The sequence below is a fragment of the Haemorhous mexicanus genome, chromosome 18 (assembly GCF_027477595.1).
Source record: "Haemorhous mexicanus isolate bHaeMex1 chromosome 18, bHaeMex1.pri, whole genome shotgun sequence".
Taxonomy (NCBI): domain Eukaryota; kingdom Metazoa; phylum Chordata; class Aves; order Passeriformes; family Fringillidae; genus Haemorhous; species Haemorhous mexicanus.
In genome coordinates this window covers 891618-959808 of record NC_082358.1, presented here as the reverse complement: position 1 = coordinate 959808, position 68191 = coordinate 891618, and the positions used below count along the sequence as shown (strand labels likewise).

Below are 68191 nucleotides of genomic sequence, written 5' to 3'. Positions count from 1 at the left end.
TTTGGCTTTAATCTCATTAAAAGAATTAATAACTATCAGCTGTCTCAGTTTGGGCTCACAATTTCTTCAGTCAAGGTCCCCAGCTGATATTAAGGGATGCAACATGGTGAGTGGAAGAACCTCTGGTGAAATCAGAATTTTCTGAAGTGTTGTAGGGGGATGTCTTGTCTCAGAGGGTGGGAATCCAGGCTGTGGTCATGAGCAGGATGCTTTCCCAGGGCAGAGGGTACAAAACCGGTTCCTAGAAGGAGCAAACTGGGGGCAGATCAGCAAATTTCTGCTGGATTTCAGCTGGTGCTGGAGCCAGTGAAAAGCCTGGACCATGTTCTTCCGAAGGCAAAAGGAGTCCATCATGGAGAGAGGAGGGATTTGCATTAAAAATTAGCAGTGAATTTGGCCCTTCACGGGAAAGGATGCCAATTTCAGTGGGGAAAGAGGACGCCTCTGTCACAGCTCCTGTTACAGCAATCCTCTCACTCAGGCCTGCCCCATCCTGACTCATTTCAGCGGCTCCCAGATCCATCTTTGTCCTTACTTCAGCCTCTTCCCTCCAGCCTCCTCTTCAACATCTCTTCACCACCACCACAGACGTGCTTTGGCCACCTCGGGGAAGCTGTGCAGATCCTGCCTCCTCTCCCCTCCCGGGGACTAACACCCGGCAGGCAGCGACCCTCAGCTTTACAGAGCCTCCTCTGAGTGTCCAGGAACAAAGAGAAATACACACACAGATACAGGGGCTGGGGCAGGTGACTGGCTCCAGGGCCAAAGGGCTGGCACAGAGGGGACCCCCAGCCACAGTGATGCCACCCCAGGCTGGCCACCCCTCCTGGCACGGTAGCCAAGGGCTCCGGCGCGGCGCTGGGACGGTGCTTTGGTTCCTGAGATTCCTTTTAAGGTTGTTAAAAAAAACAACACCGTGAGGCACCAGGAGCGGCCTGGCTGACCCAGCCGTGGAGATTCTACCAGCACTTTCAACCACAAGCCCCTTCAGGACGGGCAGTGGGGCGTTATCACGGTAAAATGTAGCTAACAAATCAAGGAGGGAGAGGAGTGTTTGCTGGTTTTGCAGGGCGGAAGCATTATTTAGTGTTATTGATGAGATTTTCCTAAAAATCCCAAATCTTGTGGCTTCATTGCTCTCGTCTCTCCCGCTCGATGTCTCTGTGACATCCCAGCCAGGCTGTACATGGAGTCATGACGTGAGGAAAGGCACTGATGTCACAGGCTTATCAGGACAAACAGGTCTCACCGGGAACAGGTGATTTCAGGAACAGGTGATTGCACCGGGAATTCTGATTTCCCGCGTGGACGCTGCCGAGGCAGCTGGGGAGGGGCAGCGTGGCCCTCCATGCCGGCGGCTCGGGGGTCGTGGGCCAGACGACATCGAGGGTGAGGGGCGCGGTGAGGGTACAGGAGGAAGATGAGGAGTGCGGGTCAGGCGTGCGGGCGCTGGGTGTGGAGTGAAGCCGCCGCCGTGTCCCCGGTGTCCGTGGGGGCCGCTCCCGGGGCCGGGGCCGGCCGGGGGGAGCCCCTGGGCGGAGGAGCGAGGTCAGTAGTTGCAGTGGCGCTGGCAGGGCTGGTGGACGAAGGCCCCTGGGAGCTGCTTGGCGCGGCGGGGCGGGCGTTGCCGGGCCCGGTTCTGCCGCTGCAGCGCCTTCTGGGCCAGGCGGTGCCGCTCCGCCAGCTGCTTGGCCCGCTGCGCCCGCTGCGCCTGCCCCGCCTTGTCCAGCGCCGCCGCCTTCACCGGCAGCGCCCGGCCGCGGTGCAGCACCGGCGGCTCCGGCCGCGGCTCCGGAACGTCCCTGCGGAGACAGCGGCGTCAGCGCCACAGCGTCGGCCCCGCCCCGGCAGGCGGGGGACACCGGTCACCGACCTCCGGCACGGCCCTCCTGCCCCACGGCTCTCCGGCCCCAGCGGCCTGCCGAGCGGAGCGATGCTCCAGCAAGGCAGGCTCTGGGACACCCGAAAAAATCAAGACACCACCGTGTCTGAGTCCCTTGAGCCTGGTCTGTCTCCATCCCACTGTGACCCCTCTGGAGCCTTGGCTAGTCTCAGGTTCCTTTTAACCCTTCTCTGCCCCCCTCCAGCACTGAGGCACTCCGGAACACTCTGTCCACTCTGGACATCAAGCTCTGGCCCTCAGGGAGACTTTGGAAAGAGACAAGTCCTGAAGGAATGATGTCCACTAGGCAGGACCAGTGTCACCTAACCAGGAATGATGTTCTCTAGCCAAGAATAGCACCTTCCAACTAGGAATGCTGTCCTCTAACTAGAAATGCTGTCCCCTAATCAGGAACAGTCAACAGTCTCCTGGCCTGGAGCAAAGCTCACCCCAAATTCTTACTCTTCCCCTGCTCCACCGAGGGGCTGCAGGGGAGGAGTTGGAGGGCTGGGACTGGAGGGAGGGCAGGGACCTGGAGGGAGGGCAGGGACCCCATGGCACGGTGGCAGCCAGGGCTTGTCCGGCAGCAGTCGGGCTGAGCGTGGGCACGCTCCAGGTTTTCCCTGGGGGCTGCAGGGCAGGGGAAAGCAGCCCTGGGGGGAGGACAGAGCTCCAGGGTGTGGCCCCAGAAATGGGTGTGGAGGGCTCAAGCCCACAGGCCTGGGGGCAAAGGGGCTATTTGGGCATTTCTGTTTAACTTCCCCACTGCTGAGCTGTGGTTTGGGGCAAGAAGTGTCCCACTCCCCACAGCTGTGGGATACCCACCCCCATGCCAGGCCAGTCTGGGGACAGGCGGGTGATTGAGGGGCGCTGCAGCACCCTCCTGCCTGAGAGACCTAGGGGTCTTCAGGGGGCCACCCTGTCCCATTGGGCTTGCTTTGCTTGGGCCATGCCTATGCAAACCCCCGGTGTAAGCCCTGCCTGGTAAACCCCCCTGGACAGGTGACAGGTGGCACTGGCATTGGCAGGAGTGGCCTTGGCAGAGGTGGCCATGCCAGGAGACTCTGCTAAGGGCAGGGGAGATGAACGCAGCCCTCTCCCAGCACAGCCCAGTGCCAAGCTCGTGTCCTGCAGCCATGGCCATCCGAGTCTGCTACTGAGTCCCCTTAGCAGAGGATTTTGGATACGGCGCTGCCAGCCACGCATGGTGACAGCTGGGGCACCCTGCCACATATGCAGTGTTCCCTGAGGTGGGCGTGGGGACGCTGATGTCCCCCACTGCCACACTATGTCCGTGGGTGAAACATTCCTGGGTGTAGGCGGGGATTTGGGATGGCAGGACCGACAGTCCAGCCCTGGTTCCTCAGCGGGTGCTGGGCCTGCTGGCCCCCCAACACCCTCACAGTGCACTCACTCTGCAGCATCGTCCTCGGGGCCCTCCCCATCCACCTCGAGGGTGCTGGTGACGTAGACCGACATGCTGGGGTGCTCGATGAGCAGGTCCTCCATGGGGCTGCTCCCCACGCCGTCGGGGCCGGGCTCCTCTGCAGTAAAACAGGGGGGAGGGGTGACAAACCAACTCTCGTCCATCAAGCAGGGACCGGCCGGAACCGGGGAAGCAGCCGGTGGCGGAGGCGGACCGGGGGGCGTCGGGCGGGGTCGCGCCGAGCGCCCGGTACCGCCGGCAGCCGGGCGGCGGGCGGGGCCGGGGCGGGCACGGCTGCCTGGGGCGGGGGTGCAGAGCCATGCGGGGCGCAGCGGGGACACACACACATACCATGGAAAGTGGGGAGGGAGGGAGGAAGGGAGGGAGGGGGAGAGAAAGGGGCATCGTTAGTGCGAGAGACACCCACCGCCGGCACACCGCCACTCGCGGGCCCGCGCCGCGCCCCGGCCTGAACCCCCCGCTCCGGCACGGACACGGTTCTGCTTGGACAGGCCGGGCCACAGAGGTGGGACACCGGCAGGGCTTACTGCAGCAAGGGGCTTTTTCCTTCTCAAAAGGAGAGAAGCTGAGGCAGTGAAAAATGGTGCTTTCTCCTTTATGATGGCACCTGAGCCGGGCCGGGCCGGGGTGGGCAGTGCCGGGGGAATGCCGACACGCCGGTGCTCACAAACACCACCCGGCACTCCGCAAACACGGAAACCAAGCACACACAGCAGAAAAACAGTCCACACCTTTTCTCTGGAAGAAATAATGGGAATAAATTCTTCAGCAAAGGTTTTCACTGTGCCTTCAACTCCAGCCTGAGAGAGGCCAAATTTTGAGTGGCTGATCCAGAGGCTGACATCCCGCAAGCCTCCCATGCCCTCCCTTCCTCACCTCCGCCTGGCAGCAGAACTCGGAGCTTTTCTCGGCTGCCTGTGCTAGGAATTACCGGTGCTGTAACGGGCAGGGAGCATCACCAAATGGGGGTATGCCCACACCCATTGCCAGACTCACCAGGGGGATTTGAGGGAATTGGTGAGGGGGGAGGCAGTGCAGTAAATACATGGACCCTGCGGCTGGATGAGGGAGCAGGAGGAAGCACAGATGAAACTGTTCTTGTGTGGAGAGACAGAGCATGGGGCTGGGTATTTCTGGCTCAGTGCATCCCCAGCTCCTCCTGCAGCTGATGCCCCAGCCCAGGGCTCAGGACAGGCCATAGCTGGCCTTCCAAACACGAGAATGTCTTTCTCCAGGTCAGAGGATATCAGCCTATTAATAGCTGTTGACGTGCCGGGCTGGAGATTGTTTGTCAGCCTGGGGACAGGCACCGAGCTCAGCTGGAGCAGCACTCCCACAAAGGGCACAGAGAGCATCCTGGGCACTGTGCCCATCCTTTGCCAAGGTGGGGTTTAATGTCACAAAGCAGTATTTTGGGATCCTCAAGTACCTCAGTGATGAAGCCACCTCCTGGGAAATGCTCTTTGTTCTCTCCCTGGGTGCTGAGCAGGGCCAGGCTAAGCAAGGGGGCAGGAGCAGCATCAGAAGCATTCCAGGAAGGTCTGAGTAATTCTGATGCCTTTTCCAACACAGGGGGCAATGACCATGGGGGCAGAGGCTAAATCCAGAGGCTCCCTAGGCTGCCTCTCTGCTGCTGGGAGGGAGCCAGGCTGGGAGCAGCTGCTGGCCACCACAGCTCCAAGGGAAAGGGATGGGGCTCTGGGTTTGATCCTTGGAGTGTTTGGTATAACTCAAGCCCCAGAAATAGAGTTGAAAGAATCTGGTCCCCCACTGTTCAGGGACTGCTGTGGGAACAGAGTGCAGCTGAATTAGCAGTAGGGTGCCATTCACAGGCAGACACTGCTGGAAGCCAGCACTGCACCGAGAGCCGAGGCACTTCCCTGAGAAAACGTGGGAGTGTTTTGTGCCAGAGTCAGGCCCTGGTCCCCTGTGAGCCATCTGCAGCCTCGACCCAGGGATCAGGGAAAAGCATTTCTCTGGCTGGGGAAGCTCTTGGCTCCGCTGGCATGCCTTAAGCTCACTGCAGCTGCTGCCAGCTGGCCCTGAAACGTGGCAGCTGCGTGCCCACTGCTCCAGAGACCTCCTTTGCAACAACACCCTGCCATGGCACTGCCCTGACCCTCCCTGGATGGGTACCTGAATGCCCAGAGCACAGGGAAGCCCCCATAGCTGCCCATGCCCACACCACCCATCACCTCCAGCAGCTCTCCAGTGCTCCCACCAGGCATGGGGCTGGCCCTGTCCCCCATCCCAGACTTGTCCCTGCTCTGATCCCTTCTCCAGGTCACTGCATATGGGAAAAAAAAACCCTTAATGAACAACTTGAATAACAAAAACAAGCATGGGGAACAGGCAGGGAACATCTGCCCAGAGACCTGCTGCCTGCAAGAGGGAGGACAAACCCCTCCTCCTAAACCTGCAGGATACATCTGTGGTCCCCTGAGCTGGGGCCTCACAACCAACCAGGGGCTACCAAAGCAGAGCACGGCCATCAGGAGCTCCTGCACAGGCAGGAGGGTTTGTCTCTGCTGCTGGATTAACAAGGAAAAGGTCATAAAAACATCATTGCATTTGGCTGAGTCATCAATCTACAACAGAAACTCCCAAGGCCTGAACAGAGCTGGAGAAGATCTGCACAGGAGGAGTTCAATCTGTCTGGTTGGTGTTAGACAGGGCTCGGGATGGCTCTGGGAATGGGGAGCCCTGTGGGCTCTCTAGGTACAGGCACCTGGTGCCAAACATCCCTTGTGCTTGGCATGGACAGTGGGAATAATTTGGGAAGATAACCCCCATGGAGCTGAGATTTACTCCTCTCAAATGACCCAAGCATGGGCAGATCCCTGGTGGCACATCCCCAGCTCGAACAGGCACCACTGCCACCTGCCCTCCCACGGGGACAGCCCCACCCCCCCACCAGGACTGGGGTGTCCTAGGGGAACAGGCACCCAGTGTGCTTTCAGCAGGGCCAGGGCAGGGAGCAGCTGAGCTTGGCTCCTCCTGGAAAAGTGCTGCTGTCCAGGGCACAGCTCAGCCCAGGCCATGGCTGTGCCCAGCCTGCCAGGGCTGGGACCCCTCCCCACCGACCCCCGTGGGCAGCATCACCCCAAAACTCTGGGTGATGTCCCTGCCTTGCCAGGCTCCCCTCCTGGCATGGAGGCACCTGGAGCCTTCTGGGCAGCAGCAACCCCAGCTGGAGATGCTGATGCTGCTCTCACACTGGCAGGAAGTTGAGAACCATCACTGGGAGAGGAAAGGGAAAAGGAGGAGCAGGTCACAGGCTGCTGCAGTTACCACAGGGCTGGGCACCACAGGCAGAGCATGGGGACCAGGGGAGAAAAAATGAAAGGCAGAGCTGCTCCCATGTGGTGTAAGCTCATCTGCTGATATAAGGGTTTGCCCACTTCTGGAGAGACAAGGTTCAGCAGAGGCTGTGGGAAGACAGCTCTGTTGCTTTGCTCACCTGCAAGATCAATTATGAGCCAGCCATCCTCCTCCTCCTCTTCCTCGACAAAGGGTTTGGGCTCCTCCAAGCCCTCTGGCGTGCTGCTGTCACTGAAGAAGAGGCTGGTGAGACGTTGAAACATGGTGGGGAGCAGTCCAGCAGGATGGACAGGGAGATGGAGCTACTGCTGGGCACCAGCTTCCAGGCACAGACACAGGAGAGATGGGCAGGGAGGGGAGAAAGAGCCCTCGAGGTGTCAGTGACAGAGATGTTCGGCTGCCAGAGGAATCAGCTGAGCAGTGTGCAGTGCAATTGTGAGGTGCTTCACTTTGCTTCAGTGCAAAGGCCTGGAAAAGGGAGAGAAAAAGGAACAGCACATAAAACCAGGCCGCCAGTGTGGTCCTCCTGCATCCCAGGGGCTCGGATGAGCTCAAGGGGACAGCAGCAGGTGCCTCTGGCACTGATCTGTGCCATGGGCTGTCCCAGCTGGTGCTGTATCTGAAGCAGCACTGGGTGCCTGTGCCTTGCAGCCCCCGCCTGCATCAAGCCCCTCATTGTGGCCCCATCCCCATGGGTGGGTTGTCCCAGGAGACCCATCCCCAGGAGCTGGCAGGGACAGAGCAGAGAGTGTCCCTAAGTCAGGCAAACATGCCAAGCTCCTGGCAGCAGGCAGGACCAGGAGAGCATTGTCACAGAATCCCAGACTGGTTTGGACTGGAAGGCTCATCTCATTCCATGGCAGGGACACCTTACATTATCCCAGGTTGCTCCAAGCCCCATCCAACCTGGCCTTGGACACTTCCAGGGATGGAGCAGCCACAGATACTCTGGGCAACCTGTGCCAGGGCCTCAGCACCCTCACAGCCAAGAATTCCTTCCCAATATTCCATCTAACCCTGCCCTATGCCAGTAGGAAGTCATTCCCCCTTGTCCTGTCACTCCAGTCCCTTTTCCAAAGTCCCTTTCCAGATCTCCTGGAGCTCTTTTAGGCCCTGGAAGGGGCTCTAAGATCTCCCTGGAGCCTCTTCTCCAGGTGAGCACCCTCAGCTCTCCCAGTCAGGCTCCAGACCTGACAGACTCCAGACCCTGGAGCATTTTTGTGGCCTCTTCTGGACTCACTGCAGCAGCTCCACATCCTTCTGATGTTGGGTCCCCAGGGCTGGAGGCAGCTCTGCAGGTGGGGTCTCACCTGGGGGGGCAGAGGGGCAGAATCCCCCCATCTCCTGCCCACCCTGTGAGGACAAGCCCAGGATGCTGCTGGCTCTCTGGGCTGCCAGCACACACTGCTGTTCACACCCAGCCTCTCATCCCAGCCCTTTGTGGGCCTCTGCTTCACCTCTGCTCAGCTCATCATTGTTTTATCCCTGGGAAAGCAGATTCCCTCCAGTGTTGGGGGAGGTCAGCACTCATTCATTCCATTAATGTCTGCCAAGCTCTTGGCAAGGCACAGGAGTGGCAGCCGAAAGGTGCAGAGTATTACTTGTGTGTTATTGGTGTGCCTCTTGGTCCAGAGACATTAAAATGGCATGAAAAGGCCAGAAAATGCCAGCAGGAGCTCAGTGCAGCGAGAGGGACAGCTGGGTGCTGCCCTGCTTTGCACACTGATGTGGGTGCATTGAAAGGGAAAATCCACATTTCAGGCAAAGCCCAAGTCAGAGCCCTGTCCACCAAGGGGCCATGGAGCCCCAGTGATGCTCCACCCAGAGAAACTCCATCTGCTCCAGGCAGACGGGAATGGGAAGGGTACAGGGGCACCACGTGTCCATGCACACCCCAGTCCTCCAGCAGGACAAGTTCTAGCTCAGCCCTGCTGTCCCATGGCTTCCCCAGTCCCAGCACCCTGCAAAGGTGGCTGGCCTGAGCACTGCAGTTCTGGGGCTCAGGCACTTTTTTCTTCATCCCTGTGGGATGGAAATGCCTTTTGCAGTTTCTCAGGCACCTTGGGAGGAACAAGATCTGCTCAACAATGCAGAAAATGAGAAACCAAAGGAGCCTTCCCCAGGGATGGGATCCCCTGGAGCTCAGGGCCTCTGATCTCAGACGCTTCCAGCTGCAGAAGGAAATGATGGGGCATGAAGCAGCCCCGCAACAGCCAGCTCTCCCTCCCTGGCATGGCCAGGGCAGCAGTGTGACACCACCTGTCCCCTAGAGCAGCTCCCTGGTGACTCCAGTGGCCCCAGAGGCACAAGGCAGACCGTGACCAGACCTGTGACCTGGCCATGGCCCCTGCAGACTGCAGTGCTCAGGGCTCCAGCCCAGCTTCCCACTCACTCTGGGATGGCTCAGCTGGACTTGTGGAGGCTCTCACCAGGAAGAAGAGGAGATCAGGGGCTGGTGCCCAGCTGGGCTCTGGCTGCACTCTGGTGTGCTCCACTTCCAGCTCAGTGGGAGCTGCCCCCCACAGGACACCCACGTGCTCCCAGGAACAGCTCAGGCTGGCAAAGGCCACCCTGGCCAGCCCCGAGGGTGGGGGTGGCCTCAGCACGCCAGCTCAGCCTGGAAACCTGGCACCTGCCTGAGCACTGGCCTAGGCACTAAATACCTTTTAATATGACATGAATATTAATTATTTAAGATGTTTATTAAATATCTTATTGTGACAGAATCTCCACAGCTCCCAGGCTCCTGCTGGTGATGTCTGAGTCTCCCATTGTTTGCTGCTCCCCAGGTGCCTGGGCAGGAGAGGCTGGGGCAGCTCGTGGCAGGCACAGGGGTCACAGGGGCCAGTCCTCCAAGGCCACCATGGACCTGGCTCAATGCGAGGCAGCAGTGGGTTCGTGTGCTTACTGAGCTGGGGCACTGCCAGGCTGGCAGAAGTGCTGAGCCAAAGGTGACCCAGTGTCAGCAGAGAAGTCTTCAGGATGACCCAGAGGGGCTGGGCACAGCAGGGTCCCCTGTGCTGTGCCCCAGGCCCACCACACTAGGAGGACACTGGCAATGCTCTTGACTTACCTCATGCCAGTGTCAGTCTTTGTCCCTGCCCAGATATGGATGTTACCCAACAGCAGAGCTGGGGACAAGATCTGGCACGCAAGGACAGGGGAAGACAGTGGCCCCAGTTTGGCTGCCAGGGCAAGGTCACCCAGGAAAACACCCAAGCAGCCACCACAGGTCAGGGGCTGAGGCAGGCAGGGATTTTCCCTGTTGCCTAAGACAAGTCAGCCTGGAATGTCTGGCTGCACTGAGTGCTTCCCATGCTCTGCAGCCTTGGCTTTGGGAGCCCCAGCCAGGGGCTCAACCCCCAGCAAGCTCAAAGTCAGATGACCACTGACACAGCCAAAACCTCTTAGGTTTCCTTTGTTAAACCATGATAAAAGCTTTCACAGGACAGCAGGAAAGCTGTTCCCCCAGGAACAGCTCAGAGCACCTGCCTGCTTAGAGACTGGTCCCCAGAAAATCACAGGAAAGGAAGTGAGGTACCTGGGCTCCTCAGGTCTACCCCAACCCAGAGGTAATTTGTCTTTTCTGAGGACACAACAGACACTGTTATTTTTGATTGTCCCCTCTCCCAAATGTAACTTCTTAAGTGAAGGCACAGGGGCTCACAGGCAGCTGCCATAGCTCTGGAGGAAGTGGGAGAGAATTAAAAGGTCCCCTAAGAGCAAAACTTGAAATGGATCATTTTAAAGGATCATTCCTCAGAGAATTCAAGTAAGTCCCCAGCTGTCACCCTCCCCTAGCCAGGGAACGTGGGATGGCCCTGACCCCTTTCCTGGTGCAAGAGACTCTGTGCCACGGGTGGCCTGCAGTGTTAGGACCAGCCCCATGGTGGTGCCCAGGGAGCTGCAGGAGGCTCCTGGCAAAGCTTTCAGGATCAAACCTGCAGGGTGAAGGCAGGAGTGAGGCCAAAATGCAGGCAAGGGCCAAAATGAGCATTAATCCTCCCCCTTACTTTACTCTGTCTTAAAGCAGCAGGATGAAGCTCTGATCTCCAGAGCTCTCAGCAGGTGTGTGGATGGCACTGAGCTGTGTGGAGCCGTCAGTTCAGTAGCCAGAGGGGATGGGGCACCCAGAGGGTCCTGGGCAGGCTGGAGGAGCTCACGTGAACATCATGGAGCTCAGCCAGGCCAAGTGCAAGATCCTGCACCTGGGTCAGGTCACAGGCTGGGGCTGGCTGGGTGGGGAGCAGCCCTGGGAGAAGGACCTGGGGGTGCTGCTGGTGACAAACTGGGTGTGACCTGGCCATGGGCACTGGCAGCCCAGAAATCAACCCTGCCCTGGGCTGATCCCACAGCGTGGGCAGAGGTGAGGGGGGGATTCTGCCCCTCTGCCCACTCAGGTGAGACCCCACCTGCAGAGCTGCCTCCAGCCCTTGGGACCCAACATCAGAAGGATGTGGAGCTGCTGCAGTAAGTCCAGAAGAGGCCACAAGGTGCTTCGAGGTCTGGAGCCCCTCTGCTCTGGGACAGGCTGGGAGAGCTGGGTGCATTCACCCAGAGAAGAGGAGGATCCAGGAAGACCTTGGAGCCCCTTCCAGGGCCTAAAGGGGCTCTAGGAGAGCTGGAGAGGGACTGGGCACATAGGATGGAGGGACAGGACAAGGGGAACTGGCTTGTCACTGCCAGAGGGCAGGGTTAGATGGGTATTGGGAAGGAATTCTTGGCTGTGAGGATGGGGAGGCCCTGGTACAGGGTGCCCAGAGAAGCTGTGGCTGCTCCATCCCTGGAAGTGTCCAAGGCCAGGCTGGATGGGGCTTGGAGCAGCCTGGGATAGTGGAAGGTGCTCCTGCCGAGGGCAGGGCTGTGGGATAAGATGCTCTGTAAGGTCCCTTCCAACCCCAAGCAATCTGTGAGTCTACAATCTCCCACCCCCCTAGAAGGGAGCAGCTCCTGGCCTAGGAGACCCTCCAGGCCCTCCCTGGCAGCCACCGAGCTCCTCCATCAGCTCATCATGGAGGGCTCAGGTGACCTCCCAAGCCCTTCACAAGACTGGAGACTCCTTGGCCAGCTCCTTCCCAGTGAGATGGCCACGTGCCACCTCCATCCCTGCAGGTTCCACCAAGCACTTCTCTGGCTGGAGCAGCCAGCAGCAGATCAAGCTCTGAAGTTTATCCAGGTATTTGGAGAGCCTCTGCTTTCCCTGCAGCAAACATTTCCCCCATTTACACCAGGGCATGGAGGGCTGGAATGGGAGCTGCAAGAGGGACCCAACTGTGTCCCTGACAGGGGACTGAGGTCAATCTGTGCCTTGTCACCAGGCAGAGGTGGTGCCCGCAGAACCAATTTGGACCAGGAGATGCAGTCTCTTCCTCTCAGGTCTCTTCTTCCAGCTTTCCTGCGTCTACAGGTACCCCACATCTGTGGGGAGGCATGTCCCAGGTGTCCCTGCTCAGGGGACTGCCTATGTGCCACACACTTGGGGCTGAACTGCCCCAGAAACTACACACTGAGCCCCTGTCCCCTGCCAGAGCTGGGGCCACCACCACGGGACAGCTGCCATCCTTCCCAGGCTCCCACAAACCAGGCACTGCCAGCACAAGGGGACAGCAGATAGGGACACTCAGTTGGGAACAGACAAGTTTCTAACTGAATTATGCCCATCAGAATCCTTCCAGAAAGTCCAACAGCCTTTTTCAACAAGCCAGGTATTAACAATATTAAATTTGAAGTGGAAGTAAGGAAACCACAATGCATCAAGTTATTTTTCCCCTTTAGAAACCTCGACACAATAATTAGTTTTCTGAGTCACCGTGGCCGCAAATAACCCCCGGAGCTAAGAATAGGGAGCAGGCTGGGCAGCAGAGCCCCGGGATGCGCCAGGAGCTCGGGGCAGGAGCTGCAGCGCCGCAGGACCGGCGACTCTCACAAGTCCCAGCGTGCAAGAAAACAGCAACTCCCCTTGGAAATGGCAACAGGCTCCCTGAAACTTTCCATAAATACTCGGCGGCGGGAAGGATGCTGCTGGCAGGCAGCGGGAGCAGCCCTTCCTCGGCACAGCTAAGAATACCCCGCGCAGTCAGCCCAGCAGGAGGCAGAGGTACAAATCAGGTGCCTTCCTCCAACCCACTTGAGAAATGGGATTCTCAACTCATTTTACCTAAATTAGACAAGCGTTTCAAAGGCTCGCTGTGCTGGATGTAGGAAAATCCTAAACCTGGCACAGAAACACAAAACGGGATCCAGAAGCTGGGCAGCTCAGGGGAGTTCTGCTCATCACCCCAGAAATGACCAGTGAATCATCCCTGGGCTGTCCCCTACCCCTCCCCATCAAGGGAGAGACCAGAGCAGGCAGGGACCTGCCTGGTACCGTTTGGGGGGGCTGAATTAACGCTGAATTAGGTCCCACAACTACTCCAGGTCCGGCTGATCCCACTGCTTTGCCAGCAGGGCCATTGATGGATTCCCCTGGGGGAGCTCTGGGCACAGGGGCAGAGCTGCACCCCGAGGTGCTGCCAGCAAAGACAGACTGACTCCAGCAGAACAGAGGCTGAGCCAGAGCCAGAGCCTCTTCCATGGCAGATCAGGGGAGTAGAGGTGGGGAAGGCAGAGAGCAGTTTGAAAAATCACAAAAAAACTCTTCATCATGACACTCTTATTAATGGCAGACCAAGACAGGACCTGGAAGGGCTTTCCTCAGCCAGTCCAGGGTCTCAGCAGGAAGAGAGCTCCCACATGCTCCTGCAGATCCTGTCTGAAGGAGGGGGACCCTGCAGAATGAGGAGATGTTTTTCCCGGAGCTGGTCTCTGCATGCACAGCAGCTCTTCTGTCACTGCTGCAGGAAGGTCCTTACCCCAAGGGCAAATGTGACCTCGTGCTGCTTGATATCATCACACACAGCCCTGGCAAATCTGCCAGGGGCTGGCAGGATCTTGGAAATTTTAGATTTGCCATGAGCTGCGCTATGAAATTTTAGAGCTTTCCTCTCTGGGATGCGCTGGGTGAAGCATCCCGAGGAGTGAAGCATCCCGAGGAGCTGCACACTGGGAGGGAGGGAGTGGAGCAGCCCAGCCTTACAGCCTCTCCAAATCACAGAGCCTGAACAGGACTCGCTGTGCAGTCAGCATTAACAACCTCTCAGATACAAGTCTGTGTCACAGGGTTTTCCAGTCTAATTACAAGCAGGTGTTACCATTTTATTACCTGGGGGAAAACTTTTCTAGTTTTCCTTTTTTGTTCATGCAGATAAGCAGCAGTTTGATGCAACGGATTCCCAACAGTGACAGTGAGCTACAGAAGACAGCTTTTGTCTTCTTTTGTGGTAGGTTTGTTGTTTGAGGGGGGAGAAGGGGGGTATTTTGGGAGGAGGAAATATAAAACGAGAGGAAAGATTTATTTTAGAGCAAAACAACAGAGTTCTTGGCACTCTGTAGATAAAGCCTGGTGGGAAAGGAGGTCCAGCACAGTCCTGTACCAGAGCCCAACACCTGTTTCTGGGAGGGTTTCTGGGATTGTTTCCTACCCCAGCAAAACCTTGGCCAAACAACTAACAGCACTTGGCACCTGCCCAGCTCAGCCCTCGTTGGTGCTGCTTCAGCACTGGCTATTGCTGGGCTCAAGGGAGTTTAATCCACTATTTTGGGATGCCAGGGTGCCAGTCTCTTTGCTCAGGTGCTCTGAGCAGGGCTGTAGCTCCCTGTCACAAATATGTATATATACATGCATAAAAGAATTACAAGAGCACAAATGCCCTTTTTAACCTGCTTTTACACCAAAAGTTTAACTTACACAAAGTCTAAGTTTTTCCACAATGAGTCCCCCTAGATGGGAGCAGGATTAGTTTCCAGGGCCTGCCAGGCTCAGCCAAGCTGAAGTGAGAGACATGAAATCCAGAGGAAAGCTGCCCTTTTAGGACTTATGACTTTTTTGAGCTGTCCAAAGGAAGTGCCCTTAGAGCAGCAATAGCAGAGGGAGATGCTGTGTTTGGTACCTGAGGGACTCCATCCTGGGATGTGGTGGACTTGTCCCATGGCACAAAGCTCAGCCAAGCACTGTCAGCACCCTCCCCTTCCACACCCGGCCCCTGCCCGGGCAGCACAACTAAACTCAACAAAAACATCAAAGCATACATCTGAATCTCATAAAACCCGGTGGGATTTACAAAGACAATTGAGATCTAAAGACACAGGGATCTAAATCCAAAGCACCAAGGATTTGATGGAAATAAGTTAAATAGATAATACTTTGTGTTAGAGATTTACATCTATTTACATTCTTTACACAAATTTACTTCATACAGTATACTACATATGCTGTATTTTATACAGTATATTACAGAATAGGAAGGTGTCCCTACCAGGACAACCCCCGCAGGAGGTTGGAACGAGATGATTTTTAAGGTCACACCCAAACCGACTCATTCTGTGATTCTATGACATATTTCATATATTGACACATACTTATATTTATATATTCGCATTCCTTTTCCAAAACGCCACGTTTCGCACCCAAAGTGCGTCTAAACATCACGGGGGGAGACAAATCCACGTTTCCTGCTGAGAAAAGCCACGGTAGCGACCGGCGCGGAGGGGCACGGGGGCCACCCACGCGTGACCACCGCGGGCAGTCCCACGTGCCACCACGGCCACGGCCCCGGGCCGGCGGGGTCACGGCAGGACACGGGGGGAGTGCTGTGACGTCTCAATGTCAAATGCAAATGAGGCAACGTCACCACAGCGCAGCCAATGGGAGACGGGAACGACCGCAATCTTAATCCGGAGAAGAAGAAACAAACAACAGGCGCGGGGGGGCCGAAGCCGAGGGGTCCCGGGTCGCCGCCGCTCCCGCCGGCCGCTCCCCGCCCGGGCCGTGCGGGACCGCAAAGCCCCGGCCCCGACCGCGTCCTGCGGGCACTCACCGGCCCTGCGTGTCCCGGCGGCGGAAGGCGCTGAAGTAGTGCCGGCGCCGGGCGGTGCCGGTGCTGTATCTGTGCCGGTGCTGTATCTGTACCGGTCCTGGTCCTGGTCCCGGTCCCGGTCCCTGTCCCTGTCCCTGTCCCGGTGCCGGTGCCGGTGCCGGTGCGGAACCCGCCGTTCTGCCGAGCGCGCGCCGCTCCCCCGCACAAATCGGCACCTTCCGACAGCTGATCGTGACGTCACAAAGGGGCCCCGCCCACCCGCCGGCGCAGCCAATAGGAGCGGGCGCAGGGAGGGCGGGGCCGGGGGTCCCGGGAGAGAAGCGGGGTCTCGGGGGTCGCGGGCGGGCGCGGCCGGGGCCGGTCGGGTTCCTCCGGGCCGCGGGGCGAGGAGGCGGCAGAGCCCCGGGCAGGCGGCGGCGAGGGGCTGGGGACTCCCGGGGGGAAAGGGAAAGGCTGGAGAGCGCCGGAGTGTTGGGGTAGATGGGAAGGGCTGAGCCCCCGGAGGTGCGGGGAAGAGGGGAGCTCCGGCACCGAGATACAACGGGAACGGGAGGAGGGAGATGGACGGAAATTAAGAGCTGAGGCCACTGAAAAAAAAAAAAGCGGTAAAAGTGCGGTCCCGCCCGCAGCGCCCAGAGGACGCGGGGGGGAAAGGAAGGGTGCGGAGGATGTGCTGCCGCCTGCCGAAGGGAAGGGACAGAGGTTTGAGGCTTCCCAGGCTCCCGCTCTCTTCTCACTGCTGCGCTGCATAGGTCTCATCCAAAGAGAAATTTTGGAACGAATGAGGGGGCTGGGGACGAAACCACTGGATGTGCCACGCAACTGTTACCCACCTGCGAGGGGGCGAGGGGGGTTCGCAGGTGAAGAACGACACCAGGAATGTCCCTGGGGTGTCACAGCCCCTCAGGATGCTTGGCATCACTAGGTTTGCCTTCATCCTCAGCATGGGCTGACCGTGGGACCAGGGTTTGGTTTGACCTCGTGCCAGACTTGTCACAGGGCAGGAAATTGTCTGTATAAAGATAGAACATTTATTAAAACAGTCATTAATGGAGCCGTTTGGGTGTCTGAGTCATGCATGGAACAGTTAGGACTCATCTGGCATTACAGGTGAGAATTCCCCATTGTAAATTCACAAGAGGTAGAATTTAATTTTGTCTTATTCAGCACGAGGTCGCAAATTAAATAATGTTTAGTCTTCTGTAATTGAAGGATCTTGCAGAAGAGTGTAAACCATTTTGGGAGGAGAGCTGCCACCCCACTTTGCCAGGAGGGGAGCAGAAGCCTGTAAAGCTTGAAATAGTCCTAAGCAGAAAATCCACTCATTTGGGATGTCCATGGAGGGAATTCTGAGCTGGCCACGGCAGTTTCAGTGAATGCCCAAGGAGCTGAAGTTGCTGGGCATAGAGGGGGATGATCTGCAGAAGATACCCAGAAGTCAAAGCATAACCACACTTGATCCCCAGCCTGGTCCCTGCCTGAAGCCAAGAGCTCCTGCTGCCCATGGAGGTTCATTTTGCTGCTTCTGCTTGTCCTGGTTTCACATGGAGTGATTACAGGTTGGCTCCTGATGGCTGCAGCAGGAGTGCAGAAATAAGTCTTTAATCCTGCTGCCATAGAGGGGGGCATAAATAAATGCAGCAGAATAAAACTTGTTAGGGTGAAACATGTTCCATGGTAAACTGCCCTATTTGTGCTGGCACATGCCCTAAAGCACAGGCTTAAATGGGATGCCCCTCTCTCCATTCCAACAGGGATGGGAAATGCTTCAGTCTCTGCTGCACCCTGCCCTGGTCTCCCACTGCCAAGAGGGGGTGGCAGTCCCCTCCCAGGGCAGCGTGTAGCCCCAGTGATTTACTGCTGGAAAAGCACAGATGAAGCAGAGGAAGGAGCTTCTCCCCAGCCTGAGGCCATCTGCAGTGGCTGCTAGTCCCTGCTGTGCCTGGCCAGGGGCTGTGGCCAGGAGCTCTGTGGTGGTGACAGCTGTGCTGTGTGACAGTGGGAAGTGACTTTAATCTTGCTGGCACAGGGAACAGTGGGCAAGAAGCCGTGGTGGCCCAGCCCTCGTGTGCCTACAATCCTGCAGGGCTGAGCTGGGGTCCATGTCACTGTGTCTTCTGTCTGTGCATAGCAAGGAGAGACTGGAGGGACCCTCTCTCTGTCCCCAGGTACAGCAGTGTCTGCTGACACTGAGTAAGGGATAGGAAACCAGAGTGCCTTCCCTGTGCCATCGTGAGCTAGGATGGGGGACACAGGGCATGACCTGGCTTTGACTCCTGCATGCCCTGGCCCTCAGGTCGCTGGGAAAGTCACGCTGAGCTGAGCTGCAAGGCCTGAGGTGGCTGTGGCTGGAGAGGATGAGCCAGCAGCTGACTGCACCTCACCTGCCTACAGGTAATGGGGAGTTAAGTGGGGCCTTGTGTGTCACAGCACAAGCCCACCCCAGCAGCTGCCTCGGGCTCTGCTGCTCGAGAGCATAACTGGAGGCACTCTGTGAACTTGAGTGACTGCTGAAAATAGGAAGGTGATCACACTGGCTTCTGCTTCATCCAGGAGGTTTTGGGAGCAGCATTGAGAGCCTCTGGCAAGGTGCAGGGCCGGTGTGTTATGCACATGCTCTATTTCACCCAGCAAATGGCATGCAAAGCAGGCAGGGTGCTCATTATAGAATGGTTTGAGTTGCAAGGGCCCTTAAGGATCACATAGCTCAAAGCCTCATTTACCTGTCCTTTATTAAAAAAAAAAAAGTTTTGTCCAGCTACCAAAACTTCTAAAGCAATAAGAGATCAGGGAAATAACATGTTTGGATAGTATGTTTGGATCTTTGCAAACCCCTCCAAGAACACATCTCCAGCATTTGACTGAGAAGGAGGTCCCAGGGCACCCCTCCAGCTCCAGCTGCCCACTCTGGTTTTCCTGCAGGTACCTGGGGCGACCTTGCTGCATCCCAAGCAAGTGCTGCTCCTGGCATCCCTGCCATGAGTTTTCTGCAGCTCTGGCCCAGCCATTCCTCCTGGTGATGCTGAAGTCACCAGGTAACTACTGAGCACCTGAAAAAGCATTTCCCAGCCATGTCCTGGAGCTATGGGTCAGCAGCTGGCTCAGCCCTTGCAGCTCCCAGGTGCCTGAAAGCCCCAGTCTGAGTGTGCCACAGGGCTTGCTGCCACACCGTGAGCTGGGTGCTCATTAGCTGGGGCTGGGAAGAGCAGTTTAATGAAGAAGTACACGTGCAGTGTACAGTGACAATCCTTCAACACAGACTCTGTGCCAAACAGCAGAAAACAGGGAAATGAATCACAGAATATACTGAGCTGGAAGGGACCCAAAAGGATCATCGAGTCCAACTCTGAAGTGAATGGCCCATACAGGGTCAAGGCCTCACCTTGGTGTTATTGGCACCATGCTCTGACCAACTGAGCTAATCTCAGGGTCTTTATGAAGGAGCAGAAGCTGTTCATTCTCCTTCCCCAAGCCACCCTGTCCCACCCCCATCCCACTGAGAGTCCTTGAGGTACTCAGGGATGTGTCCAGACACCCACCCAGCCCCAGTGAAATGGACTGGGAGGTGCCACCAACCACCCACACACCCCTGGTGTCTGTATGTGCCACACCTCAGCTCCTCAGGGGGCTGTTCCCATGCTGCTTGTCCCTTGGGATAGATTTGCCTGGAAGCTCCTGCCTGAAGTTGTCTGTGTTGTACATCAAGAAAATGCAACATGCATTCTTTCACATCATTAAAAATCCTCACCGATCTCCTTGGGAGCCCCTCTGGTCCCTTGAGTGGTGGCACTGCGGACAAGAGGTGTGCTCCTTACTTAAACTGGGAAAGACCACCAGTTCCTGAGGCACCTCAGTGTCTTGCTGGGTTTTGGTGGCCAGAGTAAGGTCCATGAGGCACAGGCTCAGTGTGGCTTCTCCCCCACTGCCTTGCCACTTCCATAGACGCCTGAGACCTGTCTGGCTAAGGCGGTGTCGCGGTTTGAGAGGAAATAGGTTTTTTTAGGATGGTGTGGTCAGACCAATGGGTGTTCAGATTTTAATATTGGCACCTGGTTTGTCCACTGAGGGCATGGATACGCCTCTGAGAACACAGCGGGTTAAAAGCTATGAACTGGCAGAGGAAATTCTCTTTGGTTCCAGTCCTGGAAGAGAACAAACGTGTGTCCCCCCCCTCCCCCGCCCAGCTCTAAGCTGGGCGGGGTGGGGGGTCGGGGGGGTGGGGGGGGTGGGGGGGGGATGGGATGGGAGGCCATGCGGCCGGAGGTAAGCCAGGCCTGGGACAGAAGCGAGATTCAAAGGGTGGAGGAGCACTGCGAGGCTTCGGGCAGCCATCCCCCATCCCTCACCATTCCCCCCCCACCCCGGAGGGAGAGAGAGGGAGAGAACCTGTGCCTGTGATAGCGCGGCCAGAGTGAAGGAGAAGGGAGGGGGGTGCCCGGCAGGGCAGCCAGCCGTGGGAGTTCTGGACAGGCAGAGCCTGGGACTTTTAACCCTTCTTGTGGATGATGGAAACCTGCCAAATGCTGATCTTCCTGGAGTTAGTGAAAGGCGTTGAGAGAGGCTCAGAAGAATCCTAGGTGGGAGGAGATGATGGAGTGGCCTTTGGCTGGACTTTTCTTTTATAGCCATGGCAGAACCACTTGAGTTCCTGTGACAGAGAGACTGCATTCTAGGGGGAGGCAATGGCTCAGAGCCAGGAGAGTGCAGTGATGTGAAAGTGTGTGAACAGAGACGACGGGTGAGGAGGGTGGTGGTGGTGCCCTCCGTCTTCAGAGAAGAAGAGGAGGAAGATATCTCTGTTCAAGAGACCCCTCAGCCCCAGGGGGGGAAAATCTGGGGGGGACAGGTGTCCCAAAGGAGAGAGACTGCTCTTTTTGGAACTGGACAAAGCATCCTTAAAGGGAAAAATCCTAGAAGCAGCTCTGGTCCATGTGCAGTGGTGAGAGCACTGGACATGGAAGGAAGAGGTCACGATGGCAAAATGTTCTCCGGGCAGTGCCACACGTGACACAGAAACACGAGAAGTTTCGACTGTTTCCTGGGGAAGTCTGTGGTGCAAGAGGGACTCCTCTCTTCTCGAGGAATTGAGAACTGATTATCTAAAGGGTGGTGATGGACTGAGAGTGGGTGATCTAAGGGATGGTAACTGAATTGGAAATTTGGTGGGGGGGGAGGAGGAGAAAATTTGGAAGGTTGTAATCCTGTGTTCTGTGTGTTTCTCTTGTAGTTTTAGGTTTATAAAGTTTTTTTTCTTTCATTCTTAAGTTGGAGCGTACTCTGCTCTGTCTCTGATCACATCTCACAGTAGATACCAGGGAAGAGGTATTCTCATGGGGGCACTGGCGCCAGGCTCAAACCATGACTGGTGGTCTCCATCCCAGGTCCACAGGACTCCACAGCAGTGTCTCCTCCCTCTTCCCAAAGGGATGCTGGCCGGGAGACACAGCTGTGTCTGGCCAGCTGAAGGTCTCCATTCAGCCCCTGCCGGGGCAGGGCAGTGTGGATGTGCTGTGGCTCAGGTGAGTGATAAATGGGGGCTGTTACCAACTTTGTTCACTTGCTGCCTGGTGGCCAGGACCCCAGTGCTCCCAGCACACCAGTGCTCCCAGCACAGGGCTTTACATGGGCTTCTAGGCCCCAGTGGGCACAGAGAGCTCTGCCCAGCCCCCTGGCCCACTGGAGAAGAGCTGTGAAGCACTCAGGGAAGCTGTGGTTATTGCAAGGCTGGGGACAGTTCCTCCCTGGGACACCTGTGGGACAGGGATGCGCTCTGCAGTGGGGAGGAGCTGCTCTATGCTGCATGGCCTGGATGAGAGACAGTAACCTGAGTGAGGTGCAGAGCTGATGATCATATCTGCGGGGTAACCAGCACCCTCCAGCCCCATAAAACCTCCTTGTGGGTATCTACCTGTAGATACCCACAGCCCACGTAGCACCTGAGGGTGGGGGAAAGAGACTGGGCTTGGCTCCCCAGGTGCTCTGCCAGAGGAGAGGGCAGCAGGCTGGCCTTATGTGGGCTTCCATCCCAGAGAAAATGTCCAGCACCTGACATGGGGATGGTCCATGAAGAGCCTGGGATTTGCCTGAGGCTCTGAGTGTGGCTTTCCAGCAGTGAAGCAGCATGGAGGAGTTTACCTAGAAAAAATATGGTGAGTGCCCTCTGGGAATGACCACAGCCAGGAGGTGACCTCACTGGAAAGAAATCTGGGTGTTACATTTGCACTTCTCTGACAATAAGACCCATTTCCCAAAGATGAACGTGGGACAGAAGTTTTGCATTTGTCTCATTAAAAATGGACTTGCTTCTATATTTAGAATTTGGGTCACCAGCAGCTTTCTGCCAGGAGACACCAAAACAACTTTGAAAAACAGGGCTGCAAACCGGCTTTGGGCCAGGCAGCAGTGTCCGGTCGGGAAGGCTGCCCAGGGGGAGTATACAGAAGAGAGCTTGGCCGCCTTTGGCAGCAGCGCCCGGCCGGGGCGGGGTGTCCATCCTGCCTGGGGACGCTCTGAGCCCCCTCCACGAGTAGCCCCGTGATCCCGGCCCGGCGGTGCTCTGACTCAGGGCACCCTGCACTGACACCTTGTTTTTCACAAGCTCCTCGCTTGGCTTGGGGACAGAAGGAAATAGCAGCTGGTGAGATGAGCCCAGTAATTTGACCCAAGGCGATTTTGGGGTGTGTGTATCAGCACGGAGTAACCTTGCCGGTCGGGGTGCGGCAGCCGGGGTCAGTGCCTGTGAGGCGAGAGGATGGCGAGGAACTGGGCACGGCAGCGCCCTGCCAGCCCCTGGCACTGCCAGAGCCCGGTGGGAGCAAGCAGCTGCCACAGCCAGGGAGAGCCCGCAAAGCTCTGCACTCTGCCCGCACTGCAGAAGAGGGAGTGGAGAACGCAGCTGCTGCCCCACTGACAGCCACCGGTCACGGTGGCTCCTGATGGGTCTCCTCAAAAGTGACTGATACCCGGCTTCAACCTTCCACACCGTGCCAAGAGCGGGAGCCTGCCCGCCCTGCTGCCCCTCGCCCTCCACTGCCGGTCCTTCCTGCTCCCTGCCCTTCGCAATCCCCCGCGGCTCGTCATTCCCGGAGCCCTGGATCCCAGCAGCGGCTGCTACCGCCAGGGTCCCCCAGTCTCACCCCAAAGGAGCTCATGCCATAAGCCACAGTGGGGGGATGTGCTCCGTCGTGATGGGGTGCTCTCCACAGGGGTGATGTGTACTCCACAGGGGTGGAATGTGCTTCATACGGGAGGGATGTGCTCCAGAGGGTAGTGTGCTCTCCATGGGGAGAGTGTTCTCCATGGGGGAGTTGTTCTCCACGCAGGGAACTGTGAGTTTCATTGAGTGTGCATTAGCCCAGAGGGCACACAATGGTCTGGAGGCAAGGAACGGACCTAGCCTCAAGGCTTGCTCTTCTTGTAGCCCTTCAGACTCCAAGCAGGCTGGACAAGGACCCAGGAGCCCTTGGGAGCCTTGGCACTCAAGAGTCCCCCAAGACTCTGATCCTCCTGAGGGGCTTCAGTGACAGCATGGCTTTGTAGCTTCTATAAATCAGGACAGTTGTATTTTCCAGTTTGGACCACACGTCTCTGGCTCTTCTGCCCACTCCTGGGTAGAAGTGACCCCCTCCTGACAGGTGCCATGAGGTGCCCAGTGCTCTGCCCAGTCACTGGTTCTTTATTCAAGTGCATTCCCAAGTTGCCCTCAAGTCTGTGTGTCCCAAAAGTAATATAAACATTTGAATCAGCCTTCAGGGCCTCTTTAAGGTTAAGGTTAAATCCTGCCTAAACCAACCCCAGGCTAGTAGAAGTGCAAGCCTGGCCATGCCTTCGTCACCAAAGGTGCTGCAGCCCAGGGGGTCAGGGCAGGTCATGCCATGGTGCTGCTGGGCCCTGTGTGTGTCTGGGCTGGATGAACCCTGGAAGATGCCACCTTCCACACAACAGCATTTCTGGCTCTTTTGACTCCTCATCTTGTCTCATGCAAGATGAGGTTTTGGCAGTCGGTCCTGCTGCAGAGCAGTGCTGAGCCCTGGGATCCACCCAGGCTGGGGAGGCTCAGCCCTCCATGGCAAGAGTAGAAGAAAAGGTTGGGCTGAAGCTGAATAAAAAAGCAACCACTCAATCACCTGGTCAGGCCGCCTGCCACGGTTCAGTGTAGATTTGTTTGAGCCCCAGGAGTGCACACCCTGAACTATGAGCCAGTCTAGGCTGAGGCACACGGCAGTGCTGACCATGGAGGACTTAATCCTCATCTTCATGTGTTCATAGTCCCATATATTTGTACCAATTTTATTTTAAATCCCTCCCTAGGACAGAGGCAGGAACTTCCTACACTCAAATTCAAGCCAGGAAATCATAATGAAATAAAATGAAACCTGGGTCTTCAATTTCAGGGGATAGGAAAATTACAGGGTAGAAATCATTCTTCTGTAGCTGCCCAGCCTTGATTGTTCAGCTAAGGCTTGCTGGAGATTGGTCAAGGTGTTGTGTGTCAGATGGACCAGTTTCCCTGCACTTTGCTGGTGACATCCAGACATGTTCCTTCTCTTTCTTTGGTCCTTGTACCTCATGATCCAGGGTCACACCACACCTTACCCAGCAGCTGGTGTCTGCAGGGGACACTGCTGCTGGACACCACCATGGTGACATGGTGACCTGGTGACATGGTGACACAGCCCAGTTCTGGTGTGGAGACAAAGCTGCTCCACCAGGCTTTCCTGTGGCTGCCTGTGCTCCCACCCAAACTGCATGGCCTCACCATCAGCATCCTCATCTGAAAAGGTCTGAGTGGGGAAAAATGAACCTCTCACTCCCTGCTGAGGAATTCTCTGTCCTGCAGTTTGGTTTAGTCCCAATGTGGAGGGGCAGGGCTCTCCAGAGCTGGCAGGAGCAGCCTTGGGATGGCCATGCTGTGCTCAGCTGCCCTGGCCAGGTCACCCAGCACCAGCTCTGCTTTCCCCTTCCTAATGGGTGAATTTTCAACAATCTAAGTTGTCCATGCTGGAGTAGGATCCCCAGGACAAAGACAGGCTCATCCACGACTCAGTGGTATCCTCAGCCTTGGAGGATCTGTTCCAGCTGGGCTGATGGTTGTCCTTGTGCTGAGTCACCTAGACTCTTCTCTCCAGACTATGACATGCCACCCAGGACAGAGGTAGCTCCAGCCACAGTGCCTGAGCTTCCTGTGCCGAGGTTAGAGGCAGCCGGGAGGGAACCTGCACTCTGCAGCTGCCCTGCCTGAGCAGGGACCTCACTGCTCCTACAGCCTTGAGCCTCAGCCTTGCCTGGGTCTCCCTGGGGACAGGGTCTACCTGCCTGCAGCTTTCTCTATGCGCTTTCCTGGTCCTTGATGCTGGGAGGATTCCTGCTTCACTGGGATGTCCTTGCTCATTTGGTTCTTTGGCTCAGTCTCTCCTTGGAGAGACCCTTGCTTTCAGTACCCATTGAGAATCACTTTATATGCTTCATGGAACAAGATTATAAAGCCAGGTGTGAAAAAAGGAGATGAGGGAACTCAGGAGTTGATGGAGTGCCTGGAGCAAGTTCACCAGTTTCCATATGGCATCTCTCCAAAGGAGGGATCTTCTTCCTTGTTGAGCTTCCGTGGGTGAGGTAAGGACCAGGCAGAGTCTTTGGAGTCTCATGGCACAGAGGGCACAGCAGTGGTGTGGTGCCACACCAAGAAACCTCCCGTGCCTCACACAGAGATGGGATGTCTCTGAGGGCCATGAGGAAGGTGCTCCAGGTGCCTGGCACCACCCTCGTGCTCCCATCTTGCCCAGTGCTGGCTCCAGCCTGCAGGGAGCCTGGGGCTGTGCACAGCAGGAGGACCTGCAACCTCCTCTCAGCTGCCTCCAGCAGCCCTGGAGTTTGCTCCAAGGTGTCACCCCAGAGTGAAACCCAAGAGAGTTCCCGATAAGGGAGGGCAGCTATAAATGTCCTGTCCTGTGTAGGTTTCGCTATATTGAGGGGAGGAAGGGAACACTAAAGTCTCCTCTTAATCCGCAGTGTGGTTTTGTGCTGAAATGAAGGGAACAGATCCCCTGTGACCATGGCCAGGGTGCCTCCCCCCAGTCCCAGTGTCTGCAGACACCGGTGTGTGCACATCCCTGCACGCGGCACGTCCCCAGAGTACCCCTCCAAGCCCTGCCCACCACCCACCCCAACAACCTGAAAAATACACCACCACCCAGATTAAAATTAGCTTGGGGATATTTCCAGTCAGGCCAGCAACTCTGTTCGGGGGCAATGCCAATGCACGGCTGGATATGTCACAGCCATGGCCCTGGCTGGAGAAGGAGCGCATCTTCCACACCCAGAGCAGTGTAAGATGTGGAACCACTGCTACAGCCAGCTAGGCATGGGGTGGGGATCTGGAGAGGGGGGCTGGAATTCAGCTGCAAATGGCCAGGCTCCCTTTTCTACACACCTGGGGATGTTTGGGGTTTGTAGTTATTACCTCAGACTGAGCCACAGCCACAGGCACAGGCCTGGGGAGGCAGCACTGCAGGGCACAGCCACATTAGGGCCATTGTGGAGAAAATTTTCAGCCCACCCCTGCACATCTGGTGCCTGCCAGGAGATGAACTGGTGGACAACGGCTGCAGTGCCTGCAGGTCTTAGATGAATCAGGCCAGCAGAGTCCTGGTCTCATCCTGGCTCTGGTTCTCCTCCTGCTGCCCCTCTCCCACAGGCACAAAACCAGACCACCTTGCAGCCGTGCTGCCTTGTGCATGACCAGGGGTGAGCCCCCCCCGCACAGAGCTGTGCCTCGTGGGCAGCCAGCTCCTGAAAACCCAAGCACGAGCCACCTCCACGTGCTGGCAGCTATGGATGGGCAGCATTAATGGTCATGTTTGCTCTGGCTGCTGCCAAGCACCTGCTTGTGCTGGCAGGGCACCCTCCAGCAGCCCAGCACAGAGGCAGGGAGAGGCATCCTGTCATGGTGGGGTGCTGGTGGGCCAAGCTCTGCCATACTGGTCGAGTCCTGCAGGCTGAGGCTGAGGTGACCCCCAGGGCAGATGGGAGACAGCAGCTTTGCTCCTCCATGAGCCCTGGGCTGACCTCGGCGTATCCAGCCTGACCGTGCCAGGCTGGGGTGGAGGTAAACACTGCAGAGCTGGGCGACAGGACTGAGAGCTCTCAAGGACTCTGTGGCATTTTAAACATCCTCCCCCAGACACCATGAGAGGCAGAGTCCCGCTGTGTATACCTTGGCACCTTGCTGAAGGACCATGTCACCCTCCCCTGGAGCCAGCAGAGGAATTAGAATCGCAGTGACATGGGAGATGGGACTCCAAATTTAAGGAGAGAACAAGGGGAAATTTTTTCCTTTGCTTTTCAGGCATCATCCCAAGACCTTTGATACACGGAGGAGTTTTACAATACCCACAATCCCTGGCAGCCCCATGCCTCTGGGTTACATCATCTGAGTGCTGGGTGCAGGCCCAGTGTGAGTGTGGTGGCAGACACAGCTCTGCAACGCTTGCGCTGCCTGCAGCAGGCTTGGTGGTAGCACTGCTCGGGTGTGACTGGCAGGAACACTGTGCTGGCTGTGCCCAGCTCCACTCCAGGCTATGGTGGCTCTGCTGCTCAGCACCTCCCTAGGCAGGTGAAGCACCTCTGGCCCTTGTGTCACCACACTGCTCTGCCCCATCATAGCAGTGAGACCTGTCACCCTGGCAGGGGGATGCTGGGGACACGTGTGCCTGTCACTTTGCTCTTTGGATGGTGGCCTCCCCAACCATGGTGCTTTCCAAGGAGCTGACCTTAAAAAGAGCTACCTTGAAAGTTCCTGCTCTCAGGCATTCCCATTGGGTCTTGGCAGGCACCCTGGTCCTGCCAGCCAAGCTCTCCCACCAGGAGGGTGGCGGTCACCAAGCCCAGCCACCACTGCCTTATAAGGACCCTTCACTGAAATTGGCCTCGGATCCCTCTGCTCTCTCCATGTTGCACATGGAGATGAAACCCTCAAGAACCATAAAATCACCCCAGGCAGGAGATGCCCCTGTACCTTCTCCTTTTCTCTCCCACATGAAACCCAGGCTTCTGCTTCTCTGAAAGTCTCCTTCTCTCTGAAAGAGAGTTAGCAAAAACCTTTCATGGTTTCCAGGCTTAGCTGCTCCACCAAAATGCCTTAAAAACAATTTTCTCACCTTTTTTTGAATATTAAAGAAGAAGCCAAAAACCTTATTTGCCTGACTTCTCCTTAGTCCCCTTCCAAATATTTGAGTACCTGAGGATCCCAAAAATGGAGAGGCTTTGACCTGTGATACAGTTGAGCACAAGAGGAAAAAGGGGCCCTAAGTCAGCACATAGCCCAAAAATAGAATGAAGGTTATCTGAAAAATGCACTAAATATAGACAAAAGCGTTTCAACCCCAGCTGCAGCCAGCCCAGCCCAGCACAGGGCTCAGTGTCACTTGCAGGCAGGATTTTAAAGGTCCACAGTCCCAGCTGACATGCTCAGAGCAGGTTCACGCCATATCTTGGTTGGTTACAGCCCCACCTTGCTCTGCCTTGGCTCTCAGGGCACCCAAAGTGAGTGCCCAAGATTCCCAGCCCTGGGGGTGCTCCCAGGGTGAGGAGGAGGCAGCAAGCCCAGCTCTTTACAACCCCAGGCACATGGAACTTCCATAGAAAGTCTGCATCGGCTCTTGGAGGGCAGAGGTACAGGTGATCCTGCTGGGAAAACTTCCAGTTTTCTAGCACTTTACAGCCTAGCCCTTCCTTCTGCCCTGCCCAATGTGGAATGGTGACCTGCTGCAGAAGCTTTCAGGAAGGGGGGGTCCATGCAGCCCTAAGCCCACCAGCATCCATCAGCCTGTGCAACATTGCTGCCTCTGGCACCATGCAGAGGGAATGTCCCCAGTGGGTCTCTCCTTGCCCAGTTTGGGGCACTAAAGACAGGTCCAGGGGGAATTTTTCCACCTGCAGCCTGCCAGACCCATTGACCTGATAGATCCACCTCTTCCCCATCTCCTGCCCACCAAGGTGTGGGAGTGACTGTACCATCCCGACACATGTTCCAAGGACAACAGGCATGGTCTGTGGGAGGAGAGGGCAGCACCAGTGGGCAGCAGGACAGAAGGAAGGGAATTTCACTCGTGCTATCCCAAAGCACTGGAGGACTGCTCTCCCAGGAGGTCTCCAGAGCTCTGGGTGGGCACCAAAACGGATCTATCAGCTCTGCATGTTTCTGGGATTTGGTGATTTTTGGTCATCAGCTCCTGGGATTTAAAAAATCCTCTCCTGAGTGTAAGGACTGACAAAGGTGGAAAGAAACTCATAAAATGTGTCTTACAGGGCCAAGTCTTGTTATCTCTTTTTAATGAGATAGGAAAGTTTCCATGAAAAATGTCCAAGATCCTTTGAAGTTCTCATGGCTCATTGCCTGCAAGCCAAGTGACCCCTGGCAGCCTGGAATCCTCCTCTGCCAGTGTTGGCAGCAGATCCAAGGAACAGCCTCACCTGCAGCAGTGGGGTCTCTTTTGGGAACAAAGCACAAGGCTGCCTTCCTCCCCTGATGCTTGGAGATGCACTTTACTTGTGGATTTTTTAGGTAAATGCACGCTTTGCCAGGCAGGTCTGATGCAGCCAGCTCAGAGCAAAGAGCACAAGAATTGGTGCTGCTCCCCACAGTGCTGCCCTCAGAGCCAAGGTGCTTCCCCAGCACTTCTGCTCTGAACTCACACCAGCCCTTCCTGACCTCCAGCTGCAGCCACCCAGTTTCAGTTGCCGAGGGAGCCGGTTTGGCAGCACCAGAAACACAAACAGCCTCCAGGGCCTGTGCCCAGATCTCACCTGATGCCCCAGACTTTCTGAATAACTTCTTTCATAAAAACAATGTCGTGGCAGGGTTTGTCAGATAAGCTCTGACAAACAGCGCCAGGCGTTCCTGTCCTCACCTGTCCTCCATGGGACCGTGACACCCCATCATTAGAGTTGAGACCAGGAAGGGTCTGGAAGGCAAGGCCAGCACAGGGAATTGTCCCACGGGGGTGCAGGGCAGGGTGCTGGCTGGTGGGTGAGGAGAACCTGTAACATGGAGGAGGAAGAGGATGGGGAAGTGCTGCTGTTGGTAACCCTGGGGGCTCATGGCCCCTGCGAGGCTTCTCGCTTCCCCTCCTGGGAGCAGGGTCACCACTGCAGGAGGGGCACTGGAGATGGAGGAGAAGCAGCACTTTGTGGGACTCAGAGCTGAGAGTGCTCCAGCAGGCATGGGTCACCATGTCCACCTGCCCATGACCTGGGCAGGCAAAGGAACAGGGGCAGAGCTTCCGCTGCGTGCCATCCACTTCTCAAAGTTACAGGCCTGGATTCTACCTGGATGAGGGCATCACGACCTGCATCCAGCAAAACATGTGCATGGCTGGTGATCAGAGCCAGCTGAGATGAAGGCAGGCAGCACCGGGAATAATTCCCCTCACATCACTCCTCTCCTGCACCACTACTTGGGCAGCAGCCGCAGCACTACTGTGGGATTGTGCCTGTGCGCCGAGGGTGGGGTTTAACCCTAGGGAAACTTCCCCAAGTAAGGACACCCGGGAGGTTGTTATGGCCTGACCCAAAATGAGGGGGATCAAACCACAGATCCAATGGGAAAAATCCCCCCATATACTTCACCCAGCTCCTGTCTCTGCATTAACAACCCCATGTCCCTGCAACACCTTCCTAGGCAGCTCTGCTGTTGCCTTCCCAGGCAGGCATTATTCCCAGGAAATAAAATTCCTGTGAATTTTATTCCAATAAACCTTTCTTCTAGTCTTGTCCAAATTAAAGCAATGAGAGCAGAGCAGCAGCAGAAAGAGTATATCCAGGAGCACTGCTGCTTTTCTGGCTACCAAGCTCTAACCTGGGAACCCTCACACACGTGGATGAAAAGCTCCTGCAGAACTGCTTCTCCTGTGAATCCCATTTTGCCCCAGTCGGATAATTGGTGTGTTGTGTATAGCTTGGGTCATTAAAACACCCCTTTTTACTTCCTGCTCTTCTGCACCTGGAGGCTGCTGTCAAGGTGATGCAAGAGGCAGGTGTGATTGCAGCTGGGTGGCACCAGCACCATCCCTGCTGCCCTGCCCCGGTACACAGGGTGTTGTCCACGGGGGGATTCAGTGAGCTGGTGTGATGGTAAAGCTGGAGACAGAGGTTGGGAGTTGGGGGCAATGTGGAAAAGCAATTGAGAGACTAGAAACCATTCTTTTGGTTACCAAAAAGTATTTCAGGTGTGCCTAATTCAGCATCCCAAAGACTGCAAATGGCATGGGGCCAGAACACTGTCACTCCCCCCCTGGGGCTGGCATCAGTGGGGCTGGTTCAAGGAGTGCACATTATAGAGGAACACTCACAGGTGAGCTTTTATTTAGGAAGATCCTTCCAAAGGCAACTGGACTCCAACTGCTCCTGTGCCACCCTATAACCAGGCACCTAAAGGTGGTGTTTTCATCACCACCTCTTTCTGACAGAAATCTGAAGGAATACAAAGGTGAATCAATTTGACCATCTCATGGAGGGTAGTGCACCCCCTGCTCTGCTGCCCTGGGATCAGGCAGAAGCGGAGGAGAGTGACCAGGTCAGTTCCGGTCCCCTCCATGCCCACCCCAGCAGGCCCAGTGGCTGGCACTGGCATGGCTGGGGCTGTGCTGCGTTCACGTTGGCAGCCAGGACGGGTCCAGCAGACCTTCCCACTGCTGTGCAGGCAGCTGAGCCTGGGCGGGCACACAAAAACACCGGGGATCATCCTGGGGACAAAAACCGGGGAAGACTGGCCTGAGCAATCTGGCCAGGCAAGTAGAGCCAGGGGTGGCAAGAAGCAGGAGAGACAGGTTTTGGAGAAGGAGAGCACCTCCTCAGAGTTCCCTCCAAACAGTCTGCGCGCAGCCTGGACCGGTCTTTCCGCGGCCAGAGCGCCTGGACGTGAATCCCTGTCGTGGCCATCGAGTCCCCGTGGCTGCTTGGGGAAAGCAGCAAAGCCAGAGGCGAGGTGGGTGGGAGGCAGAGCAGGGCACGCCCAGGGTCTGTCTGTCCTGCCTCCTGCCACCCCGCCAGCCCAGCCCTGACCCGCTGTCAGTCCGTGTGGGAGGGAGGGCGGGCGCCGGAGGAAGGGGGCAGTCCCCCTCCCGTGGGCTCCCCCATCGTGGCTACCGTGGCAGATGTGGATGGTCTCCAGACCACGGCACTGTGCTGGGGTGGCACCTACACAGTCTGGAATTACCTTCCACCGGAGGAAGGCTGCGAGGCTCCATTCTCCTCCCTGTGTCCCAGAGAACAAAGGAATGGCCATCATGGGCCAGGCAGGCAATGCATGCACCCCCATGGGACAAGGTCCATCCCAGAGAGCCAGGGTGTACTCCAACAGCACAGGGCGAACCCCAGTGCTCTCATCCTTCCTCAGGCAGGACACAGGGCAGAGGGTTTGGCGAGGACCGGGCTGCAGCACAGGAGCTCTGGCTGCAGGGATGCTCTGTTGTGGCAGCAACTGGGAGGACATGGTTTTCCAGATGTTGGCTATAAACATCCCACTGCTTTCCCAGGGCTCAGACCCCCAAAACTCTGGCCATGGGATGGGGAGAGCATGGGGATGTGGTTGGCAGCTTAGGTAAGACGTGACAAGCACAAGGGAAGGGTCCCTGGGGCAGCTGACAGCCGAGTCATGCACCACAGGACAGGTGGGGTGGGGACTTCAAAGAGCCCAGTCCCACGGGACTAAACAGGTGGGGAGTGACTCCTCTGGCAGAGCCTGTCTGAGGCTGAGCACCCAGCAGCCATGCTGAGCAGCCAGAGCAGGGACAGTCACAGCCAGGCAGGTCATGCCTCATGGAGGCTTCGGGCATGACCACAAATGGTCGCAGGTTCAGGCATGGGGAAGAAGGACCATAGGTCACCAGCTGAGTCACTGGCAAGTCTGAGCACCACAGTCCTCAGCTCCAGCCACAGGCTCCCCTCCAGCCCCGCTCCCCAAAGCGCTCCCCAGCACCTCCTGCCACACTCTCGCACTTTGGCTGAACTTCTGCCCTCTCCCTGAGAATGCCTCTCCCCCTTCTTTTTCTCCTGAGACCCCTAGCTGTGCCAGGAGGCTCATCCCCACCAAACTGGTGCCAGGAAACCTCCAGGAGCACTCATGGCTGGGGGGACCTGTGCCCGGGCAGGGTCACCTCACCCTCAGCTCTGGTAGGACTCAGCCCTCAGAGCTCGTTCGGCACCAGGAGATGGAGCTGGGAGTCCTCTGCTCCGATGCCACACCTCTGTCCCAGACAACCTGGCACAGACACGGTGCTGCCAGCACCTCCTGCCCAGCTCAGCCAGCAGAACAGGACGGGCTGAGCTGGACACTCCCAGCTGGTTTGCTCGTGGCCACTACGTCGCATCAGGGCTTGAGGAGGGCAGAAATTTTTTTATAACCTTAAAAGCCTGGGAGCATCTGGATGAGGCCTTGGGGTGAGGCAGGAATGTCCTGAGCTGCATCTGATGCCAGGGAAGAAAACATGTGGCTCTGCTCCTGCTCATGGGGTCCAGCAGGGTTTCTAACATGAGACAGATGTTTGCTACCTTGGAGGTTGTGTAGGGGAAGCACACTGGGGAAGCCTGGCTTGTGCACCCCACCGCAGAGGGAAGGGAGCCCCGCGCAGCCCAGGAGCAGCGCACAGACCACGGTGCCAGTGCCCTCAGGATCACCCACCCACCAGAGCTCCCACGGGTCAGGGTGCTGTGGGTTCAGGGAGGGACCTTCCCAGCCAGACCCTGAGCTGCAAACTTTTCTAATGAAAAAATTCATCATATTTTCAACCTGGAAGCAGCCCATCCTCTAGGTGGGAAGAGGCAGAGTGGGCAAGGAAGATGTCCCCAGTGAAGGACCATTTATGTGGGAATATGGTTTTGGGGAGCCTCCCTTGCTCCTCAGCCCCACAGGGACAGAAACAGGGCAGACAGTGGGGCTGGCTGTAGGGTGGCCAGCAGTGCTTTTGTTCAGGTTCAGAACAGTATGGATATGCCTGGGGATTTTCAAAGAGCAGCTCAGGGGTTCATGTGTCCATATGGTGCTCCAGCCAATGGCAGAGGAAGATGTTTAGGTTGGATATTAGGAAAAAATTTCTTCATGGAAAGGATGGTCAGGAATTGGAACAGGCTTCCCAGGGTGGTGGTGGACTCACCATCCCTAGAAGCATTAAAAAAATGTGTAGATGTGGTACTTGGGGACACAGTTTAGTGGTAGACCTGGGTTAAAAGTTGAACTGAATAATCTTAAGATGTCTTTTCCAACCTTAATGATTCCATGACTCTGTGCTGGACATCCTGATCACCCTGGTGTATTTTTTGTGCAGGGTTCAAGACATCCAGTGCTCTGAACATGCTCTCCCCTGCACACTGGCAGGGAAAGCTGTGCTGTGCAGAGTTGCTGTGGCCAAAACCCACCCTGGGATTGGGGAGGGGATGGCACTGTGCAGGGAGGACACTTGCTGTCCCTGCAGTCCAAACATTTTTTCTTTTTCTCCAGGCCAGACCACTGCAAGCTGTGGGTTCCTCCATACTGGGTGCACTGAGAGCTGTTGCCAGGCCTCAGGACTCTCATTTTCCAGTAACAGGCATGACTCAGTGACACTCTGCTTGACTTGGTGGCCTTTCCTTTTCTATGACCATCCTCCACTTGTCCCTCTCAGAAAATTATCCTTGATTTTAATTACCAGGTCCCAAGCAGAGGGAACCAGGGGATTAGGACCAGGGCTGGGCTCAGGATCTGGAGATTCGTTCACATCTGACTTGGGGCAAGCATCTTCAACTCTCCCTGCTTTTGTTTTCCCCTTGCCTGTTTCAACAGAGCCTTCCTCTTGCCTGTGTCAGTGCAATCTCCAGTAGTGCTAAAAATGACTACACTTGTAACATCACAAATACTGTACAAAATGCTCACTCAGGCCCCATAGCACCCACTAAATGCCACTAATACGACATTTGGGTTAACTTCAGTCGTAAGATTTGACTAATAAGGGCAATCCCCAGTGGCTCCTTCCAGAGAAAATCATGAACTCTCAGCATGGTTTGGGTTGGATTTCAAATCCCATCCCACTCTACCTCCTGCCAGGGGCAGGGACACCTTCTGCTGTCCCAGGCTGCTCCAAGCCCCATCCAGCCTGGCCTTGGACACTTCCAGGGATCCAGGGGCAGCCACAGCTGCTCTGGGCAGTCTGTGCCAGGGCCTCATCACGTTCAAGAGAAAAAATTTTCTTTGCAACAGAAGTCCCTTCCCTGCAGGTATCTCTCTGCATGCAGAAAGTGGCCTCTCCCCCGCAGAGCTGCCAGAGGGGCCAGGGCAGGGGGACAGTATAGCCCTTGCTCCCTGTGCAGCACAGGTGAGGTACAGGGGCACGAGGGCCCTTCCCATCCACAGGTGGCATTCCTGTGTCTATCCCAACTCCATCTCACAGATGACCAGTCCCTGCCCCAGTCCCCTCTGTCAGTCTGGCAGGCCTCAACAGTTTAACTCAGTGAGAATGTTGAAAGACAACTTCAGGACAAGCCATGCTTCCATTTTCCTTAAATCTGGTTTTACACATCCCCTCTTCGCCTCTCAGACTGGACTAGATCCCAGCTATTGCAGCTGAAACTCCGGGTGGCAATGCAACCCTTCCAGCAGCTGGTCCTTACATGGACTTCCTGTGGGGAATTCCCAGGAACTAATGGTGGCTCTGTACACAAATCAATACCCACAGAACTGAAGGATTAGGAAGAGGAGTACTTCTCAATGTAACCCACGGTCACCGAATGGTGGAAGTCACAAGTCTGCACTACTGAGGGCTGATGTTGGCTTTGCTGCATTGGTTTGGACCAGGATCAAGCTTTCCACAAGTTTGACTGATGTTCTGGGGAAAGCTTGCCGCTCACCTGACTTTTATTTTATCATTTAGCCCATTCTCTCCCATCCCTTCTGAGGATTAACTGGAAAAATATCGATCAAGATACAGGTTTCAGCTTAGCAGTGGCTTTCCAAGGCAGGGCTGCTTCCCACTCTAAGGACAGCATGGCTGCCTTATGGAACAAAGCAGGGATGGACAGAAAACTTGTCACAGGATGAATTTGCAATTCCATTACTTTAAACCAAGAAATATATTCACTGTTACTAAAGCTGTACACGAGGAGGTGGGTTCTGTATTCCTGTTGCCTTTATTTCCTAGCAGAGAATCAAAATTTGTACTCAGTGGTTTAAAACAACACTAAGCTTTGACAGGGCAAAAATATTTGACCCACAAGTGCCCACAGGCTTGGACACTCATTTCGCATGGCTCTGCAGCCACCTCCAGCAGCTGCCAGAGCCCACACAACAGGAAACCTCTGTGCCATCTGCAGAGTACAGCACTGTAGAACACCACGTGCCTTTTTTCCACATTCCTAATGGAAAATAAGGCAAAAGGATAGGACAAACCCTCAGGCACCTCCACTGCAGTTCTCTGGGGCTGGATCAGGCTTGAGAGCATAGGTCTGGGGGAGGACCTGGTGCTCCAGGAGGCTCAGCAGCTGGGAAGGGCTGCTCCAGTGCCCTACAGGACCAATACACACCTCCTGCACAAACCTCTCCTGCAGCCAAAGGCCCAGCTGCTTGGGGGGCATAGTTTGTTTTTTCACACCTCCACTGGACACTTGGGTGTGCAAGCTGGTCCCTGAGCAGGGGGAAGTTCAGCCCAGGAACAGTGCATGAGAGATATGCTAAGGCCTGAACAGCAGGCCTAAGCCTGAGATGACTTATAAGATGAATCTTGAGCATGATGCTATTAATACCATCAAGGTTCTTTACTTAAAAATAGATTATTAAAACATTTATATTAGTTATTCTTAATGCCAAACTGGCTGTTGTAGAGATGTTTGTATAACCTTGTGTAGGCTATACCAAGAAATCTTCCCTACAGATATCCCTAGAGACTTGTCAGGAGAATATTTTAGGCAAAACCCTCCTGGCTGTGGCCTGGGCTCTGGCCAAGCCCTGTCTTCAGCTGGCCATCAGATGTTTTCTGCACAAAAAGGTAAACAAGTCATTTGGACTTGCCAGTTTGGGTCTATAAAGCTGTACCCCGTTTTTGGGCAGGCTGGAGAGCTCAGCCAGGGGTGGATGCACCACATGGCAATTTCCCAGTTGCTGGAAGGGTTCTCCAGGCCCTCGCTGCAGAGCAGGGCTGCCCACTGCAGGCTCTGCCTGATGGTGGAGCATTCAGGCAATTGGTGATGTATCTTCCCCAGTCACTATTCTCCCTCTCTGGCTCATATAGTAATGATTAGATGCATTACCTTGCTTATTTTTACTTGTTGCTAAAGCCAAGAGAGTAATAAGCTTATTGTTTTACCAAATGTATCCTTTTACTTCTGTTTTGCCTCAATATTAATAGTAAAACAAGATCATTCTTCCTCTTGGTGTCTGTGTCCATTCTATTGCCCCTGTCAACCTCCAAAACAATGAGCAGGGAAGGAGCACAGGGAAGGGATCCATTGCTCAGAAATGCCCATAGGGCTTCTCTGCATCTGGCTCTTGCCTGAAAACACACACTTGCCTTGAAGACAAAGAAATCTAATGAAATGTTTGAGAAAGCACTCTGCACTCGCAGTCCCTGCAGCACACAAAGGCACAGTGCAGTTCAGCAGCTGCCAGCCAAACCCCAGCTTTTTGTTCTTAAAACACAGAGACACTCCTGTGTAACCACACAGAGAGAGGGAGCATCCATCATATGATCCTGTGGCTTTGAACCGCTGTCAGCAAAGGCTGAGGCAGAAGCAATGAGCCACGTGTGTCAGAACAACAGACAGAGAGAGAGACAGAGGGGTGCCAGGACTGGGTGTGGGAGGCTCCCAGGAGGGTGAACCCAGCAGCAGCTCCTGCTCCCAGAGGCACTGAGTGACAAGCAGTGCCTGGGCAGCTGGAAGAAACCTGCCTGAGGAAGCACTTGTCCTTCCCCACTGTCCCTGTCTGGCTGTCACCAGCAGCTCCTCCTCAGCTGGGACAGGGCCGAGCTTGGGAATGTGGGGCACATCCAAGTGGGATTCACAGATCTGTTTCCTACTGGCTTCCCATAGAGCAAAACATGACAAAGAAATAGTGTGATACACAGAGCTGCTGTTTATAACCCACTTTGCCTCTCCAGTCTCTCTTTGCTCCAGCTGTTACAGACCTGCCTGGTTTTCTTTCACTTGAAATGGAGGAAGGCAATGGTGCTGCTGGCTGTGAAGGCTCAGCCATGTCCCCAGCATACTGCATCTGGACAGCCCATTTTTTAGAGATGCTGCTGTCAAGGTTGTTTAGCCAGTGCCCAAAAGCTGAACAGTGCTGTTTATCAGACCCCTTTGATTCCTCTTGCTTCACTTCAAGTACCCAGAGTTTTGGTGTTCAGCTCACATCATCAGCTCATCCCTTCACCACCCAGGAGAGATGTCTCAGGCGAGTTCGGAGCTCTCTGGACAAGCCCATCTCTCCCTTGTGTAGATGACAAGCTTCCACTAGATTATTAACTGCCTTAACTTAGCTGGCAGGAACTTCATCTTTGGGGATTTTTTTTTTTAACACTGCCATTTAAAACTCATTCTGAAAATTATTCAAAGCAGAAATACAATCTTTCTGGGCGCCGAGAAAAAGTTGATTTGCTTTCTTACAAAAATATCTGTCTTTCATGTAAAGGAAGTTCTGGTACACTAAGCCAGTCAAAGAAATCTGAAGTGCAGTTTAATTCCTCCTGTCTCTGAAACCAAAGAAAGATCAACTGCTCAGGTTCTGTTTTTGATCCAGACCAATGCTAACCTCCATAAAAGACCACAAACCTCATGCTGTCTTCTGTCAGCCAGCAGCAGAAAGTGCTATTTCAGCACAGCAGTGCTATTTCAGACTGCTAGGAAAATCTGCTGTTTTCCAAGTTAATAAATAAAAGGCAAGCACCTTTGTCTCAGCAATTTCTAAAAACAGCAATACCCTTCAATTCAACAGCAGTTTTCACACATGAACCCCCCCAAAAATAAGCAATGAGTATTCATGTAGCCCACAAAAATTAAAGGCATATGAATTTATGGGTATTTTTTCACTGACAAACCCAAAAGCTGTCAGGTGTTCTAGTCAATAAACTCCAATAGAAGACAACTTGAAAAGAGGCAAAAGCAACTCAAACGTTTATCAGTAAAGGACCCCAGTACAGTGAGATAAGAGTTTCTCAGGAACACCAAACCCACTGAGGACCCTTAATGACTACAAGCAATAACTACTGCTGTGCAAGGTCTGTAGTGGGAAAGGCAGAAGGAAACAAAGTATAACACTGAAGTGGTTGACTATGAAAATAAAGCATGACAGCTTGGCCAAAATAAATGTTGGGTGAACCCCTGGGACATGGGACAGGGTGGGATACATCCCACAGGAACAGGAAGCATCCCTGAGATATGTAAGTCGTTGCACAGGGCCCTGATGAAATCTCAGAATAACAACAAAGCTGTGGCCTCCCAAATGCAAAAAAAAAAAAAAAAAAAAAAAAAAAAAAAAAAAAAAGCATTAGGCTGGAAGAGTTGCCAGGGAGGACTGGAGGAACTGGAGGATGCCTCAGGAATCAGAACACCTAATTTGTACAGTGAGTCAGGAAAAGGAGTGGCTTGTTTACCCCAAAAAATGTCACCATTGCATAATTCCAGCAGGGCACACAAGAAATGCCCTTACCAGCATCTGTTTGCAGGAACAAAGATGAATCATCCCTGAATTGGCTCAGTGTTAAACATAGTGTTTTATGAAAGTTCTGTGACGCAACATGCCCAGGTTGAATTCATCCATCCCCTGTGCTCTGCGTAGGCGCCTCGCATGGGCAGAGCGACCGAGGGAGCGCAGATCTCCCAGCAGCAGCAGCAGCAGCAGCAGCAGCAGCAGCAGCAGCAGCAGCAGCAGCAGCAGCAGCAGCAGCAGCAGCAGCAGCAGCTCTATTGCGTGTTTGGCTCCATCAGATCTGCTTCTTTTTGTAAGTCAACAACACCTGGAGGCCGTAGGACAGGCAGTGTGAAGGTCCCCCTGAGAGCTGCATTTGCTGCTCCCTGTGTGGACCAACAAGCGTTCCACAGCCCCACTGTCACACTGCTGCTGGCACCACAGCAGGAGATCCCAAACTGCAGCTCCTCAGACTGCTCCCAGGCCTTAGCACACCCAGCCCTCTGCGCATGGTCCCACCAAATCACTTGCAGAGTCAAGGAATTTCAGGAAGAAAGGATAGCCAGTAAATGCCCCAATGCTGCAAACACTACCATCAGTTTGGGGTAAACACCAGGACTCAGAAGATCAGGTTTATGCCTCTGGGAAAAAAAAAACAAGCAAACCAAGCAAACCAGAGTTTTCTCAGAGTTTTTGGGTTTGTATCCTTTCAGCTCCTTGCTGGAAGTCTCCGTTCAGCTCAGTATGAGTCTCTGACAGCCCCAAGATCTCTCCTCTGTTCTGTGTCATCCCTCTCTGCCCCTTCACTGCTGGGGCAGCAGCTGGCTGTGCCAGCTGACTTGGAGCAGCAGAGCAACACTGGCAGGTCTCAAACTATTGCCTGTGCAAAACCCACCCCAGCCTGGGTCTCCTGAAACTTCCCTTGATTTCCATAAAGCCTGTAAGAACCCCAAGGGTTTTAAAGGGCTGTTCCTCCATCTCATTTGGCTGAGAGTGGCTTCAGAAGTTACCACCAGATAAAAGGCAGCACCACAGCCTGAGAGTGTTTATTGCAACTCCTTAAGGCAGTTCTAACCCCAAAATTAGTGGTCATCAGATAGCAACTGGCACTCAGCCCTCTCATATTTGCCTGATGTATTTGATGCTTTGGGAGGACTGAATATGTCAATCAGTTTATTAATTTCCCTCCATTGATAGCCCTGGGATCTCCTCCTAGAGAAATGCTGGAGCAAACTCATGCTCCAGAAAGAATTGCTGCATTTATCATTAATTATTCTTTGACCTTTCTTTTCAGTTGGCTTTGCACACTAATTAAACACAGAACAACTGTAGTGGCATGATTCCACATCTGACTCCTGCTGTCCTTGGGGTTTATCTGAATCTTCCCAGGGCTGCATCAGACACTGCTGGGTAGCACATGGCACAGCTCAGACTGGCAAAATCAGCACCCTGGAGCAGTGCAGCTTTAACCACACTACTGTGTGCCAGTCACACAGCAAAGCAGCAGTCACAGGCAATGGCTGTCAAGTACTTGGATCAGAACTGTCATTTGGAGAGAACCAGCACACGAAAAAGAGCATTTCTGATTAGAAAACTCAAGAGACTGTTGTGAACAGCTGCAAAGAACAATCAGCATTTCTGGCTTCCTATTTACAGAAGCTTGCACAAATAAATTAACTGGAATGAATTCACCCTGATTTACCAAAGGATGTGCCAGGCTCGGTCAGTCCCGAGGCCATCAGATCCCAGGGCCAGCCAGAGCCACACTCTCAGAGCAGCTTTACCAGCACAACCCACACCGTTGTGCCAGAGAGCCTGAGAGCAGAGCAGCTGCCATGTGACAGGCTGAGCACTGAAGCTCTCCTTATGGCCTCAGGACCAGCTCTGTTGTCCCGTGGCAGTGGATGAGAGAAGCCCTACAAAGGCAGCAGCTGAACCCTGGTGAGGCAGTGAGCACAGCAGGAAACAGTCCAGGGACCATCTGAAGATGGTGTTGCAGCCTGAAGGGATTCATGTTCCAAGCAGCCATGGTCCAGAAAGTTTATGTGACTGACCATCCAATCCCACCAGTCTCTCCAGTCCTGGGGACAGTATATGCTGGGTCACCTGGGCCTTTTAGGGACCATGTCTCAGAAGAATTCAGCCTTTCTCCATTTCTGCAGGTGGGTGCAACTCTACAGCTCAGAGGTGCATAAATCCAACATAAATGTTGACTTAGATATTATCTAGCTCTTTTCAATGGCAACCCCAGCACACTCAGCAAATCCTAGTTTTAATAACATGAAAAATTACTTACTGTCTTCACATACCACGTGAAATGTGTTTTTCACTGTCACTCATTTTTTGATTATCATGTCTTCCTTCCACTTGCCTCCATTCAGATGAAGTGTTGTAAAGGCTATTTTTGTGTGAGATTGTGCGAACGGACTGCACATGTACCCAGGGAGGGGGATGGAGGAGCAGTTGTTGGAGAACAGCAGGGAGGTCCATGACGGGAGGGTAGGCAATTGAAAGTCTCCCAGAACTCTTAAGCTCGGGAGCTGTTGAAACCACACAGACTGAGAACCCGAGTCTGCCAAGAGCCTTCCGAAACCAAACACGGGGCACTCAACGCCCTCACAACAGCCCTGACTCTCACCACAGCCAAGCCAACACGCGGGCAGATACCATGGGGGTCTGTGAAATACCTGAAAAATAAAGAACTGTCTGAGGGGATTCCCAAACCGCTCAGAAGCCACCGACGCTCCTCGTCCGAGCTGGGCCCAGCCCGCCGCGCCTTGCCCCGGCTGCGCAGAACCCCCATCCAGAGGCACCTGGGATCCACAGGAGGGAGGGACAGCCCGCCGGGAGCGTGATGCCATTCGAGGGCAGACCCATCCCTGTCCTCCGGCAGAGTAGGCGCTGTCCCTTGCGGCCATCTTGGGCAAGGGCAACCCGAACGGGACAGCTCGGGGGACGGGAGAGGGACCCCGCCTGGCCGCTGCAAGCGCGCTCCTGCTAATTTTGCCCCCCACGCGGCCGCCGTAGTTCCGAGTTGCGCTGGGAGGTGGAGGCGCGAGGGCCGCTGGGATATGTAGTCTGCCCGGGCGGGCCGGTTCATTGGTGGCGTGCTCCCCAGCGCTGCCCGGGAACTACAGCCGGCGGCAGCGGAGGAGCGCGCGCCGGGATGGCGGCCCCCTTGGTGCTGGTGGTGCTGGCGGCCGTGACGGTGCGCGCCGCGCTCTACCGCTCCAGCCTCGCCGTCTTCATCGCCGAGCGGGTCGAGGTGGCGTCCCCGCTAAACGCCTGGAAGCGAGGTGAGGCTCGGCGAGCCCGGGCCGGGGCGCTGCTGGCCGGGCCGAGCCCCGCGGGGGCGGCGCGGAGGAGCCAGGGCGGCGGGACGCCCGAGCCGGGCGAGCAGGGCCTGATCCCAGCCGGGTGGCGGGGTAGAAGCGGCCCCGCGGTGAGGGCGCCCGGCTGCGCTCCGGGCAGGGCCGGGCCGTGCTCGCCCGGGCCCGAACCGGAGCTGCACGAAAGGGCCCTGAGCAGCTGTGCCCTGGAGGAGTCCCTGGGAGCCGGTGCGGCTGGAGGCAGAGGCCGGGGCTGGAGCCGGGGCGTCGCGGTTCACAGCTGGCCGGGACACCGGTGGTGTCACACATGTGCACGAACGGGCGCGACCCGTCCAGCCCAGAGCGCGGGGCTCCATCGGCCTCGGCTCCGCTGTCCCTGCACGGACACGGTGTCGCGGTGAGAGTGCCTTGCACGGACCCCAGCTCACTGCCCTTGGTCAGCTGGTGTCCCCACACGTTACCGGCGATTCAGATTTTCTTCGGAAGGCTGAATGAGGTCCTTGGTGAGCGGGGCTTTTCAGTGATGTTCAGCTGTGTGTCATATGAGCCTTAGGAACCTTAATTTATTTTGAAGACGTCCCTTTGGTATCCAGTTGTCATGCAGGTAAAATTATTTGCAGTTTTGCGGTGGAAAAGTGTGGCCAGAAGTAATAAAGGTCAAAAGTACAAGTGTATTTGATGACCTGAGGCCTCTGCTCCAAGGTATATAGCACTTCATGCTTCCTGTGCTATTGAGTCTTTCTAAATACCACTTTAGAGCATCAAGGTAGTAAAGGGGAAAAGTGGGATTATCTTGAAAGGTCTAGGCTGTCACCATACAGGAAGTTGATGGCAGCCAGAATCTATTTCTAGTAGATTTCTATTTCTAACAGAAATATTTCTGTATCACTGAACTGAGCACCACTGTTTTCCTGCAGTGTCCTGCCTGTTTCCCTCTGAACAAATGAGCCATTTCCCTTAGCTTCTTTCACTTCATACTGCTCAGTCCCAGGGAACCTCTGCGCTCAGGAGGGTGGAGATTCCATGGAAAAGCACACACATGCATTGCAAGGCAAGCTGTAATGCCATGAGCACAAAGGAGCTGAATTAAGGCTATAAAATGTCAGGAAGTTTCAACAAGAGATAAAGCTTTTAGCTTTGCCTGGCAATATGTGTTCATTTCTGTTCTTCCCTTGTGATTTTGGACGTTTGAGGCCTCTCTACATCTAATGAGGCAAAACAGTTCAAGTTCTATATTATGTTGTGGCTATCCTCTTGGAATTAAGTATTTCTCTAGCATAGATGCCACGTGTCACTTAATAGTCACTCAAAAGGAGGCGATATCATGCATGTGATTTAAATAGAGTTAGATGCAAAAGATTTCATCTAGAACATTTTTAGCTGAAACAAATAAGTAGGTGATGAGTGCCCACACAGGAACGTGCACGGAGCTGGGGTGAATCTGCTCTGGCTGGCTGTTGGCTCTGGGAGGTATGGTTTCACCCATTCTATGGGTGATATTCTTAGAGTGTCAGTATTTTGAAACTGCAGTTTTACCCTCAGGGGATCTCTCACTTCCCACATTCCGGGGTTCTAATGCAGGTGTTTTGTCTGTTTCAGTGGTCGAAGGATTAGCTCTGCTGGATTTAGGGGTCTCGCCATACTCTGGAGCTATTTTTCATGAGGTTGGTTGGTTTGCATGCTGGGTTTTAAACGTGATATTTCAGCAGCAGGGGTCTTAGTTTGGCTGCTCAGGGTCTGGAGAAGGCTGGGGCCTGTTTTGTCCCAGACACTGCCGAGAACCTGATGTTGTATGGTTTGCCTGAGCAGTGGTTACACAGTGACTAGCACAAGGAAATTCAGATCATCCCAGTGAATTCCCTGTGCAGGAACAGGCAGTGTCATATTTGTTAGTGCATGAAGAAACTCTGAGACAGGGGAACTCTGTAATAGTCAAATACTCTGTTCACATCCAGCTGTTCCTGTCAGCACAAGCTGGAGCAGGGACAGTGTCACTGTTAGTCTGGTAGGATTTACAAGGTATCAGCACCTGGAGTCTCTGCATTTGCAGAAATTCTAATACTAGCACAAGCATGCAGTTTATTTATTTCTCATCTTGAAAACACCTTGTTCCTGCAAAAGCACTTAAGCACCTGTGGGGTTTTGTGTCTTTGAATGCCCTTACTGACATGAGGGTACACTCATACATTGTGTTGCCTGGAGTGAAGCAGGGACTTGGTATCCTCTGAAAACTGGATTCTTTTCAAGAAATTCTATTTCTTTAGACAGAATTTCTCCCAGACTGTGAAATAATCCCCCATGCTTATTTAGACTATCACATTATTTTTAAACTTTTTTAAAAGAAATTTTTTTTTTTTTCTCACTAGGAAGGCTGAATTTGCAGCATGTAAATATAGTCCTTTCAAACTAAGCTTTTGTGTGATGGGAATAGTTCAGAAACATACTTTTCCTCTTACCTTAAAAGGGAAAAACTCTTAAGAGTAAGAGAATGATAGGATTGTAATCCTATAGCCTTATGTTTTTAACATGCTTTCTTTTTTTTGCATTATAAAAGACACTTCTAAACAGCAGGGGATCCAGCTATATAGGAAATCTTTCAAAAGTACCCGCAGACAGTCTGAAAAATAAATTTTCTATAAAAAAAATTACTGTCTAAAGCTGGTCTTTGTATGCTTTCTATTGTAAGTCTACCACTGTTGTAGTAGAATTGAAAAGTTGGGGTAGAATACAATTTTCAGAGCTGATGGTGTCTTTTATAAAGTGCATTGAGGACTTTGCATGGAAAAAGACCAGTAAGTGTGCTTTGATTAATCACTTTGCACTGAAATACCAGTGTTGGAGTATAGACCAAAGGAAATTACCTTTGGCAGTGTCTAGTAGAACTCTGGTAGTTTGTCTGATCAAATCACCAGTATTTTATCTGGACAGTATTTGATATGGATTTCTCTTTTGCTCTTTCAGACCCCGCTGATAATCTATCTCTTTCACTTCCTAATTGAATATGCTGAACTGGTATTCATGGTAAGTGCTCATGGAAAGCTTCTCCTGAAAGGTCCCATTCAGGGAAATGCTGAGTGTGGCTTTCTTTTTCAGTCCTTCAGCCTCCCTGTAGCTCAAATTCCTGCTGAGCTCAGTTAATTAGAAAGGCAGCTTTGCCTGCACAAACCCACATTCAGGCTTTCCCCTTCTTGTACATATTTGTGGGGGTCCCAGTTGTTGGTTTCTCTGGCTCTGGATTGAAGGCACTTGAGACAGTAGTTCATGTTCACACTCAGGTGTTTATTATTTCTTACAGTAAAACAGCCTCACTGCTGGGAGTTCAGCAGCTTTTTATTAGAAGGCACAAAATGGCCAACAATCTCTTGATCCAAGGTCTTTTAAGGCTAAACTATCAAATTAAGAGCTGACACTGGATTATTTTCCCTTTTAAGCCAATAATTGATCCCACAGAGCCCGCAATGCATGCAGACTTTTCTGCCCAATGACAAAATGCCACTCAGACCCATGGAGAAGAAGGAAGAAGCAGCATGAAGAAGAAACCTGGGACAACACCCTGTGCCCTCCATCTTGCTTCCATCCACAGCATACTAAAAATCCCAAAACCTCAATTTCTCACCAAGTGACACACCTACACTGCTCTCTATCTGTTTCACACTTTTGTGGATTCCAGTCTATCTTGAAGTCTGGGAAGCTCTCCATGAATGAAGGTCAAAGTCAGTGCTCCCCTGGGGGTCAGGGCATCCCAGAGCAGACAGAGAAATATTCCCGCTGCTCTGGGTGTCCACACATATTCCTTCCTTTTTGTGAGTTCTTGCTTAGATAAGTATCCCCACACAGAAACAGGAAGGTGTCATTTTGTCTCAAATTTCAAAGGTTATCTCTTCCAGGTAATAAAATACTGTGTCCCCCCAGTCTAATGCCTATGCTGCTGTTTCTGTCTACCAAACTCCAGACGTGCAAGGAGTACAAATGGCTTCATCCCCCAAATGTCTCTTGTAAATTGTTCTCAGAGTTCTTCTGCACAATTCAGAAGGACAGAGATGCTGAAGCTGGCTGCACACAGCACCCAGTGGAGCCTCTGTGCCCAGGTCCCTGCCAGGCAGGGCTTGTGCAGAGCCAATGCCATGTGTCCTGTGCTGCTGCCTGGGCAGTCTGGGGCAGCTCAAGGCACTGTTATGCTACCCTGGTGGCCAGGTGGGTTCAGCTAGCTGGGCACTGCCCTAGTGTTGCTGTGCTCTTACTACACCAGTGGTTCTCTCTTACTCTCCTGTGCTGCTCTCCATGAACAATTTCTTTCCTCTCAATTTCCCATTCTCTTGTTTTGTGAATATAAATATTCTTATACAACTCATGTCTTCAAGGTGAAATGGTGTGTGAGAGCACTGTACAAATCAGCCTTTCAGGATTTTTAAAGCTTGTGTTTTGTTCCCCTGAACTGAGTCAGCTCCTGTTAAATGCTCACCAGTATATTTTTCTCCATTTGTTTGTTTTGCTTACAATCAGTCTGTCCCTTGCTTTTTTAGATAACTGATGTGCTAACTGCTGTTGCCCTTTACTTGGCAATCCAGGACTTCAACAAAGTTGTGGTAAGCTGACTTCCCAGTGTTGCTGGTCCTCTTTTCCCAGCAGATATAATTATCTTGGGCCAAAGAAAAGATGTGCCAGAGGATGTGGTGTCAAGTTCTTGTTGCAGTAAAACTGGTCATATTTTAATGATAAGCAAACAGGACTGAATGTGGCAGACAACTGAGGCATTTTAAATTCTGTTGTGGCACTATTACAGTGCAGCTACACACTGAGTGGTGATCACAGGAGTGTACAGTCTTCTTCAGCCTGGGTGTTCTACCTTGGAAAGGGTTTCTTTTACACAAGCATGAGGTAATACACAGTCTAGAAATGTGTAAAGGAAGGAGTGAAAACTTCCAGCAGTTCTGAGGTGACATAGATGATTCTTGTGAGCGTCTGACATCAAATACTGCTCTCTCCCTTCAGATTATAAAGATGTGTATTTGGAGGTGAGTGACTCCTCCCAGCTCTCAAAGAATATTTTGTGTAAGCAGTGCTGTGCTCTTTACAGTTCCAGAGGGGTGGGGAGTAGATATCAACATCAGCAGGGGACTACATTTTCTACAGCATCTCTGTGGTCTCCCACCAGGCTATGACCTTGTTCCCTGTCCTCTGACTTTGAGGTTAAGGAAATAACCCAGGATAGAACTGCAGGCATGTAAGAATTCCACATGTGAGTTACTTTGGTTATTGAGAATTTACTGCTAGCATCTCTGTCCTTCTGTCTCACCATAACATAATTCAGTCAGTTCATATTTCAGATTTCTCTCTTGTCTCCATAGAGAGCCTCCTAAAACAAAAGAGATTGAAGAGAGATTTGTCTTAGAAGTATCCATCTTTAAAACAGCAAAGAGTGCATATGTATGGGGTTTGGGTTTTCAAGGGCTTGTTTGTGGAACAGTGAATTTATTAAGTTAGCTTTTCATTAGAGATGCAGAGAGTGTTAGGAAGATTGAGTATTGGACTCTAGTGTGGTGAATTCACTGGTAGCTGTGTCAGGACATAGACACAGGTAATTAAGGAAGTTTAAACAAATAGAAATTATCTACTTCCTCCTGACTCTCACTTCAGTTTTTAAGTATTTGGGGGAAAATAGGAGTTTTTTATTTTCTACCACTCCTCACATAAGTTCTAGCTCGCACCAGGGGCTTGAATATGCTCCACAGTCATAGAAACCCCATAGTAACCCCAGGCTGAGTAATATAAAATAGAATTACACAAGTAGTGCACAATAATGGCTTTCCTGTTCTGACAGTCTTTGATCATTCTCCCTTGTTCAGTTCAAAAAGCAGAAGCTCCTAATAGAACTGGATAAATATGCACCAGATGTGGCTGAACTCATCCAGACACCCATGGAGATGCACTACATCCCCCTCAAGGTAGCACTATTGTAAGTATTGCTCCTGTAGGCTGCAGTGGGCTGCTTTGGTTCCTCAGATCCCTTTGGGGTTTATTTGTCTCATTTGGGCCTTCAAAACTGGCAAAAATTAGATTTCTTTCCCGCAAAAATTCTGTATTTCTTATTGGCCCTGAATACTCAGTTTGACCATGAAAATCAGATGCATTTACATGTGCTTGTTGCCAACAAGTAGATTCGCTAAGGCCCTTTGAGATGGGCTCAGCAGCAAGGTCATTATCTGGGTAACAAGAATGTTGAGTCAGCACAGATCACATTCCCATTTATGTTGCCTGTATGATAATGTTATCAAAATTGATCCTATGCCTTCCAAATGGTGTCTTTTCAGAAAAGTTAGGAGAATTTTCCCACAGCTGGACAAAACATCTGAATATGTGCTGAATATCACAACTTGAATATCCCAAATTTCACACTTAAAATATCCCAAGTTGCTTATAACAGTTAAAAGATGTTTTCATGTTGTCATTTTATTAATTTCATGTCTTGGTGTTCTTCTATATACTAAACTTTTTTTTTATTTCAGAAGGCTTCAACTAATATATAACCAAGGTGCCTACTGTTACAGATTTTTCAAAAATTGATATTTTGACACAAAGAAATTATCCAAATTGATCTGTATCAGAAAGAGTTCTCCATTAGATAAATTGCCATTTTTTCTTATTTTCATATGAATTTTTTAAATGGCACAGTCCCAATGGCCAGAAGGATAAAGTGGGTAAATTGCAGACTGCTTTGTACATTGCCGCAGCAAAGCTGGCATTAAATTGTACCTGTCCTTGCTGTAGGCTGCCTTCTGGAAACACTGAAAAAGACAGACTGGGGCGTAGAGACATAGGAAAATATTAAGAGAGAATTAGGAAATCATCAGCCCTGTCTACTGACTCTGCTGAGTAATTTAGTTATTGGCAAGGCTGATCATTACATTGTTGTACTTACTGTATTGGTAGTCCTCCAAACTTTTTCTTTGCTCTGAACCTACTTAAATGAGATTATTGTAATTCTTATTTCCAAAAGGAGCTGGCATGCTTACTAACTAAAATGTGGCTGAATTCTGGAATGTAAAGTTAAGAGTTTTTCTGTAATTCCAGTTAAAATGTGTCAGTCTTGCATAGCTGGCTGGTTTTGTGCTCAGATAGTGCCATGGTGAAGGTAAAGGCTTGCTCTGCCACAGGAGGAGGCTGGGTTATGGGAAACTCTGCTTATGTCTCAGATTTTTTTCCATCACATTTTCTCCTCATTCGTCTTCTGAAGTAGTAGGTGTGAGTAGCAGAAAAAGTTTCCTTTGGACCAGATAATCCTAGATCTGACTGAATAAACGCATAATGCTTCTGCAAAGCCAGAAACATTTTTGGTAGTCATTTTCTAGGCCAGAACTTGCATTTTGGACCTCTTCCCAATGTCTCATTTCTGTAGTGGGCTCCCTGTGGCCCCTGTGTCCAAGTCTGCAATCCAAAGGTCTGGTTTTTGCTTCAGATTGAAGAACCTGTTCAGCTGAATTAATTTGCTGATGAGAGAATCCCATCAAATGTAAATAAACAAAAATAAAAGGCAAAGTGCATCTTTTTTTTCTTTGAACATTTCTTTAATTAGATGCTCCTTTGGATGTAACCTGAGCTTTGCTCTTTTTCAGCTACCTGTTAAACCCCTACACTGTGATGTCTTGTGTAGCAAAGTCCACCTGCGCCATCAACAACTCTGTCATTGCATTCTTCATTTTAGCTACAATAAAAGGTAACTCAGTGAAGAAAAAGAGGTTCTTTATGACTTTTTAGAAAGATTAGAAATGTAGCAAAAAATAAATCCAGGGGGAGCTTTACAGATAGGATTGCTACAAACGTCTCAGTGAAACATGGCACAGACAGGACTGAAAGAAGGTGAAAGTTCTACATGAATTTGTGACATCAAAAGACTTTATAGTCAAGTGAAGACTTACTTTCACCTCAGTGTACCCAAGAGTTTATGCTAAAAACTGACTCCTTTTCCTGTTTGGCTTCAAATAGTTTTCTATTCAGGAAGAAACATGTATGTGTGTTGCAGAACAGGAGAGCTCTGTTGCTCTTCTTTTGTATGTGAATATGCACTTAAATGTCATACAAAATTTATTTTCAAAGCTTATCCTTGAACTTTTATTCAAAAGCAGACATTTGCCTGCAGCTATTATTTGGCTTTCACTCACAGTTGTAAACATGGTTTGAAATGAACTAATTAACCTTTGGGGAAGCAGAAGCAGCAACCAAAGACCCCAAACAGCCCAGTGAAGTAGATTATGTCAGAATCACTGTTTCATTCATTTTCTGCATAATGCCAGCTTTCTGGTTTTTTTGACTCCCCAGTGCTAAAATCTTTTAGCCTATGTCATTTGTAATAGTCACCTAAGTTTTAAGGAGTTCTCTGCTGGATCAGAGGAAAGGTCAATCTGATCTTTTGTCTCTAGCAGGGCCCAGACCCAGGCACTGCAAAAAAAACAAACAAACAAACAAACAAACAAACAAACAAAAAAACCCAAAAAACAAACAAAAAAACAAAAACAAAAAACAAAAACACCAACCTGATAGTTTTTATCTAAAGACAGTTTTCCTATAATTTTTGGCTAACTGAGTCAGTGAGTCAGGAGATGTTTTAATATAAAAACATTTGCAATAGCAACCAAGTGTGGTCTATTTAGTTAAACTGATTTTTAACTGTTCACTGATACCCTGAGGCAAAAACTTTGGTCATTGACAAAACTGTCTCGTGGTTTGTCCCTGACTGGGAGTGTGGCATTCTGGAGTTTAAGTGGGCAAAGAGAATATCAGGTTATGACTGTGATTTCTGGGAATCACTTATTTAGATCTGTGCAGAACTGAACACTGGATAAAATACAGGATAGAGAGGTTTCTGTCAGGAGACTGTAGTTGAAGAGAGGGGAGGCTCATCACCAGGTAACCCTGTATTTTCCCTTTCAAAGGAGGAAGCAGAGAGGAGCTCTTTGAGTGTTTGCTGTCAGCAGAGTCACAGCTGGATCAGTTCCCTAGGTCAGGGCTCTTGCTGTCTGAGCTCTATTTTTACAGAGGAGTTCCACTGAGTCTGTAGCTGTAACCAGGCTACTGCACTGGGTGCTTTCATTTTTTATTGTTTAACCTGAGATCTTTTAGACATTATTTCTGTTATTGGCTGAGAATATTTCTGTTACTAGTTGAGAAATGTGAGTGCTCAACACTGAGACACCTCAAATAAAGCTGCCTCAATAAAGACATGTGTACTTACAAAATCACTTGGAAAAGTTGTGCCAATCCTTTATATGCCTCAGTTTTGGTATCAATAAAGCAGAGCTAATGCTACTCCACTCCTTCAGTGCAGACTTTGCTTGCTGTCTTGCACACAGCTTTGCTGAGGCTGCAACACATTCTGGTCATGAGGTTATCCAGCAAGCCCAGGATGGCAGTTCTTACATACAGATATAACTTCAGGGAATGCATTCCCATGCATTAACAGCAGCCAGTGTGGGCTTTATACAGACGAATTGTATGAATCTCTTTCTGTGTAGGAATGACAGGAGATACAAGCCAGCCAGTGGTTTGTTCCTATGGAATGAGTCATTATCCCTTCAAAATGTCGTTAACAAGAGGACACCCTGCAGGATACATTCTGCTAAAAACTCCTTTAAGGGGTGTCCTGATACTTGTGAATACCCTCCAGAGGGTTATGAGTTTCTTCCCATTTGGACTTCCTGTCTGTATGGCTGTTTATACTTAAAGTTCCTTATAAACATTTTTTTTCTTTGCAGGTAGTGCCTTCCTCAGTGCTGTGTTCCTGGCCTTAGCAACATACCAGTCACTCTACCCTCTCACTCTGTTTGCTCCAGCACTGCTTTACCTTCTACAGGTAGGTGATTTCTAACTCTTGGTACCTGTTGCCTTCTTGTAGCTGGGCAGGGAAAGTCCTGAGGAGGGGAGTCAGACAAGTGCAGAGTTTCAGAAAAAGTGACTCTCCTCAAGCCATGGCAAGTTTGAACCCTGAATGGGAAAGCCTGTGTTTGGAGAGAAGGGAGCAGGAAGTCTACAGAACTGCGTGGTGTTTAGCTGGCCCAAAATAAGTGCTGTTCTCTGTGTCGTGTGAGCAGCAATGAGGGGCTCAGACACAGAGAAGTTCAGAAATACTGGTTTGGGGTCTAATGGCAAAAGGCATGTTCTGGCAAGAGGCTGGTTGTTCCTTCTCCCTCTCCATTATCAAGACCCTGAATCCCACCAGGGCTACCCTTGCTGATTTTATCCTGCTTTGGCAGTAAGGTGAGGCTATGATGCCGGCAGAGGCTCAGCTCACTTCACAGATCACCTTGTGATAATGTTTAGTATTTTAAATTCTTACAATTCTGAATGCTGCTGCTGTGCATTTCACCAGTCTTTTTTTGTTGCTTTGATGGGTGATGCTTTTACCTTATCTTTACTTAATTAGCCTGGTCTCAAATCTCTGAGTTTCCAGACAGAATGGGAGTCAGTTCTAATTAATTTTCTTGTTCTAACATGAATGTCTCTTACTTTTTTTCAGAAATTTTATTATTATTAGTCTTTACAGGAGAAGGACTGTGGAGTCAGTGTTGCTTTTTCAGTTTGATGAATTTTAGGAGAATTTGTAGCTTGAATATTTTAGCCTTGTTTGTTCTCTTTTAACTTTAGTCAAAGTAAATTGGGAGTGAAGTGCAAGCATTGTACTGTGAAATCACAAACAATAATACAACACAAATACAATAAGTGCTTTGATATGTGATTGCCTAATTTGCAACTTTTAAACACAGTCATGCCAGTGTGTGTCCTTTTATCTAAATTTGTAAATGAACTTTCCTGCTTTCTTTGTACAGAATTAAATCACTTTTCTCCTGCGCTTTTTAATATGTCCTGCCAAAATTTCTGGTAATGTTGCTTACATTGTCCCCGCAAGTGACATTAAACCCACTGCAACTGAGAAAACCCAGGGGCCACAGCAGCCAGGGCAGGTTCTCTGCACATCTCCTGTCACTGCAAACCCCAGGGCCAAATGGAAAAGCCACATTACTGACCTGGAGCTGCAGAGTGCTGAGCAATTCCCAAAGGTGTTGGCCCCTGTGTGTACAGAGGCAGTCAGGAGACCTGGTGGAGCGAGATATCCCTGTCATGTGATGAGGACATGTGGCAGTGTCAGGACTTTGTCTGAGGATGCCAGCTTTCAGTGGGGCTCCTTTGTGCTCAGGTACTCGGTGGGTGTCCTCTTGCCCTGATTTCAGCAGAGCAGGAGTGCCAGGCCAGGTGGTGGTGCCACAGGGTGGGGGTTCTGGAGCAGGGATTTGGTCACCCCCTTTTTCTTCAGCAACATATTGAACAAGAGGTCATTGGAAGAATTCTAAGAGCCAGCCTGGGTAATTCACTGACTGAAGAGACAGACATAACTAAAGCACAATCAAATTTTTTGCCTCTGTGTTCACACATAAGATTTTGGGATGGCTGTCAGAAACAGACATCAGTTTCTCAGGAGAGGAAGAAAAAATATCGAAGAAGGTACCATTCAGCCAGAACAGGTGATCAAGTGGGGTCATGCAGAAGAAGACAGGCACCAGTGCAGTATTGCAAACATGTGAGGTACCAGTGTAGCTGTGAGGAGGGGTGTAAATCTTACACCTGTGTGTGTGTTCCCACGAGGGACTCACTGCAAGCAGAAACGACCAGCTTTGCTACTGTATTTTCAAACACACCTCTGGGAGTGCATGCTATGAGTGTGACTTAGAGGGAAGAACAACGAGCAAATTGTGCTTGAAAGCTGCTCCTTCAAATGTCATAGTGCCAACGTTTGATGCTTTCTTTCATCAATTTAAAATGATGTTCTGAACGCTCATGCTTTTTTGTGGCTCTCCCCCTGCTGAGGTGCTTCTGTTTCTCTTTCAGCGCCAGTTCATACCAATCAAACTGAAAAGCAAAAGTTTCTGGCTCTACACCATGCAGTATGCATCCCTGTACCTATGCAGCCTGGTGGTGATCATCTGCCTCTCCTTCTTCCTGCTCAACTCCTGGGATTTTATCCCATCTGTTTATGGGTTTATGTAAGTATAAGGATTCTTACTGATGGTTTTCTGTTTGGCCCCACCCTGCCCACACAGATTGTTTCTTGCCCATCACACACAGAAGTGTGCTTGACCCAGGAAGTTTGTGGTCTGTGATTTACTGGCAATGCAATAAAAAAAAAGAATATGTGGAGGAAAGCAGCCATTAGCCATCTCCAGCTTCTGTTAAATAAATAATAGCAAAAATTAGACAGGAGCTGTTTTCCACTGAGTGATTGGAATTGGATTTGGTTGTTGAGGTACCATGGCTGTGAGATATTCCTCTCTGGGTAAGTGTCTGCTTGAGAATGGTTTAAATCCTACTGTGACATCAGGAAAGATTCCTCAGCAGGATTTCAACCTGCTCTCCATATTTTCATCCATTTGGTTTCTCTTTTGTGGATTTACAATTTAGGACCTACATCCAGTAGCATGCAATGATTAATTAATGCAGCAGAAGCAGGGCATGGAAGAACAACCATTCAAAAATTTACCACGACTTTCTTTTCAAATTTCAGCCTTTCTGTTCCAGACCTGACACCCAATATTGGCCTTTTCTGGTACTTCTTTGCAGAGATGTTTGAACACTTCAGTCTTTTCTTTGTATGTGTGTTTCAAATCAATGTGTTCTTCTACACCATTCCTTTGGCAATAAAGTTAAAGTAAGTATGAATGTGTTTCTTTACCACTTTTTTTTTACTCTTAAGTTATCCAGTGGATGCTTCTAAGGCTGAAGTTGGATATCTTGACCTACGAGCCTGAAAAAGATTTTTAGGAGGGCTTATCCTCCTCATTTCCCATAGTTTCAGCTCTTCAGTTTCAGTTCCTCTTAAATAGAGTGAGTTGGGCTCTGCAGTGGACCTCTGTTGCAAGCATCAACAGAGGCAGCAGAAATGGAGGCTGTGCAAGTGCCACCATAATGCACTGCAGTCAGAAAGCAAGAACTGGCTGGAATTATCAGCTCTTCATTGTCAGAAAAAATGTGGAAACTTGGGGACTTTTCTGTCTGACTTCATTGACTTCTTTCTGATAAAAACACCCATTAACACACCTGGATTCTCAGTGAGCTTGCACTGCATCGATCAGGTGTACCAGAGGGATAACTGTGGGCTTTGGGCTTCTCCAAATTACCATCAAAGGGCAGGTGCTAGTAGCTTCTGGTGAATAAGGCAGAGCTGGGAAGCACAGTGCAGGTGTAAATATGCACTGAGGTTGCTGGGTGATGGCTGTGGCAGATGTGCCTCCACTGACCCTGCTGCTCTGCAGGGCAGCTCCATCCACCCCACCCAGCATTCAGAGCCTAGTCTGGAGAGAACAGGGCTGCAGGACCCTCTTTGAGCTTGTCCTGCAGCACATCTATGCCCTTGCTGATATTCATTTGCAGTTTCCAAAGGCCCTACTGCATCCTCTTAGCCTTTGTTTTCCTTTCCAGGGAACACCCTGTATTCTTCCTGTTTGTCCAGCTCGCCATCATTTCTATCTTCAAGTCCTATCCCACCGTGGGAGACGTTGCACTGTACATGGCCTTCCTTCCAGTCTGGAGCCATCTTTACAGATGTAAGTCCTTTGTGCTTGATGATTATTTATCTGGAATGTAAAAGGGCCTGCTAAATAATTAAATCAAATGGTCACCACTAAACCAAAACAGACCCATGTTCATAGGCTCTCATGGCCTCCATGGGGTGTCTAGAAGGAGGCTGAATTTTGGAGGTTTTTTTTCCTCTGGTGATACAGTCCCTAGCATGTCTTTAGGACTTGGGTTGAAATTGGTCAAGGGGAGAATATTCATTTGTACTTTATCTTCCCCCTCTCTCCAACTTGTTCTGAAGATTATATTTTTTGTAAGAACTTTTGCAGTCCTGCATCCTCCAGATGCTTCACTCCCATTTAAGGCTCTGTAATTTGAACAGTGCTCCTGCATTTGGCGAGTCCCCCAGCCTTAAATTGCTGAATCTTGCAGTTGTGCTTTGTTTTGTATCTGCTTGTTTGCTTAGAGTGAAAGTAACTGAGTTACTTAAGCAGTTGTCCAGACTTTCTTAAATGTTTCAAAGAGACCCTCTTTAGCTCCTGAAATCACAGAGAGCTTCCTGTGGATTCTCAGGATCAGTCTATAGAACCTGCTTCCATGGGAGATTTGGAAGTGTTGTGTTTTTCCAGTGTTTCTTGCTTAAACCAACTGCTTTGACCAGCCCTGCCAGATTGTCCAGTCCTTTCACTGCAGCCCTCTCCAAGCCAGGCCAAGTATGTTCATGGACAGCTCACCTGCCTGGTGTGGCAGACATAATCAGGAGACCTGGAGACCATCTGCTCCGTGGGTTTCAGATTCAGGAGAGCTGAGCTCACAGCAGCTGTGATGAAACAGGGCAGGAATCCCCAGGCTGGCCTTGAGCACATCACAGCTGTAGCAGATGATGAGCTTCTGAAAGGCCATGCTCAACATTGTTCAGTTTCACATTCCAAACATTCAGGGAGAGGGACAATCATCTGTCAAAGGCTCCCACCCTGCAGTGTGTGAACAGACCTTCTGAACAAGAATTTTAAAATAGGTAGGAAGAGGTTTGGATGCAACAATGCTCCCAAAACATCATCTGCCCTCAACTGCAGGGTGGCGGACATGGGCTGAGCTGCAGCCAGGCACAGCAGCACAAGTGTCAGGATGGATTACAGCGCTGCTACCAAAGGACAGGCATAAGCACTTCACAGAAAACAAAACCTCTGCCTGGCCTGGTAGTTCCCAGCTCTTTTAGACAAAGTTGTGCTTGGTTTTTGTCCACCTGACACATACTCAGGCAGACTGCTGGGTTCTTGCACCTCCCCATGTCGTGTGTCTGTCAGTGCATTTGGCCTGTATGAGTTTTTTTCCTTTTATGGTGCTTTCATTTCCTTGCCACCTCCCAGTAAAGTATCTTGTCCTATAAACCACAGATTTATTTTTTCCTTTGTCATTAGCTTGATGAGGCAAGGGATGAAACTGCTCTGTTTTCCAAACTGGGGTGCTGCTGGCAAGGCCCCTTGGCAGGCTGCTGGTTACTGTAGTGTAGATACCAAAAAGCCAAGGTCATTCAAGAAAGAGTGTTTAGAAGCAGGGTCTAGAAGGAAAGAGCTACAAATGGGGATTTCACACTGCAACAAAGGCAGACGTACTTATTTTGAAGGGAAACATAGTGGATTTCTTATAACCACTATCCAGGAAGTTACTAAAGCAACCTGTGGAAAGTTATTGGAGGAAAGTATGTCTTGGCAAGTTCCTCTCACCCCCTGCACACCCTAAATACCATTGCTGGTTGTGTGACCATGACTGCTCAGTAATACATCATTTTAACAGCTGGTTTTCTTTTACAGTCCTCCGGAACATCTTCATCCTGTCATGTGTGCTCATTTTCTGCTCCTTCCTGTTCCCTGTTCTGTGGCATCTATGGATTTATGCAGGAAGTGCCAACTCCAATTTTTACTATGCCATCACGTTGACTTTCAACATAGGGCAGGTCAGTAGAGTGAGGCAAATGAAGCTGCACTGTGGGCAGGCTGCTGGATGGGGTGGCCTGTCAGCAGCAGTGAATCCTGCAGGATGGGGCTAGCTCTCTGCATCCTGTGTGGTCCTGCATAGCAGCTTCCTGGCCCTCCTCCTGGATTCTCCCTGTTCCCCAACCCCTGGTACACTACTGGGAAAGAGTTCTTGTGGTGTGAGTGGTGGTTTAACAATCCAAACCAGCTGACTGCAGGTTCTGTGCTCTGTTGCTGATGGCCAAGGAAAAGCATCCCAGTATGGCAGGATCAAGCACAAGTGAATGGAGAAGGAGAGCTAAGAGGGGAAATGGAAGAACCTCAGGGCAGTAGCAGTGGGGCCAGAAAACAGGCAAATGAGACCTGCCCATGCTCAAGGACATGGCACCAGTTTTTCTGAGACGTGGCAGCATGTGCAGGGTCCCAGTGATGCCAGGACTTGCTCTCCCTGCCTTTCCTGAGGCCATTCTGGATGCATGACTTCCACTGGCCTTAGGAAAAGCAGAGCTTAGCACCCTTGAAGGGTGGAATTCTGTACAGAGGTGCTACAACCTTTTTTAAGTCCTTTCTCTTCTCTGTGCTGCTTGTCATGTACCTGAGCCCTGGGGCAGTGTGACATGTGGGTGAGCAGAACGTTCATTTCATGTTGAAGCTGCCTTTAGTTTGAATGTGCCTCAGCCATTTATACTTGTCTGCTTCTCCTAAAGCCAGGGGAAAGCTTTGGCCAGGGGCAAAAAATCACCTACTCTTACCCTTGATTAACAGGGAAAACACTTACTTGGTACAACCAAAAGAGACTGCACAGGTTGAGAGGGAGAGTAGAGATTCTGCTAAGAGGGGCTGATAGGAAACTGGGAGTGATTCATTACAGGTGATATTAAGGAATGAAAGGAATAGTAAAACTTTATAGCAAGTGTTGATATTCTAAGAGGGTTTTATTTCCTACCTGAGAAAGTCATAGCAGGTCCTGCAAGGTCTTGTGCTCTGTGTAAATGCAGACAGCAAGTCTCTTGTCTGATTTCCTTGTGAGAAAGACCTAGCCCTCTTCCCCACCTCAGCTCTTTCTTTTCTCATTTAGATATCTGCACAGAAGCTTAGGTAAAGGTAAAACCACCTGCACTGAGAGAGGCTGTCAGCAGTGCAGCAAAGAAAGCAGATCATGGCTGTTTGGGCTGACCCTCTCCCTGAGTCTATTCTCCTTCACACTTTCTCCCCTGACCTCAGCAGTCTGCAGCCCTGTTTCTCTTTCCCCTGCTCTGCACCTGCTCCTCCATCCCCTCCTCTCCTGTCATTGAGCCTCTGCAGCAGCTGCTGTGATTTTCTGTGCTGTATTGCACAGTAACCCAGGCAGGCTCTGACTGTACCTCCCTCTGTGCCCTTAGCACTGCTGTGTACTTCAGGTGACATAGTGCCAAAGGGATGCTTAAAGTGGCATCTGCACTAGGACATGAGGACAATAACTACCAGCTCGGGCTGGCACTGAAGAAGTTTTCCACTCTAGTTACCTGCTTCTGTTCAGATGGAGGAGGGCAACAGTCCTGTGGGAAGGTCACACTGCAAGAGGCTAAGTGACAAATGGCGCTACTGAGCCAGCAGGTCCCTGCCACAGCCCAGTCTGTCCCAGCAGTGGCAGCTTCCCAAGGCTGCAACTTTAGAGAATCCACTGTCACCCATTCCTGCCATCTCAAGGCCCCCAGGTGTGGGAACAGTCCCACCATGTGCCTCAGTACAGCCAAAGGTGTCCTGGCCTAGGGCTGGAAAGGCCCTGGCGGTGTGCCCAGGTGGACAAGAGGCCAATGACACCTGACCTGTACCAGCCATGGGGTGGCAGCAGGACCAGGGCACTGTCTGTCACCTCTCCTGGGCACTGGTGAGGCACCTCAAGTGTTGTGTCCAGTTCTGGGCATCTCTGTTCAGGAAGGATATTACAGGGCTGGAACATGTCCAGAGAAGGGAACTGAGCCCCAGGACCGGTGAGAGAGCTGGGGGGGCTCAGCCAGGAGAAAAGGAGGCTCAGGGGGGACCTTCTCACTCTGCAACTCCGACTGGAGGGTGCAGCTGGGGGATCAGACTCTGCTCCCAGGGAACAGGGACTGGATGAGAGGAAACAGCCTCAAGCTGTGCCAGGGGAGGTTCAGGTTGGACGTTAGGAGGAATTTTTTCACAGAAAATATGGTCAGGCATTGGAAGGGGCTGCCCAGGGAGGTGGTGGAGTCCCACCCCTGGAGGTGTCCAGGGAATGCCTGGGTGTGGCACTCAGTGCTCTGGGATGGGTGACACGGTGAGGGATCAGTCAAAGGTTGGACTTGGTGATTTCAGAGGTCTTTTCCAGCTAAAATGACCCTGTGATTCTGGGACTACACTTGGATAGAAGGAGTCCTGTGGGTGCAGCTGAGATGCCTGTGCAGCTGTGGCACAGCTGGACCTGCCACTGTCATACATTTTGGCCAGTTTATGGAGCTACTGTCTATGAGTCTCCCTTGGCTTAACACGGCAAGGGGATGGACAAGGTGTTCCCAAGGTCACAGTGACTCCTCCCACAGCATGTGCTGAACAGCCCAGGAGCTGCTTAACCCCTGCCAGGCTCTGTCACCAACACGTGTCCCTCTTTATTCCTTGCTCTGAAGCAGCACTGATGTGTGTGAACATCTCACTCCACAGATCCTGCTCATCTCGGATTATTTCTATGCCTTCCTCCGGCGGGAGTACTACCTCACCCACGGGCTCCACCTGACGAGGCAGGACGGGACAGAGGCCATGCTGGTTTTGAAATAAGGACTGTACCACCATTTCCTGGGACATGGGCCACTCCGAGGAACATGCAAAGCTTGGGCTACATGGGGTGGGTGGGGAAGGTTCCCTGAAGGAGGTCTGGCTTTGGGAACGACGCCTACAGAAAGAAAGGGCTGAGGTTCTGGGAATAACCCCCTGAGCTGCAGGCTCAGCACAGACTGTCAGAGCTGCAGTGCCTCCCCCCTCAGCTGTGCTTCTCACTTCAACCTCAGCCATCAGCTCTGGGCAGTCCAGCAAGAGCAGGAGTGTCTGAGCTAAACCCAAGACTGCAGCTCAGACCATGAACTGTTCTCCACCACTGCTTCTTGGAGATGTTCGCTTCTCTGGGGATCTTCCCCTTCACTGCTTTGACCAGTAACACTCCTGCTTGGCAAGAGGCAGTCTCTGGGTACCTGGTGCCCCAATCCTGGCTGCAGATTCCATTTCTTGGTGGTTCTGCTGTTGAGGGATCTGGAAGAATCCCATGTGCTCAGTCACAGTGGGTGCTGTGAAAGGGTTGGGTAACCAAGGACGATGACCTTGGACAGCAGCTGGAGCTGCTGCCACACCTGGTAACCTCAGCACTCAAACACAAGTAGGAACCAGAATTGGGATTGGATCAGGAGCAAGATGGGTACCAGGTAACTGCTCTATCCCATTGGAGCAACACAGCCGTGCCAGGAGCTGCACAGAGGCATTGCAGGTCTCAGAGGGAATACTTCTGAGGAGATGGACTCCCACTGCTCCCAGTTTCTGTTGGGTGACAAAGCCTGGCAGTGCTGGGCTCACGGTGTGCTGCTGTGATCACTTGGGGCAGCAGCTGAGACCAGGAGGTGTCACAATCTCCCTGTAAGGCACCAGACCAGATCCAGGAGGAGTCTCAGCCACTGCTGTTAGGGAGTTGTTCCACAGCTGCTTATCACTACTGGATGTGCACTTGTCTGTGTCACTCCCGTGCCAGTCAGTGCTGGGCTCAAGGCTGTGCACGGGGGCTCCCTTCAATCAGATCCCCTGGTCCTCCCCACTCCTCTCTGTACTCAGACCTGCTCACCTTGGAGCTGCTGCTGCTGCCCCTTGAATGTGACTCCGGTGAAGCCACCAGCTCTGCTGGCTGTGGGTGGCACTGGGATGCAGTGACCAGAGTGTGACAGCTGCCTCCGGCATCACCCCTGCTCCCGCGGGACAGCCGCAGGGTTGGGAATGTGACACGGAGACCAAACCGCACCTGGTACCGAGCAGGTGATAGATGGATGTGCCCAGGCAGGTGTGTAAAGAGATCTTTCTTTCCGGACAATTCAAACTTTTGCCTTACTGCATTTCTGTCAGCGCTTTGGGGGTGGAGCCGCGCCCGACCTGGGGCGGGCCCGGCGGGAGCGAAATAAATTGTGCGAGTTTTGGACACCTCGTGTGCTCTGCCTGTGGGGCTGGAGGGTGAGGGTGGTGTGGGAGCCACTGAGAGTCACAGGGAGGAGGTGGGAGGGGATCTGAAAGCAAACACGGGTTGGGGGGGTGGGGGAGAAACAAGTGACAAAAAATAAAGCGGGTCTGTGGGGCGGGCTGGAGCAGCCCGGCTGTGGGAAGGTGAGGCGGCTGCAGGCAACGCCCTGTCCTGTGCAGAGCTGCCTTTGGTGCTGGGGCTGGGCCCGTCTGCGTGTCCTGGAGGAGTAAGTCCGAAATTTGGACTCGAGCAGTCCTGAGGAAGGTGGTGGGGTCAGCACTGGGGCAGGGGAGGAGCGAGGGCAGAGACAGCAGGGCCAGGGTCAAGGGTAGGGAAGAGGAAAGGGCAGAGGTAGGGGCAAGGGCAGGGGGAATGAAGGGGTAAAGAGACAGCGTTAAGGTCAGGGACAGAATCAGGGTCAGGGGCGTAGAAGGGTGGGGCCAGGAGCAGAGATGGGGCAGGGACAGGGATTGCCATGCTAAGGCAACTCAGGCAGGGACTGGGAGCCCTGTCCTGGCTCCTGACCAGGGTCCCAGAGGACATTTTTGGGGCCACCGGAACTGCCTGGTCCCCACCAAGTGTTGCCAGTGACCAAATGCCAGGCACCAGGAACCCCCAGACTCCCACTGCTATCTAAGGCTGGTGGGGACAACACAGCAGACACCCACCAGGTCTGCAGTGGGCCTGCTGAGGAGATGAGGAACAACCCAAAAATGCTTGCAGTGGGCCCAGGGCTAGGCATCAAGATCAAGGCTATCATGCCACCAAGCAAGGCACACAGGAAGTCCTGAATTGGCATAAATGGAGGCTCACAGCCAGGCTGAGTGGTTTGGGGGTGTCATCAGTGAGAAGGGGTGCTGCACCGCTTCCCTGGTCTGCAGGGGCTTCTCCAGAGGCACCTGAGGCTGGCAGGTGCCTCAGCCAGCAGCTCCCTCCCTCAGCTACCAGTCCCATGCTGGCTCCCTCAGAGTGAGGGTCATTTGCCTCCAGGGCCTCCTGTACTGGGTTTGTGTGTTCAGGTTTTGGTAGTGGGGTGGCTAGAGGAGTGGCTTCTGTAAGAAGCTGCCAGAAACTTCCCCTGTGTCTTGCAGAGCCAACTCCAGATGGCTCCAGGATGGGGCCACTGCTGGCCAAGGCCCAGCACAGCACAGATGGTGGTGATCAGGGATTTAAGTAGAAGAAAAAAGTTCCTGCACAGATGTAATTGCACTTGGAGAAGAGCAGAGTGAAAATACGTGAGAGGAACGGTCCTACACACACCCAGGGCAGGGCAGGAGAAGGGGCTGGAGCTGCTTCAGGAGCTGGAGCTAAGATTCCCTTGGGGTTCTATGGGGAAGCCCATGGGGAGGCAGCTGTGCCCTTGCAACCTGTGGAGGGCCTGGGGGTGCAGAGATCCACCTGCAGCCCCTGGAGGAGCCCATGCCAGAGCAGGGGAAGGACTCCAACTCCTTTTTTCCCTGGGCAACAGCAGAAACAACAGGTGATGAACTGATCATAACCCCTATTCCACATCTCCCTGCACTGCAGAAGGGGTGGAGGCAGAGCTGGGAAGGAGGGATGTGTGGGGAAGGTGTTTTTAAGGTCTTATTTTACTTCTCATTATCCTGCTTGGATTTTGTTAGTAATACATTCAGTTACTATCTCTAATTAAAGTATGTTTTGCCCTGAAAGTATTTGGTGAGGGATCGCATCCAGTCCTTAACTCATGAACATTTTGCTGTATTTTCTCAGCCCTGCCCAGCTGTGGAGGGCAGTAAGAGAGGCTTTAGCGGGTGCCTGGTGTCCAGGCATGGTCACCCCACCACACAGGTGCTGACGGTTGCCACAACCATTGCAACATTTTTGTTGCAAAGAGCAACTCTGCACGGGCTGCCCCGGCGATGCCAAAACAAGGGCAGCCTCTGGCCTGGGGGCTCTCTGCTTGGTTCCGGGTGACAGCCGGGGCGCAAAAGAGGTGACAGCCACCGGCCAGCACGCACCTGTGTGCAGGGCGATGCCCGCCCATTCACTCCAGGAGCATGCAGGGCAGACACGTTCCGGACCCCAGGAGCAGGGACAGAGCGCTGGCACTCGCACGAGCCCTGTCAGGCACCTTGGCCAGGGAGGGGCCGGCGCGGCTGAACATTAACCCCGGGGCGGTGGCCAGGGCTCCCCGGCGGCACAGTCCCGGCACCCCAGAAGCACCTGCAATGAGGGGGCTCCGATGCGGCTACCGGCTCCTGGTAGGTCCATCGTGGGAGGGGCCCACACGGCAGCGAGGAAGGAGCTCTGCAGCTGCGCTGGGAGGCACCCATCAGGCTGGACAGACAGAGGGGGGCTGCTCTGGGGAGCGGGAGCGGCTGGGCAGGTGCGGGGGGTGATGGGCACAGCGGGACCTGCCCCTGCAGCCCGCTGCCTCCCGAGGATCCAGGCACGCCGGGGGCAGAGCTCCTGCGCCCCGGGGCCGCACTCGCTCTTCCCTCTTGCCCCCTCAGGGTGGTGGGCAGGGAATTGCTGCCCACCCGCCCTTGGGCATGGGCTGCACCCACCATCAGCCATCCTGAACATGTGGCTGGCTGAGACACTTGTCACTAGCGGCCATCAGGACCGCGGCACATCCCCGACCCCTTCCACGCTGCGAGGTCAGCCTGGCCATGAGCAAAGAGGGAAAAGGCAAGGCTTCACCCCTTCTACGGGGCTGCAGCTGTAGAAGCCTTCCCTGCCTTCACTTCCTTCTCCTCCTCCACCGCTTCCTCCCCCTCGGGTGGCCATACACCCTTGAAGTTTCGTGTGCAGCGGTGGCACGGCCTGGCGGGGTGCCACGGCACGGCACTGCACGGTATGGCATGGCATGGCATGGCACGGCACGGCACGGCACGGCATGGCGCCAGGGCTGTGGGGAGCAGAGGGCTGCCGGGAGCTGGGCTGCAGGCTCAGCCTGGTGCCCATTCCCCTTCTCCCAGCCCCTGGACAGAGGTCGGGAGGCACCCCACGCTGGGCGGGTTCGGGAGCTGCTGCTCTCTCAGGCCAGCAGGATGCTCATCTCCTGCTGTCCCCAGCCCGACAAGGATGAGGAGCTGCCCATGGGATGCGAGGACCCAGCTGGAGAGGGACAGCGGGGCTGGGAGGGAGCCCCGGCAGCGGCCGAGGAGGAGGAGCCGTGCAGGCTGGTGCTGAGCACACCCAGCAGCATCCTGCGGGACAGGGAGATCGAGGAGGTGAGGCACCCCCGCCTGCACAGGGACCCCACCCTGCTCGTCTGCCCCGTACCCTTGAGCACTGTACTTCCAGGAATTGTCCACTGTAAGGCCAGATGGGTGACATTCCCCTGTGCCTGGGGACGGTCACCTCAGTCACCTCTTGGGAGAAGGATGCTTGGGGAGCCATCTCAGAAGGGTTTGCAGGGTGAGGACGCTTTGGGAATGTGTTGAAGGGGTGGGTGTTTGGAAGCAGCTCTCGGAAGGATGCTCGGGTGATGTGTGGTCCTCTTCTCGGGAGGGCTCTCGATGAGATCTCAGGTTTTTGCTGGGGCAAGGGGAGGATGCTCAGCCGGTCGGCACCGACTGAGGCCACTGTGCCCCAGCTGGGCCCCCAGCTGCCCCCGCGGCTGACGCAGCAGCCCTGGCACCTGCTCTACTCGACCGGGCGGGACGGCTTCAGCCTGCGGACGCTGTACCGGAGCGGGGCCCGGCCGGACTCCCCGGCCCTGCTGCTCATCAGGGACACGGAGGCGCAGGTACGGCCGTGCCCTCCCCAGCCCGGCTGCCCCGTGTCACACGGGCTCGGGCACCTCCTCGATCCCTTGGCAGGACGGGGACGCGTCCCGGCGCGGGGGGGCCCCTCTGAACGCCGCCCCGCGAGTCTCCCCCTTCTGCTTCCCCAGGCTTTCGGTGCCTTCTCCGCCACCGCCATTCGCAGCAGCAGCGGCTTCTACGGCACGGGGGAGACCTTCCTCTTCTCCTTCTGCCCCGAGCTGAAGGTGCGGCTGCAGGCTGCCCGCCGAGGGGCACCCCGGGGCGGGGCTGGCCATGTCCCGAGTGCCGGGCCATGCCTGGGGGTCCCCGCGGTGCTGGGGGGATCGGGGGTTGACGGGGCTGCTCTTGGCCGGACGTGGGGACGGCAGCCGGGGGACCCTGCAGGCAGCAGCCCCCGGGTTTGTCCAGGGCGGGGGGGAGAAGGCGAATCCCAGGCAGTGTGCGGGGAGGGAAGCTCAGGGAAGGGGACCCTGCCCAGCTGGGTGTCACCGGCTTCCCTCCACACGGCAGGGCGGCCTCAGCCCAGCTCTGGGCTGACAGAGTGTGGAGGCAGCCATGTCGGGCACCGCTGTGCATGTGACCGGGCGTAAGTGGTGGCAGCTGTGCCCTGGCAGGGCTCACAGGGCTGTTGGCAGGGATGGATCCGAACCACAGGCTCGGCCAGGAGACGTGGAACACGGAGGTGCCCGAGCAGAGCCAGCTTGGCTCAGCAGCCCCCAGCTGGTCCTCGCAGGACAGGAACAGGAATGGGGACACTGCCCAAGCCCACGGTCCCCTCTGTGTGCTGTCCCCGTACAGGTGTTCAGGTGGACGGGCAGGAACGACTTCTTTGTGAAAGGGGATGTGAATCTGCTGATGGTCGGTGGGGGCAGGTAGGAACTGCACCGGCAACTTCAGCGGCTCGGAGGGCCCAAGCCCCGATGGCCATCAGAGCCACGACAGGAACCCAGGCTGCCCTTGGAGCTGGGTCCAAGCACGTGGTGATGGTTTGAACCCCAAAACACTGGCACTGGTTGTCCAGCAGCACTGGGCCTTTCATTCCCTAACCCTACTGCCTGCTGGAAGGGCTGCCAGTTCCCAGCCCGCTCCCTGCCCGCTCCCTGCCCCTTCCCTGCCTGCAGGCACGGTGGCAGACCTGGGCCAGCTGCTTGTCCCGTCTCATGTCCGTTTTGGGGAACAGAGAGTGAGGACCGGAGGTCGCTGGCCGCCCGGGAGGTGGCGTGGGAGGTCCCCCAGCCATGGAGGAGGCAGGTCGCAGCTGACCGTGCTCTTGGCACATTCGCAGCGGAAGGTTTGGGCTGTGGCTGGACGGGGACCTGCACCACGGGGGCAGCCAGCCCTGCGAGACTTTCGACAACGAGACCCTATCACACCGGGAGGAGTTCTGCATCCAGGATCTGGAAATGTGGGGTCTGGCCTGACCCCGACAAAGACACCCAAGTAAAAGGTGCAGGAGAGGAGATTCTTTGGACTGATGTCTCGAGCACAGCTGCTCCCTGACAGCACCCGCAGAGCCTGCGGGATGCTACCAGCCTCAGCCCCTCCTCCTTTCACCTGTTCCCAATAATATCCTGATTTTACGGGGAAAGAACAGCCGGTGGGGGCAGCGGGATTGGAAAAAACAGCAGCGGGGTCTCAGGCCTGCAGCGTCGCTGCCACGTGGCTGGGGAGCCCAGAGTGTGTGCATGGGCCCACAATGGCATAGCACAACTAACCCTAACCCTAACCCCAAGCCCAACCCCAAACCACCCGGCTGGGATGAGCCAGAGCTGCCCCAGGAGGAGGGCACTTGGCACAGCCGGGCACGGCAGGGCCCCACAGGGAAAAGGAAGCTGCAAGAGCAGTGGCACTTTAGGACTGAGCAAGCCCAGGCAGCCTCTGCCCCCAGGGCTGACTCTGGCAGTGCTGGAGACAGCACAGTCACCATTCCTCAATAAACTTCTCCTGGCCTCATCCTTGCCCCTTGAGTGGCTCTGTGAAGGTGTGCAGGACCTGTGGTGGGGAGCAGGCCAGCAGCTGTGACAGCCATGTCTTGTCCCAACCTGGGCTGTGTGGCCACAGCAAGAGTGGGGGGTCAGCCTGGGGCACTGCTTCAGAGACCCATCCCCTCTGTGGCACAGTCACACCCTCTTGTCTGTCACCCGGTGGGATTCAGGGCTTCCTCCTCAGGAGG

General features: G+C 53.2%; 4 protein-coding genes across 9 annotated transcripts in view; 2 read left to right on the top strand and 2 right to left on the bottom strand.

Moving 5' to 3' along the window:
* TP53INP2 (tumor protein p53 inducible nuclear protein 2) overlaps positions 1 to 15821 on the bottom strand; it is a 21583-nt gene extending 5762 nt beyond the window's left edge. The window contains exons 1-4 of one of the 3 annotated variants that reach the window (XM_059862892.1): positions 15566 to 15821; positions 6790 to 7118; positions 3297 to 3606; positions 1 to 1802 (exon numbers count right to left, since the gene is read on the bottom strand). The exon at positions 1 to 1802 is cut by the window's left edge and continues 5762 nt beyond it. In XM_059862892.1, coding sequence (XP_059718875.1) covers positions 1550 to 1802; positions 3297 to 3606; positions 6790 to 6913 — 687 coding nt within the window. In that variant the 5' untranslated portion in view covers positions 6914 to 7118; positions 15566 to 15821 and the 3' untranslated portion in view covers positions 1 to 1549. Of the gene's footprint in view, positions 1803 to 3296; positions 3607 to 6789; positions 7119 to 15565 lie in introns of those variants that run through there. The other 2 variants (XM_059862893.1, XM_059862894.1) reach the window with 2 other exon arrangements.
* A 15073-nt stretch (positions 15822 to 30894) lies between these two features.
* Positions 30895 to 42250, bottom strand: LOC132335917 (uncharacterized). The gene is made up of 2 exons (XM_059862891.1): positions 42023 to 42250; positions 30895 to 41896 (listed from the first exon to the last, which is right to left on the bottom strand). Exon 2 carries the CDS (start codon positions 32079 to 32081, stop codon positions 30978 to 30980), a length of 1104 nt encoding a protein of 367 aa, XP_059718874.1. The 5' UTR covers positions 32082 to 41896; positions 42023 to 42250; the 3' UTR covers positions 30895 to 30977.
* Positions 42251 to 42318: 68 nt separating this feature from the next.
* Positions 42319 to 62245, top strand: PIGU (phosphatidylinositol glycan anchor biosynthesis class U). 3 transcript variants are annotated; one of them, XM_059862888.1, is made up of 12 exons: positions 42319 to 42505; positions 44138 to 44202; positions 45500 to 45559; positions 47062 to 47124; positions 48385 to 48494; positions 50152 to 50252; positions 52288 to 52385; positions 54416 to 54570; positions 55089 to 55232; positions 56003 to 56127; positions 57913 to 58055; positions 60736 to 62245. In XM_059862888.1, exons 1-12 carry the CDS (start codon positions 42376 to 42378, stop codon positions 60847 to 60849), a joined length of 1308 nt encoding a protein of 435 aa, XP_059718871.1. In that variant the 5' UTR covers positions 42319 to 42375; the 3' UTR covers positions 60850 to 62245. The 3 variants fall into 3 exon arrangements, with proteins under 3 accessions (XP_059718871.1, XP_059718873.1, XP_059718872.1); XM_059862889.1 differs by lacking the exon at positions 42319 to 42505 and adding an exon at positions 42832 to 43142; XM_059862890.1 differs by lacking the exon at positions 44138 to 44202 and having other exon boundaries at positions 42370 to 42505.
* Positions 62246 to 64999: 2754 nt separating this feature from the next.
* On the top strand, positions 65000 to 67971 carry TLDC2 (TBC/LysM-associated domain containing 2). Of its 2 annotated transcripts, XM_059862785.1 has the most exons (6): positions 65000 to 65102; positions 65323 to 65481; positions 65847 to 65999; positions 66147 to 66242; positions 66817 to 66890; positions 67140 to 67971. In XM_059862785.1, exons 2-6 carry the CDS (start codon positions 65347 to 65349, stop codon positions 67516 to 67518), a joined length of 837 nt encoding a protein of 278 aa, XP_059718768.1. In that variant the 5' UTR covers positions 65000 to 65102; positions 65323 to 65346; the 3' UTR covers positions 67519 to 67971. The 2 variants fall into 2 exon arrangements, with proteins under 2 accessions (XP_059718768.1, XP_059718769.1); XM_059862786.1 differs by lacking the exon at positions 65000 to 65102 and having other exon boundaries at positions 65110 to 65481; positions 67304 to 67971.
* Positions 67972 to 68191: the final 220 nt, after the last annotated feature.

Coding starts and splice junctions, on each gene's coding strand:
- TLDC2 (XM_059862785.1), top strand. CDS start 65,347: ATGGGATGCGAGGACCCAGCTGGAGAGGGACAGCGGGGCTGGGAGGGA. Junction 66,000..66,146: donor TCAGGGACACGGAGGCGCAG/GTACGGCCGTGC, acceptor CTGCTTCCCCAG/GCTTTCGGTGCCTTCTCCGC. Junction 66,891..67,139: donor CTGATGGTCGGTGGGGGCAG/GTAGGAACTGCA, acceptor CCCTGCCTGCAG/GCACGGTGGCAGACCTGGGC.
- LOC132335917 (XM_059862891.1), bottom strand. CDS start 32,081: ATGTTTATAGCCAACATCTGGAAAACCATGTCCTCCCAGTTGCTGCCA.
- PIGU (XM_059862888.1), top strand. CDS start 42,376: ATGGCGGCCCCCTTGGTGCTGGTGGTGCTGGCGGCCGTGACGGTGCGC. Junction 44,203..45,499: donor CTGGAGCTATTTTTCATGAG/GTTGGTTGGTTT, acceptor TTGCTCTTTCAG/ACCCCGCTGATAATCTATCT. Junction 56,128..57,912: donor CTGGAGCCATCTTTACAGAT/GTAAGTCCTTTG, acceptor TTTCTTTTACAG/TCCTCCGGAACATCTTCATC.